The 72089-nt window shown below is 41.4% G+C and overlaps 1 pseudogene; it reads left to right on the top strand.

Moving 5' to 3' along the window:
* The first annotated feature begins 14189 nt into the window (after positions 1 to 14189).
* Positions 14190 to 37566, top strand: LOC148773087 (RNA-binding motif protein, X chromosome-like; annotated as a pseudogene).
* Positions 37567 to 72089: the final 34523 nt, after the last annotated feature.

Below are 72089 nucleotides of genomic sequence, written 5' to 3' on the forward strand. Positions count from 1 at the left end.
CTGGAGGCTGGATGAGAACAGAACTAGTTTGAAAGGACCTCTGTACAATGAATGTTCAGACTTCAATTCCTCTGGCACTGGTGAGTCATGGCTCTTAGCAGGACACTGTCCTTAGCATCTCTGTATTAAGAGATGCTTCATCTCTAAATCTCTCTACAGAGAGAATTCCATGTTTGTGTCACATTTTGACATGTGGGCAAAAGTGTTCTATGTGCAGCACGGAACTCGGTATTTCACATATGAATTCATGCATGAAGTTTTCATGAATGACATATGCAATTCTCTACATTTCACCTGTGAAAATCTCACCACAAACGTTCCAAAATGAAAATGGAATTCTCTACATTTTATATGAAAATATATGCACATACTGTTTTCCTACGTGAAATTTGGAATTCTGCGTATTTCGCATACGAAAAACTGGGTGCTGAGTTTTCCACATGAAATCTGGAGTTTTGTCTATTTCACTTATGAACATCAGGCTACTGATTTTAATACACAAAATGTGGAATTTTGATGATTTCATATATGCAATTCGGGACACTGATTTTCCTCTGTTGAGGACGGATTTCCCTGTATTTCACATAAGAAAATCTTGGCAGAGACTTACTCCATGAGATACTGAACTTTTTGTATTTCATTTAGGAAACTCTGAGCCATGATTTTCCTACATTAAATACGGATTTCTCCGCTTTGGCATTTGAAACTCTAGGCACAGAGCTTTTTCCCATGAAATATGAAATTCTTGTATTGCACACTGAATTGGGAATAAACAAGGTAACATGAAATATGGAATTTTTCATATTTCTCATTTGAAAATCTGTGTGCTGACTTTCCTTCACGAAGTGCAGAATGCCGTATATTTAACAATTGAAAGACTTGGCATCAATTTTCCTACAAGAAATATGGAATTTTCTATTTCCTACATAAAGTGATTTTCATGCTAGAGGTGTGAAAATCTCTATACTGCACCCAAGAAAATTTGTTAGAAGAAAAGTTGTTAATTCTTGGGTGGGAGCAGGACTCATGCACACCCTGCCCTGCCATGCCCTCCACCTCTTGGCAGAATATCCAGCCATCGCCCCAGAAACTCGAGTTTCAAGTCAGTGTTTTTCAAGAATAAATAGTCGAGCCTTTCTGCACTCCCCAGGGAGGGGCTACAGGTGGCTACTGATCCCAGAGCTGATTCCTTCATCTCCCAGAGGCTCTGGGATAAACCCGCCCACCCCTGCTCTGTGTAGCACAGTCTCTCCTTTGTGCCGTCCCTGCAATACCAAGGGAACTTGCCCAGCGGGTCTGATGCGGTAGATCAGGAAGTCCTACAGGTGCGTGGTACGGTATGCTCTGAGTGCCCGGGAGGTCGTGCCTGATCTCTCCTTCTCCAGAGATCCAGACGAGTTTGAAAATGAAGAACAAGTCACTTTCGAAAAAGAGGAATGTTACGGTGAATCGATGCTCCAGCACCCAAGTTCACTGCCACTCAACCAAGGTCACAGACTGGTCTAAAGGCACACAGATGCCCTCTGTGCCTGCGCAGCGCCTCCCTCCTGGAGACTTCAGTGCTCAGACCGCTGGATAGGAAGTGGTCTGAAGCTGCTCTTCCACAGACACTTAAAGGTAAGCGGAAAAGTGGTTGATAGAAATTAAAGTGAAAACATCATCTAGCAAGATGAGAACCTTGACAGGAGAGAGGAAGGAGCATGTGGCAAACAGCATGGGTGCTTGGGGCGTCTGATTCTCCTTAGTAACAACATTTGCATTGCAAAACTTATGAACATTCCCTCTTATAATTTGTCTTCCCAGGGACATGATCATTGTATTGTAATCTGTCAAAATCCACTGAGTTTCATTAGAAATATGAATTTTTGCAACATATGCAAAAGAATTCTAGCCTAATGAGGCTAGAAATAGGCTAGTCATAACAGTGGTTTGAAATACTACTTCAAGATATGAAACTTAAATTTCAGGACAAAGTGTTCTATTATTTTTTTATAAAGCATCATGAAATATCCAAAATATCTTCCCTTACTGTGTTGATTGAAAAAAAAACCCAAAAAACACTCTTCTAAAATTTCGGTTACTTGATAAAATAATGAGTTAAATATGAAAAAAAAAAAAAATCCAGAGTAAGAGGCCTTGCATACAGTAAGCTATGTAATCATTTCCGTTTGACATTAGTCATAGTGGTGGTCACTCAAATAAGAAATACCTTGTATTTATCCAAACACCCAATAAAGCAAAATTCTCAGGTGGAAAAAAAATAAAAACATGGGTTCCGGAAAAGAGGAGCCCTGATGAGATAAAGCTGCATTGCCCCATTCTGGTCAGGTTAAGAATATGCTCGAACAGTGACCAGCACAGTGAGTAATCCTTACTAAATGGCTCTCTGTCCTTTTGATTAGATGCCATCTGCTCCCTTTCACTAGTTGGGGGTATTTTATTTCTCTTTAGCCCCTGATCACCACCACCCAAGGGAGGGGCTGAGGAAAAAGCGACAGCAACATCTCTGAGTAATAAACCCGCTGGCATCTCTCATGGGAAAGAAGAAGGATTCCATAATTTCACTTTCCAGTACCCAGGGGGAGATGGTCCCAGCATATGCAGGTCTTCCTGGCCAGCATCCACTGCATCAGATCCGCTGGGAGGCTCCCTTGTGGTGCAGGGGTGGTGGGGAGGAGAGTCTGTGCACACAGAACAGCAGTGGGCGAGTTAACCTAAGTGCCTCTGGGAGACACAGGTGGTCAGCTCTGGGAACAGAGTCATGCAAGCAGGTTATTAGAAGAGCCACGTCTTATTCTGCACCCAGGAAACATTTTTTTAGTAACCTTCTCAAGATCTCAGAAGTTAGGATGTTAAATACCATGATGTCAAGCTAGTGGGCGAACAAGTTAATTACACACAATCTGTATGTTTATTGTGTTTATTCATTTTCTTGGTCATGCTGCACACCTTAGGGGATCTTAATTTCCCAGCCAAGGGACTGAACCTACACCCTCAGCAGCGAAAGCACGGACTCCTAGCCACCACTGGACTAACAGGGAATTCCTCATCTTCTTAAATCTGAGTCATTTGGTGAAGAACAGAGCAGAGACTGTGATCACCCCTATTCCCACCACCTCCAACTCACCACTTTCTGATATTACGACTTACCTGCTTCCAATCTTGTACACACTCACAAATGTCTCTGACAAATGACCCAGGTGAAGGTGTGTGTGTGTGCGTCTGTGTGTGTGTGTGTGTGGGTGTGTGGGGTTGTGTGTGCTTATGGGCACATTGGCAAGAGCTTGAAGATATCTGATGAAGAGCTTCTGTCAGCTGGTTGGTGTCTCTGTGATTGTCCATCCAACCTCCTCTGGAGGGAATGCCAGAATTTGCAGCTGAGCCCTTTCAGATTAAGTCACCCCAGTCAGTGTCCTTCTGGGCTGCCTGCCCCAGTGGTGACATTTGCTTTCAGATTTGAGGCATCACTCAAGGCATCTCTGTGGATCCTGCAGGGATTTTGTTGTCCCCAGTTTGATATTCAAGCTGAGCCTGAAGCACAGGAGAGAATGACCCAGTGCTTCCCATTTCCAAATTCTCTCTTCTCTGTCGCAGCCCTGGTGTTAAACTGGGGATACTGAAGGTATAGTTCCAAGTGTTGTTTCATTCCTAGTGCATCACATCTCTACCCTTAAACTCATCGCAGAAAATCCAGAAACAACAAAATAATAGAAAAAGAAGAAATGTCAGCCAAACCCACCCATTGAGAGGCCCTGGTACCATGCTGAGCTGCTCCCCACCCAGGCTTTTCCTCTCGGAAAGGCCTTCACTTTTGAAGTTTTGGGTCTACACATTTCCTTGTGATGTCGAGTGATTTTGCAGAGCTATACCAGGGGCTTCCCCAGTGGCTCAGAGGTTAAAGCGTCTGCCTCCATTGCGGGAGACCCGGGTTCAATCCCTGGGTCGGGAAGATCCCCTGGAGAAGGAAACGGTAACCCACTCCAGTATTCTTGCCTGGAGAATCCCATGGACGGAGAAGCCTGGTAGGCTACAGTCCACGGGGCTGCATAGAGTCGGACACGACTGAGCGACGGAATGGAACGGATACCAGGCTTCTGGTGGAGGGAGAGAAAATGGTGTTCCAGGAAAGCTGGGGTTTTCATTCTCATGCTCCAGCTGCGATCAATGACAAATTCCCCACTATTCCCCCTTCAGGTTCCCAGCTGCCGCTCATGTCATTATCTTCCCATGACGCTCTGACGTGTTCCCAGGGCATGCTTCACGCTGATAGAGGGTGATATATGCAAAGTACTCTGTACATATGCAATCGACTCGGCCTGATTAGTAGTAGTAGTATTTATTCTTTTGCTTCAGTACTGTGAACAGACTTTCTCTCGTTGGGGCAAGCAGGGGCTACTCCTCATTGCCGAGTGCAGCCTTCTCATTGAGACAGCTTCTCCTGTTGCAGTGCAAGGGCTCTAAAGTATGGTCCGGTAGTTGTGTCCTGGGGCCTTAGCTACTCTATAGCATGTGAAATCCTCTTGGGCCAGGGATTGATCCCGTGTTCCCCCTGCATTGCCAAGTGGATTCTCAACCACTGGACCCCCAGAGAAGTCTGACTGCCTAATTTAAATGACAAAATTAAGATGGGGAATGCCTATGGAAAGACACAGAGGTGCTCACAGCATAGGAAGAAAGGCTTAGCAGCCAGGCCGTTTCAGGCATATGACGCAGGCAAATCTAGGGATCAAAGTACCAAAAGCCCATGGTGTTTTCTTCCAGAATCTTCTCTTGGGATGAACCAAAGGCAACCACTTTTTGGAATTGCCTTCCAGCTTCAAAGTCCAAAGTGGGAAGCAGAGAGGCTTCCCTTGGCTTGGCCACTCACTGCATGCAGGGAACAGGATGACTGCCCCTCAAAAATCTAGACATGTTCTTTGATACCAGAAGCAAGAGGATGGAGCCTGACTGGGCACGAGCACAGGAAGCCACCGTTGATCAGGAAGTGAATGAAAGCCCTGATCCTGCTACCCCCAGAATGCAGATTCAGCACCCTCACACATTCAGAGACATAGTGAAACACAGCCCTAAGCCCACCCATGGTCTCCTGGTGAAAAGTGCCCTCCTCCCCACAGTAAGACAGTCTCTTCTCCATCCCGCAGCCCTCTTCCTCCTCCCCAGCACCTACAGCTTCTCCCCTATGGCTTCCACAGTTCCGCCCCAGGAGCCAGCCTGTGCCATGATTTCGGTGTGCACAGTGGACTGGATGAACAATCTGGCCCTCCTCTACCACTGGGTGAATGGGATCACAACACCTACAAGAACAATGTTGGCAGTGAGCTGGCCAGGCAGAGGGCCACCCATGGTGGTTGGAGGGTCTGCCTGCCTGGGCTCCAGGCGCACCCTGGACCGAGGGAAATTCATCAAGAATGGGTGCTGTCATTCATATCCCAGCGGCTCGGTGCCAGGTTCCAAGAGGCTTACAAATCCTAGCTCACTCAGTGCCGCCCTCATTGACACCGTCTGGGAGAGGATCTCATCATCCCCACTTTGGTTCTGGGGAAGCTGAGGGACAGATGACTTGTCTTGCCCATCCACGATTTATGCCTCCAGCCCCACCGAGGTGTTCCACATGTGGTCCTCGGGCCAGCAGCATCAGGGTCACCTGCAGGCTCGTTGGAAATGCAGAGTCTCTGGTCCCCACCTCAGACCTGTCAGATCCACAGCTCTGGGGTGGGCCTGGCCCTCTGCATCTTAACTGGCCCTCCAGGTGATTCTGATGCTTGTTGAACATTTGAGGACCACAGGCTTCAGCCCTGACTACTCCGACTGTGTTCCCTGGTACAGCCACATGAGCATCACCTGGGAGCTTGTTAGAAATGGGACTCCAGGCCCCTGCCAAGGCAATGGAGTCAGGTCTGTGTCTTTAACAAGATTCCCAGGTGATTTCTGAAAACACTGGTTCACAAGCTTGGCTCGTATTGGAGTCCCCTGAGGATCTGCTCTTTGTGGCTTAGCTGCTGCTTGGCATTGGGACTTACAGAGTTCCCTGGGTGATTCTACTGTGCAGCTAAATCAGGAAAGCCACCAGCTTCATTGTCAGGACAGCATTGGTTTATCACACTGAGCAAGAAACCTGGAAGGTGCTGGAGGCTGGGTTGATTCACCAATGGCCAGGCCCTTGATCACTATTTCTGGAATTCTCTAGGCCTTTGCCTCTTTTCAGGTGAGGCTGCTTCTACCCCACGAGGCACGTGGGGATGTTTCTGATTATCACTATGTCTCTTAACAGCTACTGGCTGGTAAAGGAATAACCATTTCTTTTCATAGTGCCTCAAATCACTCCTAGGAATCGCTGTTCACCTCTTAGCATTCAAGACCACCTCCCTAAACTCCGAAACAACATTATGGGATCCAGACTCGGTTCAGAAGATCTGTGACTAAATATAGAAGACTTAGCCTCATATAGGACACCCATGTTCTGCTTCTGGGGATTCTAGGCCCACATCCGCGGTCCACAGGGCTAATGTTAAGAACCAGAACTTGTGTGAGGGAACCAGTTTATTTCCAGACATCTCAAGGAACACGTCAGGGATCTCAGACCCTCAGTGGCCAGGTGAGAAGATTCCAGAAGCAATTTACGATTTTCCAGATCCACTTCAGAGAAGCATAAACCCACTTCAGGGGAATCAAACACCTCTCCAGTAACCTCCAAGTTACCTCGTGGTACACTGGACAGTCTACTGGTTCTAGAATCCTATTTAACTTCTGACGATATCATCCCGATTTAGGAACCCTGTGCTTTGTGCTTTGTTTCTCAGTTGTGTTTGACTCTTTTTGATACCATGAACTGTAGCCCATCAGGCTTCTCTGTCCTTGGAATTTCCCAGAGAAGAATATTTGGGTGGGTTTTCACTTCCTGCTTCAAGGGGATCTTCCCAACCCAAGAATCAAACCTGTATCCCATGTCTCCTTTATTGCAAGCAAAGTCTTTACCTGTGAAGCCGTGGGTGGAGCCCTTTAACTCTGAACTGACTTTCGTTGAAACCCACTTCAGTTCAGCCCTACATGCTTAGTTGCTCAGTTGTGTCTGACTCTTCACGACCCCATGGACTGTAGTCCACCAGACTTCTCTGTCCATAGAGATTCTCCAGGCAAGAATACTGCAGTGTGTTGCCATGCCCTCTTCCAGGGGATCTTACCAACACAGGAATCAAACTCAGTCTCCCACATTGCAGGCGGATTCTTTACAATCTGAGCCTCCAGGAAAGCCAAAGAATGCCAGAGTGGGTATCCTATCTCTTCTCCAAGGGATTTTCCCAACCCAGGAATTGAGCCAGGGCTTCCTGCATTGCAAGTGAATTCTTTACCGGCTGAGCTACTAGGGCAACCCTATTTAAGAAACCATGAGCCCACTGCAATGAACCCAGATTCAACCTGAGATTCCTAGACTCACTTTAGGAAAATGTGAATCATCATCATATTATCGTTCTCAAAATAGTAGCTGTATCATCGGTTGAGCATGTTTTGGACTAATAACTGTTGATGAAAAGTCTTCTTAGGAATGAAATTAAAAGGACAATTACTTAAGGTCAAAAAGTAATATATAACCAACAACTGAGCTTAAAGTGAAACTTATACATGGTTGTCATAAATATGACTCATTAGGAATTACCTAGGGCTCATTAAAATGGTTGTCCAAAGGATTCATATTTTAGAGTTCATATGACCTGTTGTGATGGAAGTAGTATACCATCCATTTTGGAAGATGAAAGTTCCCAGGTTTTTGACTGCATGACAATCAGAAGTTCCAAGTAAAGTTTGCATTATAGTTAGGACCATCTCAGTATACTATATTCACACAACAAGACAAGGAACATGTGGTTTTGTGGCAGAGTGAGCTCCGGGAGTTGGTGATGGACAGGGAGGCCTGGCGTGCTGTGATTCATGGGGTCACAAAGAGTCGGACACGACTGAGCGACTGAACTGAACTCAACTGAGTATAACTGAAAACAGTAAGATGCCTGAAAAACCTTTTGGTTATGTTACAATGGAAGTATACATTACTCATTCTGAAAATCACTGAGGTTCATGGAGGTTCCTTTTGATATCCAGAGAGGAATTTAAAGCTAGCCCATACTAAGTTTCAAGACAAATGATGCCCTTTATTCAGTATAGGAATTTCAAGAAACTGCAGTTTTCCAAAGGAAAGTGAATAGAAAAATCAAATGAAGGAGTCGGGTACATTTGGACAATTCCTCTGTCCTTGGAGGGACAGAGGAATTCTTACAGGGGAAATGGTTCATGTGTAGAGGAAGACAAAGAGGTAACATACCAAGAGGGAATGAAAGAAAGGAAGAGGGATAAATTTTAGAGACTGGGACTGACATATAAACACTACTCTCTCTCTCTCTCTCTCTCTCTCTCTATATATATATATATATATATATATATATACACACACACACATACATACATATATATATATAAAACTCATAAGGACTTACTAGTATCTGTTACAAGGAACTCTGTTCAATACTCTGTCATGGCTTATATGGGAAAATGATCTAATGAAGAGCAGATAGGTGTATATGTGTAAGTGATTCACATTGCTGTACACCTGAAGTTAACATAACATTGTTATCAAATACACTTCGATAAAAATAAGTTTTTAAACAGCTAATATAACGTAAGGCTTGCAGTAGAGAGCTACTGTTGTAATGGTGAAAGTTTTAAGGACAGCAGAAGTGATGGTGGAGTGGATAGAGATGAAAATTCAGCAAAGAAAGACCAAATAAATGGCAAGGACAGAAAGACAAGGAATTTCTCAGACTGGGGGTCTTGTTCTGATATCTTAGGTAGAAGCTGACCATCTCTCCTGATGTCGTCTGCTCAGGCCCAAGTTCCTGGGAAATAGGAACAGCCTATAAAGAACTATCTATCTCATAGTCCTTTCTGCCCTTGGGCACTGAAGAGAGTACCTCAGTTTAACTCCCCAAGTGGGGTGAAGGAGTTGTATTCAAGAGTAATATGTATACCCTTTCAATTGAGAGATGCAAATCCTGGGTTAGAACCCTTGGCTTTTCTCAGCATTTCTAGGAGGATAAAGATTTGTATTTGCTGTTGATGAATGAAAATTTGAACACACTTGATGTTTAATGATATTTAGAAATTATTATTAATATACTTGTATGTCTGTTTTCTAGTAATGTGATGGCCTACTCTTTCTTGTCCATTGTCCACTGGAAGAGGACAAAGGACGTCAAAACTCATTTGTGTCATAGCACTCAAAAGTGGAAAAACAAACTGAGACATTGGTAAGAAGTTTATTTAAAAAAAGAATTAAATAGAAGAACATTTCCATCTCAGAATCTGCAAATATTTTAAAATAAAAAAGAATTCTTAAAGTAAGTTTTGTTTTTTTTTTTTTTAAGACTATGGAATGAGCATAATCATTCCATAATGATTATGGAATGATTTTCCTAGCCTAGGAGAAACTAGGCAGAAGCTTATGGGGGCACAAGCAAATGGGTGAGCAGGAAGTAAAATATCATCTTTCTAAGAGAAAATTTCTCTTTCTGCCAACTTATTCTCAGTATAAGCTGTTAGGAAGTATGTTCTACCTTAGTTTGTTACTGCTTGCTACAAGTTGAGAACAGGTCAAAATTTAGGGCATTCCCATCCCTTTTAGAATTTTCCAGAGTTTGTTGTGGTCCATACTGTTGAAGGCTTTGGCATAGTCAATAAAGCAGAACTAGATGTTTTTCTGGAACTCTCTTGTTTTTTCTATGATTTTGGTAATTTGACCTCCTGTTCTACTGCCTTTTCTAAATCCAGCTTGGACATCTGGAAATGCATGGTTCATGTACTGTTGAAGCCTGGCTTGAAGAATTTTGAGCATTACTTTACTAGTGTACCTTTCTTTGGATTGGAATGAAAACCGGACCTCTTTCAATCCTGTGGCCAATGCTGAGTTTTCAAAATTTGCTGCAATATGTGTGATTCACAGGAAAACAGCAATAACAAAATAAAACAGCTAGCATCACAAATATCCATTCATCCAAGAGTGGTAGAAGGAAGGAAGGGGACGAGGGAGTGGGGAATGACACAGGGAGAAAGAGGATTCAGATCAGTGCCTGCCCAGGGCTGGCAAATGCTAGAAAAGAGTTGAGAAAAATCAGTGGTCCTTCCAGACCCTCAAGTATTTAAGGTCCATGCTGGTGTCAGGAAGATTCTGCCTTACATGCACCTAACACAGAAATCTGGATTCCTCACATTTCTCAGAGAGAATGGAACATGGCTAGAGCCCTCAAAGGGGAGAACCAGCCAACACTATATTACTTACTTATAACAGCTTACTAAGAAATTCTAAGTATTTTTGTAAATGGGGAAGTATTATAAAGATTAGTAGACATCAGTATTAAAATAAGACATAAACACTGAAAATGGAGCTACAGTATTGCTTTTCTAAAAGTAGTAAAATCTAGTATACTTCCAAATATAAATATACAAGTATATTACAATTTATATATGTATGAATATATACAAATGTAAATATTTATGTATCTATGAGCGTGTATGCATGTATATTATATATGGGTATATAAACTATGTGGATAAATTCTAGGGAAAGCCTTGGAAAATAAGTTTTAGTTCTGTCTTGCATTAAGTGTATTTTCTTCTATTACATATGATTTTGCATGTTAATTCCTAGAAAGAAGAATTTTATATTAGGGAAAATAATTTACAATTTATAAAGTTTATAATTTTATAAATTTTATAATTTATAAAATAATTTATCAATTTTAAAAGGTTACAATTTTTCCAGTTTCTTCGGGTATAGACATGCATTAGCTGAAAGCGTATTTATTACACAGAAGCTGAGGTGACAGAAATTGCAGAAATTTTCCTTAGTGGATCTCTTCATTTTGTTAATTTTTGAATTTTCAGTGAAGAGCATTACCTGTATTTGCTTACTGAGAAAATTCCAAATGTGTTTACTTCAAAGACACTAAGATTTTGACTCCTAAATGTTTTGAGTATTTTCCTTATGTTTTCTTAATTTTATTATTACTTTTGTTTTGTATGAAGAAAAAAGAAAATCACACGCAACTAAAGAATATGCCAGGCAAGCGTGATCATATTGGTGACATTTGAGACGGCAATAAATTACGAAAAACATGTGATGGTAAAAGTTCTCTTTTGTATTTTGTAGTAATTAAGGCGAGTGGTAAATCTATTCATTGAAAAAGAAACGTAGAACACTTGGCTCTTCTTATTTTATTATTATTTTTTAGACTTTCCCTCAAAGGTCTCCATTTACCCCTCCCCCGCCTCTGTATTCTCTTCCTGTCCTACTTTCCCTGAGGCTCAGCTCGCTATACATCCGGGTTTCTTACGCTCGTCTCCTGGTGCCATACATCCAGTTCCTTATGCTCTTGACGGAAGAGGCACGGCCGCCTTCAACGGTAGTTTAGCTAGCGGTCAGCTGAGGAAGGTTGGTGTTGCGTGTTCGCAAGAACGAGGCGAAAAAAGGTACGGAGTTGCACATTTTAAGATTGGAAAACAGATTTAGACCCTACGAGAACATGTTTATAGTTATAGCGTCTGTGTTTACTGGAGAAAAATAGTAACTCAGACTGATTTTTTCCTGTCAGGCCTTTTCCTGTAAGAACTAATAACTGAGTGAAATGTATGTGTGTGTGTGTGTGTGTTTGAGTTTGTACCTTCTCCTGAAAAGTCTTATCAGTTTAATTCTTGAAAAGTATCTTTAATTTTTATTCCTTGGAGAATCAGTGCCTGAAGTAGCCATGGAAAGCCAGTGAAGGTGGAGAGTCCTTTTGTCTGAATGGAGGGCTGGGGGATGGACGGGAGGGTGGGGGTGGGCAAAGAAGGGGGTTTGAAACGTCTGGATATTGGCCGTGGGAAGATTTACTGGGCATATACTCCTTCCCTGGGACTGAGAAAGCTGCTTTTGCTTTCTTTTATTTGGTATATAACGCTGGGCTTTTCTCCATCCGCTTATGGCTACTAGTGCGGAATGTTGGCTGCTTTTGGTGTGTAATTCGTTTTTTTTTCCGTTGGTTTGGGGCTGCTAGTCACGTGGAATGTTGCTTTGGTTTCTCGTGCAATGTTGCTTTGGTTTGCAGTTCGGCTTTTTTCCGTTGGTTTCGGGCTGCTAAGCGCGTGGAATATTACTTTCGTTTCTCGCCTAGTGTTACTTTGGTGTGTTCTTGTTTTTTCTTGTGTAGTGTTCCTTTGGTGTGTAATGCGGCTCTTGTTTTTACTCGCATAGTGTTTCTTTGGTGTGTGATGCGGCTTTTTTCCGTTGGTTTGGGACTGCTGCTGCTGCTGCTAAGTCACTTCGGTCATGTCCGACTCTGTGTGACCCCACAGACGGAAGCCCACCAGGAAAGGCCCCCGTCCCTGGGATTCTCCAGGCAAGAACACTGGAGTGGGTTGCCATTTCCTTCTCCAATGTGTGAAAGTGAAAAGTAGAAATGAACTCGCTAGAAGGCAATGGCAAGCCACTCCAGTACACTTGCCTAGAAAATCCCATGGATGGAGGAGCCTGGTAGGCTGCAGTCCGTGGGGTCGCTAAGGGTCAGACACGACTGAGCGACTTCACTTTCACTTTTCACTTTCACACATTGGAGAAGGAAATGGCAACCCCCTCCAGTGTTCTTGCCTGGAGAATCCCAGGGACGGGGGAGCCTGGCGGACTTCCGTCTGTGGGGTCACACAGAGTCGGACACGACTGAAGTGACTTAGCAGCAGCAGCAGCAGCAGCAGTCATGTGGAAGTTTGCTTTGGTTGCTCGCGAAATATTGCCTTGGTGCGGCTTTTTTTCTCTCCACTTGGGGCCGCTAGTCTTGCAGAATGTTGCTTTGGTGAATAATGCGCCTTTTTTTCGGTTGCCTTGGGCCTGTTGGGCGAATTGCCTCTTCGGTGTGTAATACGTGTTTTTTCTCTTCGCTGGGGTCTGCTAATCGTGCAGAAGGTTGCTCTGGTGTGTAATTCGGCTTTTTTACATTGGCTTGGGGCTGGTCGTTGTGCGGAATGCGGCTTTGGTGGGTAACGCGGCTTTTCTCCCTCTGCTGGGGGCTGCTGCTGCTGCTGCTAAGTCGCTTCAGTCATGTCCGACTCTGAACGACCTCATAGACGGCAGCCCACCAGACTCTGCCATCCCTGAGATTCTCCAGGCAAGAACAATGGAGTGGGTTGCCATTTCCTTCTCCGGGCTGAATGTTGCACTGGTGTGTAATTCGGTCCGCCCCCGCACCTCCCCACCCATGTTGGCTTGGGGCGGCTAGTGCGCTAGACTGTTGCTTCAGTGTGCAAACCGGCTTTTCTCCCTTGGCTTGGGGCTGCTAGTTGTGGGGCCTGTTGCTTTGGTGTGTAATCCAGCTTTTCTCTCTCGGCTTCCGGCTGCTAGTCGTGGGATATTGCTTTGGTGTATAACTTAGGTTTTCTCCCTTGCCTTGGGTGTGCAAATTGTGCATCGCGATGTAACAGCCGAGGCTCCGTTTGGTTTCACGTGCACTTCTTTAAACAGTTTTTCTCCGAGATAGTGACAGTAGTTGGAAAACTTAACCAATATACCTAACCATTTTACTTACATGACTTTAAAGTTTTCAAATGTCGAACTGTTGATTATTTTAACAAAAACGGTCAAATTTTAATGTTCGTAAAAGTTAACATTATTCAGTTTGACGCCATGATTCTTACTCTACCACAAAAACCCACAGGTTAAATTTCCCTCAACAAAGTATTTTATTCTTTTGTGGCTTTTATGACTTAGTATTGCAGAAGTTTTTGAATGTAAGTGTATTTTAAAGATAATTTGTAGGGTAATTAATATAAACGTGAGAAAATGGAGGAAATTTGAAAATCTGTTTAGTATATTTTATGCACATGTTATAAAACTTAGATACAGTATTTAGGTTTTAATGAGTGAAACCTTTAAATAATGCAGCTCAAAAGAGATTTACAGCAGCCGTCTAATGTAATTTAAACTTCCAGGCTTTTGTCATCTGTAAAAAACGTCATTCGTTAGTTCAGCGCTTGTTTTCCTTTTTGCGTTACAAGTTTCCTTGTCTTTTTAGTAAACATTTTTTAAAGTTAAGTTTTTTTTTTTTTTTAATGACACTTGAACATTTTGGCTCATAATTAGTTTTTTGGCATATTTTTTGCCACCTAACAGTAAAACGATGGAAGCAGATAGGCCTGGAAAACTCTTCATAGGAGGCCTCAGTGCTGAAACAACGGAGAAGTCTCTTGAAGCTGATTTTGGGAAATACGGTCACATTATGGAAGGTAACTGTAGAATCAATATACATTAAGTCGTTAAAGCATGTGTATACTTTGAGTAGTTTGAGATTTTTTTTTTTAATTGATTAAGCACTTGGCAGTCAGTGAAAGGGTCTCCTCTTACTGAAAAGGGAAGAAAAGAGTGCTTTTAAAATGTACTAATGGTCCTGGGACATGAAATAGAATAAGATATGGTAATTGTAGAATTCTTGAGATTATTTACTGTTAGTTTTTAAAATACTAGAGGCTATACATAAAAATCAAATTGTGTGGTGTTTTTATATCATATATAAAATAATATATAGATTTTTGTTGCTTTTAAGTAACTTTCAAAAGTTTCTACTCTATTGATAACATTCAAGTATGTTAAAGGGGTCTTATGAGAAAGCGTCAAAGGAGTGATTATTTTGAAAACAATAAAGTTCAGTTTTATGTGACATTTTAAATTAAAAAGATTTATGTATATTACTCACTGGAAAAGACTCTGATGCTGGGAAAGGTTGGGGGCGGGAGGAGAAGGGGACGACGGAGAATGAGATGGCTGGATGGCATCACCGACTCTGTGGACATGAGTTTGAGTGTACTCCGGGAGTTGGTGATGGACAGGGAGGCCTGGCGTGCTGTGATTCATGGGGTCGCGGAGAGTCGGACACGACTGAGCGACTGAACTGAACTGACTGAAGGCTTCACTCTCCTTTTGTGACATAAACACTGGATCCTCTGGTTGGGAAGAGATTGAAGTTAATACCCAGCAGTAACAAAATAGATTAAATCTGTCTTCTATTAGCATTCAAGTGTAAACACAAATAGGTTTTAACCTTCAGCACTCTACCGGTATTCCATTCTGTATTTTAAGTCTTGGCATTTTCTATTTAAGTCAGTCTTCACTGTTTCAGTGTTACGAATAAAAATTTGTCCCTTAGAGGCAGAACTGTTTTTAAACATTGGAGAATTGCTTTACAATATTGTGTTGGTTTCTTGCAGTCTATCAGCATGAATCAGCCATAAGCATCCCACTTCTTTAGCTAGTTACAGAGCACTGTGTTTGCTCCAGGATTTCCCCCTCTGTGGATTGTTATATTAAATAAAAAAGTCTATTTCCCCCATTTTGTATTGTGGGTCATGGGCTTTTGTACTCATGATATCCTGTTAATTGTTAAATTATCTCTAAAGCTTCTACATTCCCTTAGTGTGACTACATTAATTCCCTATTATCTATAGTTATGGTTCTAGTATATTTCAGGCATGTGGCACAAGCTGACCCTTGTACTTTCATTTTTCAGATATGGTAATACCTAAAAGTTAAGTTTGACCCAGCTTTGGGTCACAGAGATAAAGTTTCCTTGAGACTACTTGATGGTAACTAATTGCTGTTTTTTTAATTTGTTCTAGTTGTCTAGCCACAGGAACATGTAATCTGAAATTACACTTGAATTATTCTTTATTCAATAGGTGTTATATTGTAAGGCATTGATTGTATTTAGCAGCTGACTAATGGTTATGGATGAGACAAAGTATTTATTTTCTTGAGCACTGGTATTCTAGGGTGAAGGGAAAAGATGTACGAGAGGAAACATTAATTTCACATGCAGAAATGTTAAGGAAAATGAAGTAGTAATTTTGGTAGAGCTTATTGGGTTTTGGATACTATTTTTAGGTATATCTAGGAATGTAAGCTAAATCCTGCGTTGGGAAGGAGGCAGTGCATGAATTTGTGGAAAATATTTTGAACCAAAAAATAGAAAATAAGACCTAAGATGGGAAAACATGGCTTTTGAGGCTGATTATATTGAGCTAGAGCCCATTTCAGCCAGAAGTCCTGGTAGGAATTTAGGATTTAAAATTATTTTCCAAAAATAATATGAAATAACAAGAGTCTATATAGTATGATTCCTGCTGGGTTTTCAAAACTCCCTTTGGTCTCTGTAAAAGATTAAGGCAGATATTGGAAGATCAATTAAGTTTAAGCATTTCTGAAAAATATGAAGTAGCATTACGGTAACTATTTGGGAACACAAAATAAAACAGTTGTGTAAGGCAAGAAATGTTAAAGACCAAATAAGGACCCTAGTTTTAAAAAAGAAAAAGGAAGAAAATTAATAGAACTGGAGCAAATACAGAGCAGCACTTATATTGAGAAATTTTCTTTATGTTTGTGTCTAATAGAACAAATGCTAAAATGTAATTATGATAGGAACAATAATTTTGAGTAAATACTGTAAGTAATATGCATGCTTTTACATACCCTTGGGAAACAAATTTTAAATGGAAAAATTACTAAAATGAAGCACGTTACAGAAAATAAAAATGTGTGCTTTTTCATGGTAATGGAGAGATACACATCTTTTAATACCAGAGAACCTTTCAGGAAATTCTGATAGTAAATGCATATGCTTTGTGGTGGATGACTTACGAAGGGCAATTGCCAATTAAGTCATGTTCATCATGTGGAAGGACACAGTCATTTCAGGAAAAAAATGTTTGCTTTTGGGGAAAAAATACTGATTTAACTCATTACAACAATAAGTTAAATTTTATGTAACATTAGTGATGCTGTACTTAATCTTTTAGTTTTTGGATGGAAAAACAATTAAAGTAGAACAAGCCAATAAGCCATCATTTGAAAGTGGTGGTAAACTGAGATCTCAACCTCCTGCAAGAAAAAGGGGCCATCCGAGAAATCTGAGATGTGAAAAAGGAGGAGGAGCAAGAGGGCGTGTGTCTCAAGGAGGACACTTTGGTAATGTATTAAAATATAAGGATGCCATAGCACTGAAAACCTGTTAAGTTTGAACATCTAGTAAACCTTAATTTTTATTGCATTGGTAATGAGCAGAATAATCGATAAGAATATATTAGGTGAGAAATTACCATTCTTGATAATCAAAATTATTTCTAAGTTGTAAAGAATTGTCGTAGTTTTAAAATTACGTATGTGCAAAAAATGTTTATCGTCTTACAGGGAAATCACTTAAATTTTGTTAAGTTTTTTTTAACCATTGTTATTGATGCCTCTTTATGAGTTTTTCTACAGAATTCATTTCTGTTGATCATACATTAGAATTTTCCAGCTTACAGCAAATAACTTTATTTAAAGAATTAAAACTACGTTGATATACTTTGAGAGTAGTCCTACTGTATTGTAAAAAGTACTGGATAATTTTCAAGATTACATAACAGATAACCACAGTTCAGGGGTGAAAATTCCATATTTTTGGACTGACCTTATAGTGTTTGTCTTGAGCATAAATGTGCAGACAAATCTATGCAAATATCCACTGTCATTTTGATATGGTGCTTTTGTTCCTGGGTTCTGTTGTAGTATAATTTGCATTTTGGAAAAGTTGTCTTTGATGCAGATGTAAAAGCATCTGTTTTGTATGTATATTTACATACAAAACATATATATTTACATGTTTGTGTGTGTTAGAGAACAGTGAGTTATTGAAAATGGTAATATGAGATTTTCAAAGAAGTTTTTACTTGGTAAGATAGAAGAAGGGAGTCACTTTCCATTCATAAACTTCCATATATTTAACGAACTTTGTCTCTTCTACTAACAGTAGCAAATCTTTAAAAAATTTCACTTCTGGTTTTAACAACCAGATGTGCCATTTTTAGAAAACCTTAAGTTCAGTTACAGCGTGTGTTCATTATAAGATCACACAGTTCTGTTGTTTTCTCAAGAGGTGAGGGGAAAAGTTTACTAGCTTATACTCTGCCAAGTGTAATTGGAATATATCTGTCAACATTTTTCTAGTTAGATAAAAAGATAATTTTTCATTGCATACCATGCATTTTTAACGTCTGTTAAACTTGAACAGAACATAGCCTTTTACTCAAAATTAACACTAAAGGTTATACTTGAACAAAACAGAATTGATCTGTGTGAATTCAATTATAAGCAGGATTTTTTGTTTTTTATCGAATTATATATGTATCCATGGTTGTTTGAAAAGTTGCATATTTTCCTATGAAAGGTGTTGTTTGTATTTTTAGGTGCATATTTTTATTGTTTTGACTTAATTATTGTTACATTTTATTTATTTGAAGTATAGTTTATTTAAAAGAATGGATTAGTTTCACTTGTGCAACATTGGGACTTAATATTTGGATAGATTCAAATCAATGTATATTTCATGTAAAATATTCTCTCTTTCTCTATGAGGTACAAATAGCTTTGTGACATGTTTTTTTTTTAATTTACATTATTGTATTGGTTGTCCCATACTTGGCATGAATCCACCCTGGGAGTACATGTGTTCCCAATCTTGAATGCCCCTCCCACATCCCTCCCCATATCATTCCTATGGGTCATCCCAGAGCACCAACCCCGAGCTTCCTGTATCTTGCATCGAACCTAGACTGGCAATTCATTTTACATATGATAATATACGTTTCAGTGCCAATCTCCCCATTCATCCCAACCAGCCCTGTGTCTCTATTGCTGTCTCACACACAGGGTTATCTTTATTGTCTTTCTAAATTCCCTATGTATGTGTTAGTATCCTGTATTGGTGTTTTTCTTTCTGGCTTACTTCACTCTGTATAATAGGCTCCGGTTTCATCCACCGATTAGAACTGATTCAGATGCATTCTTTTTTTATTATGTTAATTTTAATTGGAGGCCAATTACACTATTGTTTTGGTTTTGCCATACATTGACATGAAACTACCCGGGTGTACATGTGTTCCCCATCTTGAACCCCCGTCCCACTTCCCTACGCATATCATTCCTCTGGAGCATCCCAGTGCACCAGCCCCGAATATCCTGTATCATGCATGGAACCTAGACTGCCGATTAGTTTCACCTATGATGATATACATGTTTCAGTGCCGTTCTCCCAAGTATCCCACCGTCACCCACGGGGTCCGTAACTGGTGTATATATCTGTGTCTCTTTTGCTGTCTCGTATACAGGGTTATTGTTACCATCTTTCTACATTCCATATATATGTGTTGGTATACTGTGCTGGAGTTTTTCTTTCTGGCTTACTTCACTCTGTATAATAGGCTCCAGTTTCATCCGCCTCATAGAACTGATTCAATTGTAATTTTTTTCCCTTTTTTAATATTTTTAAAAAATTTTATTTGGAGGCTAATTATTTTACTATATTGTATTGGTTTTCTGTACATTGACATGCATCTGCCCTGGGTGTTCATGTCTTTCCCAACTTGAACCCCTCTCCCATCTCCAACCTATATCATTCCTCTGGGTCATCCCAGTGCATAAGCTCCGAGCATCCCGTATCATGCATTGAACCTGGACTGGAGATTCATATCACATACGATAATACACATGTTTTAATGCCATTCTCCCAAGTCATCCCACCCTCTCCCTCTCCCTCAGAGTCCATAAAACTGTTCTGTATATCTGTGTCTCTTTTGCTGTCTCACATACAGGATTATTGTTACTATCTTTCTAAATTCCATATATATGGACTAGTATACTGTATTGGTGTTTTTCTTTCTGGCTTACTTCACTCTGTGGAATAGGCTCCAGTTTCATCCACCTCATTAGAACTGATTCAAATGTATTCTTATATATATATTGTTTTAACTGGAGGCTAATGACTTTTGAATATTGTATATGTTTTGCCATATGTTGACATGCATCTGTCCCGGGTGTACATAAGTTCCCCATCTTGAAACCCCTTCCACCTCTGTCCCCATATCATCCCTCTGGGTTATCCCAGAGCACCTGTCCCGAGCATCCTGTACCATGCATTGAACCTGGATGGCCGATTCATTTTCACATATATTAATATACATGTTTCAATGCCATTCTCCTACATCATCCCCCCTTGCCGTTTCCTACAGAGTCCATAAGATTGTTCTATATATCTGTGTCTCTTTTGCTGTCTCGCATACAAGAGTTTCATTAAAATCTTTCTAAATTTCATATATATGTGTTAGTATACTGTATTGGTGTTTTACATTCTGACTTACTTCACTCTGTATAATATGCTCCATATTCATCAACGTCTTTAGAACAGTTACAAATTGCTTCTTTTTTTTTATTTTTTAAAACAATTTAATTGGAGGCTAATTTACAATATTGTATTGGTTTTGCCTTTCACTGATATGAATCTGCTCCAGACATACATGTCTTCCCGATCTTGAACACACCCTCCCTCCTCCATCCTTATATCATCCCTCTGGGTCATCCCTGTGCCCCAGCCCAGAGAATCCTGTTTCATGCATCGAACCTGGACTGGAAATTCATTTCACATATGATAATATACATGTTTCAGTGCCATCCATCCATATCATCCCAACTTCGCCCTCTCCCACAGAGTCCATAAGACTGTTCTATATATGTGTTTCTTTTGCTATCTCGCATAAAGGGATATTGTTACTATCTTTTTTAAATTCCATATAAATGTGTTAGTAAACTGTGTTGGTGTTTTTCCTTCTGGCTTACTTCACTCTGTATAATAGGCTCCAGTTTCATCCACCTCATTAGAACTGATTCAATGTTATATATATTTATATATATATATTTAATTTTAATTTTAATTGGAGGCTAATTATTTAAAATATTGTATTGGTTTTGCCTTACATTGCCATGAATCTTCCCTGGGTGTACTTGTGTATCCCATCTTAAACCCCTCTCCCACTTCCATCCACATGTCATTCCTCTGGGTCATCCCAGAGGACCAGCCCCAAGCATCCTGTATCATGCATCGAACCTGGACTAGCTATTCGTTTCTCATATGATAATATACATGTTTCAATACCATTCTGTGAAATCATCCCACCCTCTCCCTCACCCACTGAGTCCATAAGATTGTTGTATATATCTGTGTCTCTTTTGATGTCACGCATACAGGGCTGTTTTTACCATCTTTCTAAATTCCATAGATATGCGTTAGTATACTGTATTGGTGTTTTTCTTTCTGGGTTACTTCCCTCTGTATAATCGGCCCCAGTTTCATCCACCTCATTTAGACTGATTCAAATGTATTCTCTTTTTTTTAATCTTAAAAAGAAAAAAACAAACTTTACTTAGAAGCTAATTAAAATATTGTATTTGTTTTGCCATACTTTGACATGAATCTGCCCTGGCTGAACATGCATTCCCCATCTTGAATCCCCCTCCCGCCTCCCTCCCCATATCATTCCTCTGGGTCATTCCAGAGCACCAACCCCGAGTTTCCTATAAGATGTTTCGAACCTGGACTGGCAGTTCGTTTCACATATGATAATATACATGTTTCTATGCCATTCTTCCAAATCACCCCACCATTTCCCTCTCCCACAGAGTCCATAAGACTGTTGTATAGTAACAGTAACAGATATCTGTATCTCTTTTGATGTCACGCAGACAGGGTTATTGTTACTATCTTTCTAAATTCCATATATATGCTTTAATACACTGTATCGGTGTATTTCTTTCTGGCTTACGTCACTATGTATAATAGGTTCCAGTTTCGTCCACCTCATTAGAACTGATTCAAATGTGTTACTTTTTTTTTATCTTTTCTGAAAAATTTTAATTGGAGGCTAATTAGTCTACAATATTGTGTTGTATTTGTCTTACATTGACATGAATCCGCCCCGGATGTACATGTGTTCCCCATCTTGAACCCCCCTCCGACCTCCCTCCCCATATCATCCCTTGGGGTCATCGCAGTGCGATAGCCCCGGGCATCCTGTTTCATTCATCAAACCTGGGTTGGGGATTTATTTCACATATGATAATGTACATGTTTCAATGCCATTCTCCCAAATCATCCCAAATTTGCCCTTCCTTCAGAGTCCATAAGACTCTTCTATACATCTGTGTCTCTTTTACTGTCTCGCATACAGGGTTATGGTTACCATCTTTCTAAATTCCATATATATGTGTTAGTGTACTGTTTTGGTGTATTTCTTTCTGGCTTAATTCACTGTGTAAAATATGCTGAAGTTTCATCCACCTCAGTAGAAGTGATTTAAATGTATTCTTTTTTTTTAATCTTTTCAAAAAATTTTAATTGGAGGCTGATTACTTTACAATATTGTATTGGTTTTGCCATACTTTGCCATGAATCTGCCCTGGGTGTACCTGTATTTCCCATCTTGAACCCATCTCCCTCCTGATAATATCCCTTTGAATCATCCCAGTGCACCAGCCCTGAGGAATCTGTATCATGCATCAAACCTGAGTGGAGGAGATTCATTTCACCTGTGATAATATACATGTTTCAATGCCATTCTCCCAAATCATCCCTCCCTTGCCCTCTTCCTCGGAGTCCATAAGACTGTTGTATATATCTGAGTCTCTTTTGTTGTCTTACATATAGGGTATCGTTACCATCTTTCTCAATTCCATATATATGATTAGTAAACTATATTGGTGTTTTTCTTTCTGGGTTACTTCACACTATAATTGGCTCCAGTTTCAACCACCTCATTAGAACTGATTCAGTGTAGTCATTTTCTAAATTTTAACTGGAGGCTATTTATTTTACAATATTGTAGTGGTTTTGCCATACATTGACATGAATATGCCCCAGTGTACATGTGTTCCCCATCTTGAACCCCCTCCCTCTTCGCAGTATCATTCCTCTGGGTTTTCCCAGTGCACCAGTCCCGAGCATCTTGTATCATTCATTGAACCTGGACTGGCAATTCGTTTCACATATGATAATATACATGTTTCTGTGCCATTCTCCCAAATCATCCCACCCGTGACTTCTCCCACAGATTCCATAAGACTGTTCTATATATCTGTGACTCTTGCTGACTCGCGTACAGGGTCATCATTACCATCTTTATAAATTCCGTATAAATGTGTTAGTATACCGTATTGGTGTTTTTCTTTCTGGCTTACTTCTCACTGTATAATAAGCTCCAGTTTCAACCACCTCATTCCGTCCGTTCCGTTCAGTCACTCAGTCCTGTCCAACGCTTTTACGACCCGTGGACTGTAGCCTACCAGGCTTCTCCGTCCATGGGATTCTCCAGGCAAGAATACTGGAGTGGGCTACCCTTTCCTTCTCCACTGATGCAAATGTATACTTTTTCTAAAAAAATATTTTTATTGGAGGCGAATTACTTCACAATATTTTATTGGTGTTGCTGTACATTGACATGATTCTGCCCCGAGTGCACAGGTGTTCCACATCTTGAACCCCCCGCCCCGCGCCGAACTTCCCTCCCCATATCATCCATCTGGGTCAACCCAGTGCACCAGTCCCGAGCATCCTGTGTGATGCATCGAACCTCTACTGACGATTCATTTCCCATGTGATAATATACATGTTTCAGTGCCATTCTCTTAAGTATCCCACCCTCGCCCTCTCCCATAGAGTCCATAGACTGTTGTATATATCTGTGTCTCTTTTTCTGTCTCACATACAGGGTAATCGTTCCCATCTTACTAATTTCCATATGTGTGTGTTAGTATATTGTATTGGTGTTTTCATTTCAGGCTTACTTTAATCTGTATAATAGACTCCAGTTTCATCCGCCTCATTAGAAATGATTCAAATATATTCTTTTTTAAAATTTAAATTATAAGCTGATACTTTACAATATTGAATTCGTTTTCCCATACATTGACATGAATCGGCCCTGGGTGTACATGTGTTCCCCATCTTGAACCCTCCTCCGACCTCCCTCCCCTTATCATCCCTCTGAGTCATCCCAGTGCACCAGCCCCGAGCATCCTGTATCATGCATCAAACCTGACTGATGATTCATTTCACGTATGTCGGCATACTTGTTTCAGTGCCATTCTCCTAAATCATCCCTTGCTTGTCTCTCCCTCTGAGTCCATAAGACTGTTCTCTATATCTATGTCTCTATTGCTGTCTCGCATAAAGCGATATTGTTACCATCTTTCTAAATTCCATATAAATGTGTTAGTATACTGTGTTGGTTTTTCTTTCTAGCTTACTTCACTCTGTATAGTAGGCTTAGGTTTCATCCACCTTATTAAAACTGATTCAAATGTATTCATGTTTTATCGTTTATAAAAAATTTCAATTAGAGGCTAATTAGTTTCCAATACTCTATATTGGTTTTTCCATACACTGCCACGAATCCACCCGGTTGTACATGTGTCCCCATCTTGAAATCCCCTCACGCCTCCCTCCTCATATCATTCCTCAGGGTCATCCCAGTGCACCAGCCCCGAGCATCCTGTGTCATGGATCGAACTTGGACTGGTGATTCTTTTCCCATATCATGACATACATGTCTCAATGCCATTCTCCAAATCATGCAACCCTTGGCTTCTCCCACAGACTTCATAAGACTGTTCTACATCTCTGTTTCTCTTTTGCTGTCTCGAATACAGGGTTCTCATTACCATCATTTTGAATTCCAATATATGTGTTGTATACTGTATTGGTGTTAATCTTTCTGGCTTACTTCACTCTGTATAATAGGCTCCAGTTTCATCCACCTCATTAGAACTGATTCAAATGTATTCTTTATATATATATGTATGTATGTATGTATTTAATTTTAATTGCACGCTAATTGCTTTACCTGAATTGCTTTACAATATTGTATTGGTTTTGCCTTACATTGCCATGAATCTTCCCCGGGGGTACATGTGTTCCCTATCATGAACCCTGCTTCCACCTCCCTCCCCACATCATTCATCTGGGTGATCTCAGAGCAGCAGCCCCGATCATCCTGTATAATGCATTGAACCTGGACTGGTGACTCATTTCCCATATGGTTATATACACATGCCATTCTCCCAAATCATCGCACCCTCTCCCTCACCCACAGAGTCCAAAAGACTGTTCTATATATCTGTGTTTCTTTTGCTGTCTCGCATACAGGGTTATCGTTACCATGTTTCTAAATTCTATATATTTGTGTTCGTATACTGCATTGGTTTTTTTTCTTTCTGGCTTACTTCACTCTGTATAATAGCTCCATTTTCATCCACCTCATTGGAATTGATTCAAATGTATCCTTTTTTTATCTGTTATAAACAGTTTTAATTAAGAGGCTAATTACTTTCCAATACTATATTGGTTTTGCCATACACTGACATGAATCCACCGGTTGTACATGTGTTTCCCATCTTGAACTCCCCTCCCACCTCCCTCCCCATATCATTCCTCAGAGTCATCCCAGTGCATCAGCCCCGAGCATCCTGTATCATGGATCGAAGCTGGACTGGCGATGCATTTCACATATGATGATATACATGTTTCATTGCCATTCTCCCAAATCATCCGTCCCTCACCCTCTCCCACAGAGTCCATAAGACTGTTCTATACGCCTGTGTCTCTTTTGTGTCGCATACCATGTTATTATTTCCATCTTTCTCAATTCCATATATTTGTGTTAGTATACCGTGTTGGTGTTTTTATTTCTGGCTCAGTTCACTCTGTATAATAGGCTCCAGTTTAATCCACCTTATTAGAACTGGTTAAAGTGTATTCTTTTAATTGCTGAGTAATACGGCATTGTGTATATGTACCACAGCGTGATTATCCGTTTGTCTGCAGATGGACATCTAGGTTGCCTCCATGTCCTGGCTGTTAAAAACAGTGCTGCATTGAACATTGGAGTACATTTGTTTCTTCCAATTCTTGTTTCCTCGGTGTGTATGCCCAGGAGTCAGATTGGTGGGTCGTATGGCAGGTCTATTTCCAGATTTTTAAGGAATATCCCCCACTTTTCTCCATAGTGGCTGCACTAGTTTGCATTCCCATCAACAGTGCAGGAGGGTTCCCTTTTCTCCACATCCTCTCCAGCTTTTTTGCTTGTAGAATTTTGGATAGCAGCCATTCTGACCGGGGTGAAATGGCACCTCATTGTGATTTTGATTTTCAGTTCTCTGATTAGAAGTGACATTGAGCATCTTTTCATATGTTTGTTAGCCTTCTGTTTGTCTTCTTTGGAGAAATGTCTGTTTAGTTCTTTGGCCCATTTTTTGATTGGGTCGTTTATTTTTTCTGGATTTGAGCTACAGGTGTTGCTTGTAAATTTTGGAGATTAATTATTTGTCAGTTGCTTCATTTGCTATTATATTCTCGCATTCTGAAAGCTGTATTTTCACCTTGCTCATCGTTTCCTTTGCTGTGCAGAAGGTTTTAATTTTAATTAGGTCCTCTTAGTTTATTTTTACTTTTATTTCCAATATTCTGTGAGGTGGTTCATGGAGGATCCTGCTGTGATTTATGTCAGAGAGTGTTTTGCCTACGTTCTCCTCTAGGAGTTTATAGTTTCTGGTCTTCCCCTTAGGTCTTTAACCCACTTTGAGTTTATTTTTGTATATGATGTTAGGGAGTGTTCTAGTTTCATTCTTTTACAAGGAGATGACCAGTTTTCCCAGGACCACTTGTTACAGAGATTTTCTTTTCTCCATTGAATATCTTTGCCTCCTTTGTCAAAGATGAGGTGTCCATCGGTGTGTGGATTTATCTCTGGGCTCTCTATTTTGTTCCATGGCTCTATATTTCTGTCTTTATGCCAGTACCATACTGTCTTGATGACTGTGGCTTTGTAATACAGCCTAAAGTCCGGTGGATTGATTCCCCCCTTTCTTCTTTCTCAAGATTGCTTTGGCTGTTCGATGTTTTTGTACTTCCATACAAATTGTAAAATTATTTGTTCTAGCTCTGTGAAAAATAACATTGGTAGCTTGTTAGGGATTGCACTGACTCTGTAGATAACTTTGGGCAGTATAGTCATTTTCACAGTATTGATTCTTCCAACCCACCAACATGGTATTTTCTCCATCTATTAGTATCCTGTTTGATTTCTTTCACCAGTGTCTTAGAGTTTTGTATATATAGGCCTTTTGGTTTTTTTGGTAGGTATATTCCTAAGGATTTTATGCTTTTCGTTGGAACGGTGAATGGAATTGTTTTCTTAATTTCTTTTTCTATTTTCTCATTATTAGTGTATAGGAATGCAAGGGATTTCCGTGTGTTGATTTTATATCCTGAAACTTTACTATATTCATTGATTAGCTCTAGTAGTTTTCTGGTAGAGTCTTTAGGGTTTTTTGTGTAGAGGATCATGTCATCTGCAAATAGTGAGAGTTTTAATTCTTTTCCAATCTGGAATGCTTTGATGTCTTTTTCTGCTCTGATTGCTGTGGCCAAAACTTCCAAAACTATGTTGAATAGTAATGGTAAGAGTGGCCACCCTTGTCTTGTTCCTGACTTTAGGGGAGATGCTTTCAAGTGTTCACCATTGAGGATAATGTTTGCTGTGGGTTTGTCATATATAGCTTTTATTATGTGGAGGAATGTTCCTTCTATTCCCACCTTCTGGAGGGTTTGTATGATAAATGGATGTTGAATTTTGTCAAAGGTTTTCTCTGCATCTATTGAGATAATCATACAGTTTTTATTTTTCAGTTTGTTCATTTGGTGTATTACATTGATTGATTTGCGGATACTGAAGAATACTTGCATCCCTGGGATAAAGCCGACTTGGTCATGATGTATGATCTTTTTAATGTGTTGTTAGATTCTGATTGTTAGAATTTTGTTAAGGATTTTTATATCTATGTTCATCAGTGATATTGACCTGTAGTTTTCTTTTTTTGAGGTATCTTTTTCAGGTTTTGGTATTAGGGTGATGGTGGCCTCATAGAAGGAGTTTGGAAGTTTACATTCGTCTGCAGTTTTCTGGAAGAATTTGAGCAGGAGAGACGTTCAGTTCAGTTCAGTCACTCAGTCGTGTCCGACTCTTTGCGACCCCATGAATCACAGTACGCCAGGCCTCCCTGTCCTTCACCAACTCCCAGAGTTCACTCAAACTCATGTCCACCGAGTCGGTGATGCCATCCAGCCATCTCATTCTCTGTCGTCCCCATCTCCTCCCACCCCCAATCCCTCCCAGCATCAGACTCTTTTCCAGTGAGTCAAGTCTCGCATGAGGTGGCCAGAGTATTGGAGTTTCAGCTTTAGCATCAGTCCTTCCAATGAACACCCAGGATTGATCTCCTTTAGAATGGACTGGTTGGCTCTCCTTGCAGTCCAAGGGACTCTCAAGAGTCTTCTCCAGCACCACAGTTCAAAAGCATCAATTCTTTGGTGCTCAGCTTTCTTCACAGTCCAACTCTCACATCCATACATGACCACGGGAAAAACCATAGCCTTGACTAGGCGTACCTTAATTGGCAAAGTAATGTCTCTGCTTTTTAATACACTATCCAGGTTGGTCATAACCTTCCTTAGCTCTTCTCTAAAATTTTGGTAGAATTCATCTGTGAAGCCGTCTGGTCCTGGGCTTTTGTTTGCTGGAAGATTTCTGATTACAGTTTCCATTTCTGTGCTTGTGATGGGTCTGTTAAAGATTTTCTATTTCTTCCTGGTTCAGTTTTGGAAAGTTGTACTTTTCTAAGAATGTGTCCATTTCTTCCAAGTTGTCCATTTATTGGCCTGTAATTGCTGATAGTAGTCTCGTATGGTCCTTTGTATTCCTGGGTTCTCTGTTGTGATCTCTCCATTTTCATTTCTAACTTTATTGATTTGGATTTTCTCCCTTTGTTTCTTGATGAGTCTGGCTAATGGTCTGTCAACTTTATTTACCCTCTCAAAAAAAAACAGCTTTTGACTTTGTTGATTTTTGCTTTGGTCTCTTTTGCATTTATTTCTGCCCTGAGTTTTAAGATTTCTTTCCTTCTACTCACCCTGAGGTTGTTAATTTCTTCCTTGTCTCATTACTCTAGGTGTAGAGTTACGTTATTTAGCTGACTTTTTTCTTGTTTCTTGAGGTATGCCAGTATTGCTATGAACCTTCCCTTTAGCACTGCTTTTACAGTGTCCGAGAGGTTTTGGGTTGTCATGTTTTCATTTTCATTCGTTTATGTGCATATTTTGATTTCTTCTGCGATTTGTTGGTTACTCAGCAGCGTGTTCTTCAGCCTCCATGTGTTGGCATTTTTAATAGATTTTCTCCTGTAACTGAGAGCTAATGTTACTGCATGGTGGTCAGAAAAAATGGTTGGAATGATTTCAATTATTTTGAATTTACCAAGGCTAGATTTATGACCCAGGATATGATCTATCCTGGAGAAGGTTCCGTGTGCACTTGAGGAAAAGGTGAAATTGATTGTTTGGGGGTTAAATATCCTATAGGTATCAATTAGGTCTAATTGGTCTGATGTATCATTTAACGTTTGTGTTCCCTTGTTAATTTTCTGTTTAGTTGATCTATCCATAGGTATGAGTGGGGTATTAAAGTTTCCCACTCTTATTGTGTTATTGTTAATTTCCCCTCTCAATTGCTAGCGTTATCTTACACATTGCGGTGCTCCTATATTGGGTGCATATATATTTATAATTGTTATGTCTTCTTGGATTGATCCTTTGATAATTATATAGTGTCCTTCTTTTCCTCTTTTCACAGCCTTTGTTTTAAAGTGTATTTTATCTGATATGAGTATTGCTACTCCTGCTTTGTTTTGGTCTCTGCGAGGAGTATCTTTTTCCAGCCCTTCACTTTCCGTCTGTATGTGTCCCTCGTTTCGAGGTGGGTCTCTTGTAGACAACATATATAGGGGTTATAGGGGTCTTGTTTCTGTATCCATTCAGCCAGTCTTTGTCTTTTGGTTGGGGCATTCAACCCATTGACATTTAGGGGAATTATTGATACCTATGATCCCATTGCCATTTACTTTATTGTTTTGGGTTCGAGTTTGTACACTCTTTCTGTGTTCTTTCTAGAGAAGGTCCTTTAGCATTTGTTGGAGAGCTGGTTTGATGGTGATGAATTCTCTCAGCTTTTGCTTGTCTGTAAGGCTTTTGATTTCTCCTTCATATTTGAATGAGATCCCTGCTGGGTACGGTAATCCGGGCTGTAAGTTATTTTCTTTCAACACATTCAGTATGCCCTGCCATTCCGTCCTGACCTGAAGAGTTTCTCTTGAAAGATCAGCTGTTATCCTTATGGGAATCCCCTTGTGTGTTATTTGTTGTTTTTCCCTTGCTGCTTTTAATATTTGTTCTTTGTGTTTGATCTTTGTTAATTTGATTAATATGTGTCTTGGGGTGTTTCACCTTGGGTTTATCCTGTTTGGGACTCTTTGGGTTTCTTGGACTTGGGTGATTATTTCCTTCCCCATTTTAGGGGAGTTTTCAACTATTATCTCAAGTATTTTCTCAGGTCTGTCTTTTTGTCTTCTTCTTCTGGTACTCCTGTGATTCGAATCTTGGTGCATTTGACATTGTCCCAGAGGTCTCTGAGATTGTCCTCGTTTGTTTTAATTCGTTTTACTTTTTTTCCTCTCTGTTTCATTTATTTCTGCCATTCTGTCTTCTAGCTCACTTATCCTATCTTCTGCCTCCGTTATTCTACTGTTGATACCCTCCAGAGTGTTTTGGTCTCATTTATTGTGTTATTCATGATATATTGACTCTTATTTATTTCTTCTAGGTCCTTGTTAAACCTTTCTTTCATCTTCTCAATCCTTGTCTCCAGGCTAATTATCTGTAACTCCATTTTGTTTTCAAGATTTTGGATCACTTTCACTATCATTTAGAATTCTTTATCAGGTAGATTCCTGTCTCTTTCTCTTTTGTTTGGGTTGGTGGGCATTTATCCTGTTCCTTTACTTTCTGGGTATTTCTCTGACGCTTCATCTTGCTTATATTGCTGTGGGTGGGGTGGCCTTTCCGTCTTCTGTCTGTTTGTGGAGTTCTCTTTATTATGAAGTTTCCTCTCTGTGGGTGGGATTGCACGGTGTGGCTTGTCAAGGTTTTCTGGTTAGGGAAGCTTGTGCCGGTGTTCTGGTGGGTGGGGCTTAATATCTTCTCTCCGGAGTGCAATGAAGTGTCCAGTAATGTGTTATGAGATGTCAGTGCGTTTGGAGTGACTTTGGGCAGCCTCTATATTGAGGCTAAGGGCTATGTTCCTGTGTGGCTGGAGAATTTGTGTGCTGTGCTCTGGAACTTTGTGTGCTTGCTCTGGAACTTGTTGAACCTTGGGTAGTGCTTGGTTTCAGTTTAGGTATAGAGGTGTTTGATGAGCTCCTATCGCTTAATGTTCCATGGGGTCAGGAGTTCTCTGCTGTTCTCAGGATTTGGACTTAAGCCTCCTACTTCTGGTTTTCAGTCTTATTCTTGCAGTAGCCTCAAGACTTCTCCATCTGTCACTTCCAAAGCGGTTCCCTCTGTTTTAGCTTCTTCTGTTTGTTCTTCTCTTCAGTGTCTAGCTTCTGCCCTGACACAAGGGGGCGGTGGTGGACACTTTTTTAGGCTCACGTTCAGTCGTGCTGTGGGGAAGGAGGAAGTCTGCAAACAGATATCACTGGCATTTGTGGGGAGTGCTCGCAGTGTCTTGGCCACACTGGGTTTGCCCCCGCTCACAGCGTGTGTACTTTCCCTCTCTATACTCCTCAAGCTCTAGGTTGCTCTGCCAGGAACTGTCTGAGGCAGGCCCTGGGTAGCATGCACTTCCCAGGTCAAAGCCGCTCAGGTTCAGGTAGTACTCCTCAAAGGCGCAGACTTGGTTGGGCCTGCGTATTGGGCCCTTCCCCAGTCCGAGCAGCTCAGGTGGCCAGGTGTTTGGCTAGCGCAGTCGCTGTGACTTATCACCTCCCCGGGCCCTGCTTCTCGGTTTTCTGGGTATACAACTGGCGTACCCTCTCAGGCTGTTGTCAACCGTCCAGAATCCCAAGAAAACTTGGTTATCATCGAAGCCTGCTTGCAGTTTGGTAGATGATGCCTCTGTGGGGCCTTGATTGCCCCCTTAAACAACTCTGCTTGCCCTCTCCTGCCTGTCTTGGTGGGGGATTAGCCATCCGCAGCTGGCTAAGTTGCTCAGTCCTTTGTTCTGTGAGCAGGTCTGGCGGTGTCTTAGGTTTGGGCTTTTTGCCTTTTTGCAGGATATCTATCCCACAGTCTGCTTTGCTATCTCAAGTTAGCTCCCTCAGATTGCCCTCGGGGCCTTCAGGTCCGGTCCTTACTCTAAGCAATGCATCCCGCATCTCCCTGACAAACCCCCACTTGCTAGTGGCGGATATGGGCGTCTGTGCTGCTTCTTCACTGGGAGTTACCATTGGGCATGTAATCTGTGGGTTTTAATTATTTATTTATTTTTCCTCCCAGTTATGTTGCCCTCTGAGTTTCCAAGGCTTGCCACAGACTCGCCAGTGAGAATGTTTCCTGGTGTTTGGATCCGTCTTTCTTTTTTTAGACTCCCTTTCTGGGACAGATCTCCATCCTTACCTCTTTTGTATATCCTTTCGAAGACAATGGGCTGATTTTCTGGGTGCCTGATGTCCTCTGCTGGCATTCACAAGTTGTTTTGTGGAATTTACTCAGCGTTCAAATGCTCTTTTGATGAATTTGTGGAGGAAGTGGTCTCCCTCTTCTGTTCCTTCGCTGTCTTAGGACCGCTGCCCTATTGTGTTACTTTTTTAAAAAGCTTTTTTGATACAAGAATAGTATGAATTATTACCATTTTCCTCCAAGTGTGTTTAAAAATTTATTTTATCCTGGTTTTTCTCCACCTCCTTTATTCTCTTCAGACTACTATCACAGCAGTGGTTCTTGACTCATTTCGTAAATTTTTCAAACTGAATTGTACTAACTGATGTATCATTTGAGGAATTAGTTTTATTGGTTTAGGCAAATACGAATGCTGAAGGCAATGGTACTTCTTTAGTAAATATCTATAAACAGTAAGCGAAACTTAATGTTTATTCTACTTAAAAGATTTCATTGAAATACAGGTGATAATGGATATAGTCGCACTATGAGCTCTTCAAGAGAAACTTATCCACCTAAAAGAGGGCCATCCTCAAGATGTGAAGGTCCTTCTCCTAAAATATCTGCTCCTTCTGCTCAAGGGCGAACCAGTAGTGGAATGAAAGGACAAGGTAAACGCTATATAATATAGGGACTGTTGTTTCTTAGTAAAAGTGAGCAATTTTAAAATGAATGCTTAACTTTAAGATGCACATGTTTACTGATCACTAGTTTATTTGTTGATTCACAGCTGGAAAATAATTCTTTAGCATCTAATTTTAGATGTGTAGTAGGTGATTAACATAGAAGTGGGGAAGACATTTCCTTTAAATCTAAAAGTGAAAGAGGAGAGTGAAAAGGTTGGCTTGAAGCTCAACATTCAGAAAACGAAGATCATGGCATCTGGTCCCATCACTTCATGGGAAATAGATGGGGAAACAGTGGAAACAGTGTCAGACTTTATTTTGGGGGGCTCCAAAATCACTGCAGATTCTGATTGCAGCCAGGAAATTAAAAGACGCTTACTCCTTGGAAGGAAAGTTATGACCAGCCTAGATAGCATATTAAAAAGCAGAGACATTACTTTGCCAACCAGGGTCCGTCAAGTCAGGGCTATGGTTTTTCCCATGGTCATGTATGGATGTGAGAGTTGGACTGTGAAGAAAGCCGATTGCCGAAGAATTGATGCTTTTGAAGTGTGGTGCTGGAGAAGACTCTTGAGAGTCCCTTGGACTGCAAGGAGATCCAAGCAGTCCATTCTGGAGGAGATCAATCCTGGGTGTTCATTGGAAGGACTGATACTAAAGCTGAAACTGCAATACTTTGGCCACCTCATGCGATGAGTTGACTCACTGGAAAAGAATCTAATGCTGGGAGGGATTGGGAGTGGGAGGAGATGGGGACAACAGAGAATGAGATGGCTGGATGGCATCACCAACTTGATGGACATGAGTTTGAGTGAACTCTAGGAGTTGGAGATGGACAAGGAGGCCTGGCGTGCTGTGATTCTTGGGGTCGCGGAGAGTCGGACACGACTGAGCGACTGAACTGAACTGAAGCTTGCTAGAGAATTCCTCAGAATTTTTTTTTTTAAGTTGCTAACATTTGCTGCTTAGTAGGAGTTTTCATGTAGTTTCAAGGTCAAGTATTTTTATGAAAACTAATATCCTATGAGTCAGCATTTTGGAATGTAGACTCGTTTAGCTCTGTTATATTGGCTACCTGGTTCATGTAATTATAAACATTAACTGAAATTTGCCATATTAACTTTAGTTTGGATTCTTGACATATTTTTACTTTGTTGTTTGACTCCTGGTACAGTTAAAAACTTTGAATCACTATCAAATTGTCATTTTATGTATAGACTATTATTGAAGCCAAGTGTAATATGGTATTGATTTCAAAATAGTAAAGAAGTTGAGAAAACTAAAGTTTCACTAGACTATTAGCCCAGTAAGCAAACAAAACAAGAGAAGTCTGACCACCAGGAATTAGTAAGAATTAGCACAAGAAGTGAACATTATTTATGGGAATTAGTTTCCTGTTTTGGAAGAGGCAGCATTTTTCAAGTGTGCCCTTTATTACTAATAAGTAGTTGAACTCAAAAGCACTAATGTTTAGAAAGGTCAGTAATTCAGGTTGCGGTTTATGTTAAATTTATCACCATTAGGAGAGAATCAGCTACTTTGTGATTGAATATGTGATAATAGTTTCCAAAAATTAATTAGATTTTACTCAAGTTTTGAGCGATTCTATTACTTGTAATTTAAGGATTATGCAAAATGTACAGGGAGCAGATGATGTCAGAAAATAAAGTGTTCAGGAATTACATGTATAAAGCAAATTAAATGTGCATTAAGGGGATTTTATAAGTAGATTTTTTTAATTGTTTTGGAGAGAGGAAAGATACCAGTCTTTTGATTTTTTTTTTTCTTTGAACTATTACTCTCAATTCTAAGATACTTATGTAAGCATTTTAAAATTAAAGGTCCAGTATTGCGGAGAGAAAATTACAGAGGAGGTCCTCATAGAGAGCCAATGTCTTCTCGGAGAGATAACTGTGTGTCACCAAATAATGGTTGTGCTACTAAAGATAGTTAAAGAAAAATAAAATACATGCATTTTTAAGTCATAGTTCATTTTGTTGAGGTAAAATTTATCTAACAAAATTTTAAAAGTGAACAATTCAGTAGCATTTAAAATACTCAGAATTCTACAACCACTCTCTCTGTTCAGTTCCAAAATAGTTAATCACCCCAAAACAAAATCCATAAGCAGTTGCTCCCATTTTTATCCTCCTGTATCCCTAGTAAACACCCACCTATATCATGTGTCTGTAAATTTACCTAATCCTGAATATATCATACGTTCACTGTAGCCTGCCAGGCTCCGCTATCCATGGAATTCTCCAGGCCAGAATACTGTAGTGGGTAGCCATTCCCTTCTGCAGAGGATCTTCCTGAGGGATTGAACCCTGGTTGTCCACATTGCACTCGGATTCTTTACCAACTGAGCCACCGGGGAAGCCCTAACAATATGTGACCTTTAATATGTGGCTTTTCCATTAGTGTGAGGGTTTTCAAAGATAATCCTTGCTGAAGCATGAGTCAGTACTTCAGTTTTTGAGTGGGGGTTAACACCATTGTATGTATAGTTAACATGGTTTGTTTATCCATCTTTGTAGTTAATATTTACAAACATTGGAGTGCCTGTTTTCAATTCTTGGTGTAAACTCTGAATTGGAATTCCTGGGTCGTACAGTAACTTCAGTATTTTAAGGAACCGTTCATCTCCATAACTGCACTGCTGCCAATGCAAGAGACTCAGTTTCAGTCCCGAAGTGGGGAAGATTGCCTGGATGAGAAAACAGCAACTTACTGCAAATTCTTGCTTGGAAAGTCCCATCAATAGAGGGGCCTGGTGGGCTACAGTCCACAAGGTCTCTAAGAGTCTGACACAGCTTTATATTTCTACCATGCGCACACAGGATTTCAGTTTCTCTGCATGTTCACAAACACTTGATGTTTTATATTTTATATTAAAAAATATCTCTCTATATATAGCCTGTCTGCTAGGTGCAGAGTAGATATCGCATTCGGATTGAGAAACTGTATTTCCCTAAAATACAATTATGTTAAGCAGTGTTTTATATTCTTGTTCATAATTATATATCTTCCTTGAGGAAAAGTATATTGAAGTCCTTTGCACATTTAAAACTTTCTTTCTGAATTCTTATCATTTAATTTTGTTTGTTTGTTTTAAGTTTCTCAGGCAGAGATTATTCAAGTTCGCGAGACACCGAGGATTATGCTCCACCGTCTAGAGACTATGCATACTGTGATTATGGCCATTCAAGTTCTCGAGATGATTATTCCTCTAGAGGACATAGGTACTATAAACAATTCTGTTTTTAATCGAATAACTTATGGAAATGGTTAATTATAACATTAATTCTCTTAAATGTAGTGATCGTGATGGCTACGGTGGAAACCGTGATAGAGATTATTCTGAACATCGAAGTGGAGGCTCCTACAGGGATTCATACAAGAGTTATGGTAAGAGTACAGTTACAGCTTACAAATGACAAAATTAGAATTGACATGCTAGATCTACATCATTTACTCAAGTTTACTTCTATTTTCTCAGAAAATAAAATGTAATTTCTACCTAATTGATTGGTTTGAAGGTCTTTGAAATATTTTTGATCTGTCATTTCAAATGATATGAAGGATAATTTGGCAGCTCACATTTTTTAATCACAAAAATTATTGTAACATTTTTAAAAGCAAAAGTGCTGTTGAGAGTATGAAGCATAGGAACATTATGAAGTTCAAAATTTTAGTCTTTTCCAAAAAATTAACATTTAAACTCCTGCTAAGTCACTTCAGTCGTGTCCGACTCTGTGCAACTCCATAGACAGCAGCCCACCAGTCTTCCCGGTCCCTGGGATTCTCCAGGCAAGAACACTGGAGTGGGTTGCCATTTCCTTCTCCAGTGCATGAAAGTGAAGTCGCTCAGATGTGTCCGACTCTTAGTGACCCCATGGACTGCAGCCTACCAAGCTCCGCCACCCATGGGATTTTCCAAGCAAGAGTACTGGAGTGGGTTGCCATTGCCTTCTCAACTACTGCAACTAAAAAGTACTGCTCTTTTAAATAAGTGTGAAAGCCCCTTCACCACTGCTGCTAATTCATATCTTCACCACAGAGGCAGATAAAGGCTATCCTTTCAAAGATTTAGTACATTACAGTCATGTTATAGAAGTAACGGGAAAAGTTTTATAATTTTACCAATTACTGATTTCACAGGGGGCTCCCGTGGTGCTCCATCAGGAAGAGGTCCACCTCTGAGTTACGGCAGAAGCAGTCGCTATGATGATTATAGCAGTACAAGAGACAGATATGGAGGAAGTCGGAAAAGTTACTCAAGCAGCCGAAGTGATACCTACTTAAGTGGTCGTGACCGTGGCGGAAGACAAGAACAAGGGTTTCCATCCTCCAAGGATAGGGTGTACCCTCCTCCTCGTGAGTCATACAGTAGCTAAGGTTGTGAGGCTTCCAGGGGAGGTCATGGGGGGAGCCGATCTGAAAGAATAGGCAGAAACAGGTACTAAAAATGTTTTCTTGGCATGGGAAAATTTTTTGTGAGTTTCTGTTTTAACTGGTACTTGAGTATTGCTGAAGAAAACCGTTGGTTTTGGAGGGAAGAGCTGTAAACTTTCCCCTCCATGAATTTTCAGATAAATTGAAAAATAGAATTATTCAGATAAGTTGAAAAATAGAGTTATTCAAAGTAATTTCATACTTGTTACTGCTGGTTGAAAGATAGAAGTTAAAATTTTTAAATTTAATGTCTAAATTTTCTGAGTATGTTTTGTAAAGTGTTATTGTTTATTTTACTGGTGGGTTAAACGAGCATAAAAACACTTGTTTCTTGTTTAGAAGGTGAATTGTGCTGTTTGCTTTAAGTTTCCATTTGTAGTCTTTGCACACGAATGCATTCATAATTAAGCAGTATGGTATTTCTCCATTGCAAGCCTTACCTGCTTTATATTTAGGTTAACAATATTACATGTTATTTTTGAAAGCAGTGTATAGAAGGTTTGGCAAGGCTCTAAAAACCTGAAGGAAATGTTTGCATCTTTACTAAAATTTTTGTCTAACTTTTTAAAACAATAGTATAAATCAGAAGAAAATTTAGATGTGTGAATAAATGTTTAAGAAGTCTGAAGTTAAGTATCAATTGTCTTAGTCATTCAAGTGGCAAATGATAAAAGTGCCAACCACGATTAAAAAGAAAACAATCTGCACCTAAGTTGGGATTGAACTAGTTAAGTATTCTGAGTATGTATCTTCATGAAAGGAAGCAGTTCTAGATTTGTTGGAAATGCAATGCTTTAAGTAATACTGATTTTCACTTCATTTTGGAGTACTTGGTATAACCCCAAAGTATAGGCTTATCTATAAGGAAAGTTAAGGGGTTTTGTAGGCAATCCTAGGTATCAGTAATAATACATCAACTTTTTATTAAGAGGCAAGGATAAGCGCTGCAGAACAAATTGGAATTTGCAAAATTAGTGGAGAAATTTGCAGTGTCCTTTTAAAGTAACAGAAATTTACGTGTTAAAGGTTCCATTAACAATAAAATCAAAATAACATTTGAGGCAAACTCAGAAGACAGATTAAGAAATTTCTTAGGATTGTTCCACATGTTAGACGTCAAAGGCATAGTTAAAATACATTTTCAAGACAAAGGACAGTGCATAAAAGTGACATTCATGTTTTACATGAAGTTCATCAGGCAGTACTGTCCAGGTAAGCAGGTACAAAATAAGCAGTAAGTTACTGATCCTAGTACGAAGCTGAGAAAGAACAGGATATGTTTTAAGTAGTTACATTGGTAACTGCTGAAATGCCAACCAAAGTCAGCAACTGCTCCTTTGATATTTTGGTAACATTTTTACTAGACATTATGAAGGCATAATTTTCATTCAGTTGTGCTGTAGTGTTTGTGAGGACTGAATAAGAGTATAAATGTTGTAGCATAATTTCTAGTTACCATAACGGATTCACAGGAAATAGTGTCTGTATTACCTACCCTGGAAGCTTTGAGCAACAGAAAGATCCTTGACAGGATGTCTTGTTATCATAGTGACAACATTTGTGAGAAAATGAGAATGGCAGCCTAGAATATAATTTCTCCCCAACATTGCTACAAGGATTCTGTTTTTGAGCGTGTGAAAGAGTAAACGCTGAAAATTATAACCAAAGTTAAAAGCCTATCTTGTTAAAACGTTCATGAGAATATAATGAATTTGTCTGTAGTACAGAGAATGAGAAGTAAATTTCAACTATAAGTTTTCTCTACATTTTATTTGTAAGGAGTTCCTGTTTTAAAATCCGTTTGACCTGCAGGTTCCTGTAGTTGGCTTAATTTGAAAATGTCAATTAACCCAGGAATGTAAAATTTCCTGTTTAAAAAGCTTATCGTGTAAGAAATATTGTACCTTTCTGTTGACCCTAGCCATTAAACTGGTGTGTAGTAATAAAGAATATCAAGTTGCTTTAGAAACTGTGTTAAAAAACCTACACAATGAAGTTTTCTTCTTCTCTACATTTACCTAGAACTCTGTATCCCAGGCTTTGCTGTATATACTGAATATAAAGGTGCAATTTGTTTAGTGTCTAGCAACTATGAAATCATCTACATTTATATAGCCAGAGTAAAGTGGAAAAAAGTCCTTGACTTAAAGTGGTTATCTTCTTGTATCTTGCTTGTTTTCATTTGATGTTCTTTCTGTTAGAGAAAACTTTTTTCACTTGTGATTTTTCATTAATTCTGTATGTGTTGTAAACTTTTAGTAGTTTGTGCTAAGAATTTTTATCTTGAAATTAAAAAGTTACATAACTTTCTAAAAGTGTTAGTTTGATTTTTTACACCTAATCTATTATTTTTTCTTACTGTGATATATGATATAAATATTTTCATTCCTTAGTTAAACACCATTTTTTCCAGTGAAAACTAGCATAAAAGTTAAACTGTACATACATCTTCACTCAGCTCTGTATTCCATTTCTCTTAATGAAAATTTCTGGTATGTATTGCCATGTACCACATTACTTCAGAAGTGACTCAGTTATTGTCCAATTTTATCTTTTATTTTTCTGGCTGTTTGCTTTATATAGTGCCATAGGACACTGGAGCTTTGACTGTCACTGCTTTACATTTATCAATGAATTAGGGTGAAAGTGACTTGAATGTTTTAAACTTTTCCCACCCATCTTTCCTTATATTCAGACTCTATTTAGAACCTGACAGATTCTCAGTAAAGGCCCTTATCACCTCACTTGTTAATGACATTCTCCTATTTACTTGTTTTTGGTTATGCTGGATTTTTGGAGCTGCATGGTGTTTTCTTTAGTTGTTGCAGGTGGTGGTTACTCCTTAATTTCAGTACACAAGCTAATCATTGCAGTGGCTTCTTTTGTTGTACAGCACAGGCTCTAGGGCATGTGGTAGTAGTGGTTCTTAGGCTCCTGGATTACTGGTTCAGTAGTTGTGGCTCACAGGCTTAGTTGACTCTTGGCATGTGGGACCTTCCTGTACCAGGAAGTAAACCCATGTCTCCTGCATTGATGGCAGATTCTTTAAGAGTGAGCCACCCGGAAGCCCTGTTAGCTACATTCTTAAAGTAATTTTTAATGCTTAGGTCTTGAATGAAATTTTATCTATGTTGTAATTAACGAATAGATGTTCTTTTTGTTAAAAGTTGTTTTATTCAAGTGATATTTTATTAAAAATAACTTCTTAATTACTCAGTTTCCTGCATAAGCTCGCCATCATTTAAGGACACAATTTTGTTATTTGGTCTGTATCCCTGTTTTCTTCCACCACTCCAAGGAATTAAGCTTTCAGTTCAGCTCAGTTGCTGAGTGATGTTCCACTCTGCAACCCTATGGTCTGCAGCACACCAGGCTTCCCTGTCTATCACCCACTCCCACAGCTTGTTCAAACTCACGTCCAGCAAGTCACTGATGCCAACCTACCATCTTATCCTCTGTCATCGCCTTCTCCTTCCTTCCCTAAATCTTTCCCAGCATCAGGGTCTTTTCAAATGAGTCAGCTCTTCGCATCAGGTGGCCAAAGTATTGGAGTTTCAGCTTCAAAATCAGTCCTTCCAATGAACACCCAGGACTGATGTGTTTTAGGATGGACTGGTTGGATGTCCTTGCAATCCAAGGGACTCTCAAGAGTCCTCTACAACACCATAGCTCCAAAGACCAATTCTTTGGCACCCAGCCTTCTTTATGGTCTTACTCTCACATCCATACATGACTAGTGGAAAAGTAACTTTGACTGGATGGACCTTTGTCAACAAGGTAGTGTCCCTTCTTTTTAGTATGCTGTCTGGGTTTATCATATCTTTCCTTCTAAAGAGAAACTGTCTTTTAATTTCACGGATACAGTCACCAGCTGCAGTTGTTTTTGGAGCCCAAGAAAGTAAAGCTTGTCACTGTTTCCATATTTTCCTCATCTATTTGCCATGAAGCTGTGGGACCAGATGCCATGATCTTTGCTTTTTGAATGTTGACTGTTAGGCCAGCTTTTTCACTCTCCTCTTTCATGTTCATTAAGAGGCTCTTGAATTCCTCTTTGCTTTCTGCCATGAGGGTAGTGTCATCTGAGATTATTGATACTTCTCTCAGCAATCTTTTGATTCCAGCTTATCTGACATTTCATATGATGTACTCAGTATATGAGTTAAATAAGCAGAATGACAGTATAGAGCCTTAACCTACTTCTTTCCCAGTTTGGAACCAGTCTGTTCCTAATCGAGTCCTTTCTTAACCTGCATACAGATTGAACTTTGAATTGTTGTAATTTCTGCTTTTACCTCTAAAAATACTCTCCAATTTGGTGACTTCTAAGGTAAATCAGTCTCTCCTATTAACGAGAAAGGAAAAAAAAAATTTTCTACTAGTTGTTAAGCTATATTTGTTCCTTCTTCATGAGTAAATAGTCATCATGTTCCCAGTGAGTTTAAGATTCTTGCCTCATTGCAGAGAGAATTTCAAGATAAGAAAGGAAGAATAAGAAGTAAAATGAGTGTTTTAGTTAAGCAAGGGTCTGTCCTTGGAGGGAGAACAGGCAGATAGGTGAGGAAGTGCTACTCTGCATTTCTTTGGTAAGCCAGCTATGAGGGGCATACAAATGAAGGGGTTGAATATTCCCAGGGGAAGGATTTTGGAGGTCCTTTCCCTGATTTTCACCCCAGCTCCAGTCTCCTGAGGGGAGGAGGGACTGTTGTCTTTATTTACCTTAGATCAGAAGTGTCATGGTGTTGATGCATGATCTGGTATTTCTTTCTTGCAAGGCTAATTGTTTTGTAATGAAAGCATAATAAGCAATAGGTTACATGTGAACACAGGAGATTCCTTCCATTCCACACATTTCTTTGCTGACTTTGGGACACTTATAGAAAATGTGTGATTTCCTGTCAGTCTGGACATTCCTGCTCTTGTCTGCCTATGGACCCCTGCTGTTAACAGGGTGAATGATTTCCTGCCACATGCCCACTGTCTCCATTTCTCTTCTCATAGCTATCTGCCTATTGTAACAACTAAAACTGCCTTAGTTTTACTGTCATTTAGTTACATGGCAGTCACTGAAAAATATATTTATGCCATAAAACAAAATTTTATCTATACCACTTAACCACATAATTTTGTTCATGAGTAAGTAATATTCAAATTTCTGTCAACTAAGAAAGATGCCCACTTGAAAGTTACAAGTTGTCTTTGGGGCAAAATCAGGACTGCAGTGTGGGGGGCAGCACCTCAGATAGCTCTGACAGACTACTCGAAAGAGGTGCATCAGGAGAGGTCAATATGTAATATTTTGGTGACGGGGAAAGTGAACGTGTTAATTGTTCAGGTGTGTCAGACTCTGTGACTCCATAGACTGTAACCTGCAGTTTCTCTGTCCATGGCATTCTCTGGAGTGGCTTACCATTTCCTCCTCCAGGGGATCTTCCTGGCCCAGGGATCAAATCCAAGTCTCTTGCATTGCAAGCATGTTCTTTACCAACTGAGCCACCAGGGGAGCCCCTGGTGAAGGGGAGTGCAACACAATTAGGGATTCAGGTTACAAAGATTTTCTGGTAGTCAAGGAGCTGATGGGATTTAGTGCTTTTCTAACCATGAGGAGATGCAGGAATTGGGATCATGAAATCAGTTCCTGAAAATCACCAACTATCTAAAACCTGTCGGTCTAGATTCCCTGGAGCACAGAATGCCTCACTGCACACTAGACTCTCTCAAGGGGTTTTGATAGTTGGCAGCCGCCGCAGCATAGGGCAGATAGTAAATGTTCTTGTTCAGCTGTTGGCAGTGCTCTTGGCAAGTGGCAATTTGTAGTTGACACATAATGTGATTTTCTAAAGATACCACCCAAGATTTAATCTTGTATTTTTCTCTCCACTCATATATTTTATTTCTTGTCACGATTAAGAAATTAATAATTATTAACATAAAATTTTCTTGATTTCTCACTGTATTCTGAACTTGTCCTTTCAATATACTGACTTGGAAGCTGTGAGTTGGCCTACATTATTAGGTATAAGCCATAAAACCCCTGAAAGGAAACAGGTACAATTTCCATAAAGATCAATTTCATATAATGCATATAATTGTTATCTGTCTGGTCTGTGGAAAGTGTCCCTATAAGTACCATGATCCAACAACTGGAAAACCTATGAAAGTATCTGTGGAAAGCATCCCTATAAATGCCATGATACAGCCTTAATCTATAAACACTGATGAGCTGGTGTTTATAGAAATGTTCTGTGAAATTCACTGAAACTGCACACCCTATCCAGGCATCATAGTAACCATTTATGTGAGTTATTTTATGACAGGAGGTCCTGGTAAGGAACATGGAAATAATAAACCACCACCAACAGAAGAGTTCAGCAAGATCAAAAGGAGATGCCATGTGTTCTAACACTTCCCAGAATTATATTCACTGGCACTCTTCCTGGTTGAACAATGTCTGCACCACCAGGAAGGATCTTACATCAAAATGCCTGGCCAAATACAACTTGGAAACTAATCCCATCACCATAAAACCTGAGGCTTCCAGCCACCTGGCAGAGCAGTCCTAGGTTCCGTTATCCTACTACTGTCCATTTGGGTACCCTTTCCCAATAAAGTAACTTGTTAGCACAAGTGTTTTCTCAGACAATTCATCTCTGAGTGTCAGGTTAAGAGTCCACTCTTGGGACCTGGATGGGGTCCCCCTTCCTGCAACACAGGGACTTGTTGTTCATTCTGTACATATGTTTGTGTATGTGCACACATACATATAGGTATGTATAAAATTGAATTTATATATCTATAATATGCATATATAAAACGTCTACACATACACACACACAAAATATGTATGTGATGTGCTGTGCTTAGTTGTGTCCAACTCTGAGACCCCATAGCCTATAGTCCACCAGGCTCCTCTGTTCATAGTGAGTCTCCAGGTAAGAATATTAGAGCGGGTTGCCATGCCCTCCATCACAGGATCTTTACAACCCAGGGATGGAACCCAGGACGCCTGCCTTGCAAGTGGATTCTTTACCTTCTGAGGCAGCAGAGCAGCCCAGGAATACTAGAACGGGTAGCCTATCCCTTCTCCAGGGAAACTTCACCAACCAGGAACTGAACCAAGGTCTCCTACATTGCAGACTGATACCAGTGGAGCTATCCAGGAATCACATATGAAATATGTATTTATGTATTTGATATGTACTAGGTTTTGTTCCCAGTTTCTGGCACAGAATTGCTGAAACCTGTGGAATTGCCTGAGTGGTTTTGGTAACAGGACTGCATTTTGTTATTTATACGCTTCTTTCAAAAATATGTGAGTTGACACTAAAGAGGTGACTTTGGGTTGCCACTTGATAGCTTTAGAATGGAGACTAGCTACCAGTGAAACTCACCATGAGATTAGAGATTTAGAAGTTTCCCTTAACTCCTGATTTCCTGATAAGTCGGAGGAATTGGGAATTCAGTTAATCATTAATGACTAACTTCATCAATTATGCATGTGTATTGGAACTGTTTAAGACCAAACAAACTAGTTTGTAATTGAATTCCAGATTGGTGGGGAAAAATGCATTCATGTACCGGAAAGGTACAACTCAGACTCAATGGAAAGCTTGAGATTTTTCCAGACCTGTGTCTTCTGTTCTTGCTGTTCAATTTGTTTCCTTTATAATAAATTAAATGTTTTTCTGGGTTATATAAGCCATTACAGTAAATTACTAAATCTGAAAATGGGGATAATGAGAACCTGTAATTTTTAACCAAGTTTGGCACACTACTTTGCACTAGTGTCTAAAGATGGAGAGACAGTCTAATGGCACTGATTTCCACTTTTGGGTGTACACTAGGAAGAGAAATGTAAACAGCCAAGGACTAAGGAAAAACTGAGGCCCTAGTCATGACTGTACAGGCTTTAATGAGGCAGTCAGGGACTCAAGGGGTGCCTCAAGCCCAGGGAGCCCCAGGTAAGGGGCAAATATATTACCTGTGTGGAAAGGAGAGACTTCATGTGAGAATGTCTTCAGGCATCTATGCTGCCCCTGGCCCTGGGCCTGGTCTGTAAAGGAACACACTGGAGTAGGAACAATCCTCAGAGACAAAGGCCCCAGTAATTGGACCCTCCCAGTAACCAAGACCGATGAGGCCTGCGATACCCACACAGTTCCCCTTTATAATAACATCTGAGGAGTCCAGGGTACAACTGATGGTGGCTGGATTACTGATTTGTTTTTAGGTACTGAGGATATATTCTCCATTCTCACTGAGACCTCCCAGTCTGCTCTCTGCATCTGCAGCCATAAGAGGACTGGCCAAATAACACCTGGGGCGGATTCATGTCACTATATCGCAAAACCAACCAATATAATATTGTAAACTAATTCAGTCTCTCAGTCGTGTCCGATTCTCCGCGACCCCATGAATCACAGCACGCCAGGCCACCCTGTCCATCACCAACTCCCAGAGTTCACTCAAACTCATGTCCACAGAGTCGGTGATGCCATCCAGCCATCTCATTCTCGGTCGTCCCCTTCTCCTCCCGCCCCCAACCTTTCTCAGCATCAGAGTCTTTTCCAATGAGTCAACTCGTCGCATGAGGTGGCCAAAGTATTGCAGTTTCAGCTTTAGCATAAGTCCTTCCAATGAACACTCAGGATCGATCTCTCCTAGAATGGACTCTTTGGATCTCCTTGTGGTACAAGGGACTCTCAAGAGTCTTCTCCAACCCCACAGTTCAAAAGCATCAATTCTTCGGCGATCAGCTTTCTTCACAGTCCAACTCTCACATCCATACATGACCATGGGAAAAACCATAGCCTTGACTAGACGGACCTTTGTTGGCAAAGTAATGTCTCTGCTTTTTAATATATTATCTAGGTTGGTCATAAGTTTTCTTTCAAGGAGTTAGCGTCTTTTAATTTCATGGCTGCAATCAGCATCTTCAGTGATTTTGGAGCCCAAAAATATAAAGTCTGACACTGTTTCCACTGTTTCTCCTTCTATTTCCCATGAAGTGATGGGACTAGATGCCATGATCTTTGTTTTCTGAATGTTGAGCTTCAAGCCAACCTTTTCACTCTCCTCTTTCACTTTCCTCAAGAGACTTTTGAGTTCCTCTTCATTTTCTGCCATAAGGGTAGTGTCATCTGCATATAGCCTCCAATAAAAAAAACTTTTTAACAAGTGCTATTTTAGTCAACCTCATAGCTGTAATTGAGACTCTGGTTCTTTTTAAACTCAAATGCCTTTTTAATAATGCCTGAGAACTCTTATACCTTGTTGGGATGAGATATATTGGTAACAATTTAAGTTTCTGTGCACCTGAACATGAACCCCTCCATTCCCCAGGCAGATCCAGAAGTATGGGCTGAGGGGGACAAATTGGAATAAGTATGCAGAGCTAAGTTTATCAGACTTAAAGATCCTACTTCTTTCCCTTATCCAAAGCAATATCTCCTAAGTTCAAAGGCTAAGGAAAGACTGTGACCAATCATAGAACTTACAAGGGTTATTAGTATCTTTTAATAATCTCCTCCATATTAGGGCTTAGGAAGCCTAGTGGTCAGTAACACCTGGTTCAAGATTTGAGAATTGTCAATGAGGCACTTGTGCCTTTACACCCCTGTGGTCCCCAATCTTTATACTTTGCCTTCACTGTACCTGAAAATGCCAAATAGTTTACAATTCTAGATTTAAAATATGCCTTTATCAACATTCCATCAGCCTAGGTAAGTCAGTTTTTGTTTGTTTTCAAGGACCGCATTTGTCCCAAAGGGTTTTGAGACAGCTCTCACTTGTTCAAACTGGCTTTGTCTTGGGACTTAAAAAGATTTGCAGATCAACAGGCTACAGTTTTTAATGATATCTTGTTATGTATGGCCATTGAGGAATTAGGCTCCTCAGCCACAGAGCAACTATTAAATTTCCTAGAAGACTGTAATTACAAGGTGTCAAAGACTAAAGCACAAACACCTCAGGCTTTTGGTCCAATATCTGGGTCTTATAATCTTCCAGGGCAGCAAAGCCTTGGGATATGAGAGTCAGATCAATTCTTAAGCTGGATATTTTGAGATAAGATTTTTAGGAATCATGGGCTACTGTAGGATTTGTATTCCTGGATATGGATAATTGCTTTATACATCATCTCCTTAATGAGTCTTAGGCTTCCCTGAGAGCTAAGATGATAAAGAATTTACCTGCAATTCAGGAGACCGGAGTTCAATTCCTGGGTTGGAAAAATCCCCTGGAGTAGAGATAGGCTAGGGACTGGAATGCAAAAGTAGGAAGTCATGAAACACCTGGAGTAACAGGCAAATCTGGCCTTGGAGCACGGAATGAAGCAGGGCAAAGGCTAATGGAGTTTTGCCAAGAGAACAAACTGGTGATAGCAAACACCTTCTTGCAACAACACAAGAGAAGACTCTACACATGGACATCACTAGATGGTCAACACTGAAATCAGATTGATTATATTCTTTGCAGCCAAAGATGGAGAAGTCCTATAGAGTTAGGAAAATCAAGACCAGGAGCTGACTGTGGCTCAGATCATGAATACCTTATTGCCAAATTCAGACTTAAATTGAAGAAAGTAGGGAAAACCACTAGACCATTCAGATATGACCTAAATCAAATCCATTATGATTATACAGGGGAAGTAAGTAATAGATTTAAGGGACTAGATCTGATAGATAGAGTGCCTGATGAACTATGGATGAAGGTTGGTAACATTGTACAGGAGACAGGGATCAAGACCATCCCCATGGAAAAGAAATACATAAAAGCAAAATGGCTGTCTGAGGAGGCCTTACAAAGAGCCGTGAAAAGAAGAGAAGCGAAAAGCAAAGGAGAAAAGGAAAGATATAAGCATCTGAATGCAGAGTTCCAAAGAATAGCAAGGAGAGATAAGAAAGCCTTCCTCAGCGATCAATGCAAAGAAATAGAGGAAAACAACAGAATAGGAAAAAACAAGACATCTCTTCAAGAAAATTAGAGAGTCCAAGGGAATATTTTATGCAAAGATGGGCTCGATAAAGGAGAGAAATGGTATGGACCTAAGAGAAGCAGAAGATTTTAAGAAGAGGTGGCAGGAATATACAGAAGAACTGTACAAAAAAGACCTTCACGACCAAGATAATCACGATGGCGTGATCACTCACCTGGAGCCAGACATCTTGGAATGTGAAGTGAAGTGGGCCTATGAACAAAGCTAGTGGAAGTGATGGAATTCCAATTGAGCTATTTCAAACCTTGAAAGATGATGCTGTGAAAGTGCTGCACTCAATATGCCAGCAAATTTGGAAAATTCCGCAGTGGCCACAGGACTGGAAAAGGTCAGTCTTCATTCCAATCCCAAAGAAAGGCAATGCCAAAAAATGCTCAAACAACCGCACAATCGCACTCATCTCACACGCTAGTAAAGTCATGCTCAAAATTCTCCAAGCCAGGCTTCAGCAATATGTGAACCGTGAACTTCCAGATGTTCAAGCAGGTTTTAGAAAAGGCAGAGGAACCAGAGATCAAATTGCCAACATCTGCTGGATCATGGAGAAAGCAAGAGAGTTCCAGAAGAGCATAAATTTTTGCTTCATTGACTATGTCAAAGCCGTTGACTTTGTGGATCACAATAAACTGGAAAATTCTGAAAGAGATGGGAATACCAGACCTTCTGACCTGCCTCTTGAGAAACCTGTATGCAGGTCAGGAAGCAACAGTTAGAAATGGACATGGAACAACAGACTGGTTCCAAATAGGAAAAGGAGTACATCAAGTTTGTATATTGTCACCCTGCTTATTTAACTTATGAGCAGAGTACATCATGAGGAACGCTGAGTTGGAAGAAGCACAAGCTGGAATCAAGATTGCCGGGAGAAATATCAATAACCTCAGATATGCAGATGACACCACCCTTATGGCAGTAAGTGAAGAGGAACTCAAAAGCCTCTTGAGGAAAGTGAAACAGAAGAGTGAAAAACTTGGCTTAAAGCTCAACATTCAGAAAACAAAGATCATGGCATCTGGTCCCATCACTTCATGGGAAATACATGGGGAAACAGTGGAAGCAGTGTCAGACTTTGATTTTTTGGGCTCCAAAATCACTGCAGATGCTGATTGCAGCCATGAAAGTAAAAGACACTTGCTCCTTGGAAGGAAAGTTATGACCGAACTAGATAGCATATTAAAAAGCAGAGGTATTACTTTTCCAACCAAGGTCCGTCTAGTCAAGGCTATGGTTTTTCCCGTGGTCATGTATGGATGTGAGAGTTGGACTGTGAAGAAAGCTGATCACCGAAGTATTGATGCTTTTGAACTGTGGTGCTGGAGAAGACGCTTGAGAGTCCCTTGGACTGCAAGGAGATGCAACCAGTCCATTCTAAAGGAGATCAGTCCCAGGTGTTCATTGGAAGGACTGATGCTAAAGCTGAAACTCCAATATTACGGCCACCTCATGCGACGAGTTGACTCACTGGAAAAGACTGATGCTGGGAGGGATTGGGGGCGGGAGGAGACGGGGATGACAGAGAATGAAATGGCTGGATGGCATCACCGACTCGATGGACATGATTCTAAGTGAACTCTGGGAGCTGGTGATGGACAGGGAAGCCTGGGGTGCTATGATTCATGGGGTTGCAAAGAGTTAGACACGACTGAGTGACTGAACTGAACTGACCCACTCCAGTATTCTTGGACTGCCCTTGTGGCTCATCTGGCAAAGAATCTGCCAGAAGTGTAGGACACTGAGGTTTGATCCCTGGCTGGGAAGATCCCCTGTAGAAGGGAATGGCTACGCACTCCAATATTTTGGCCGGGGGTCACAAAGGGTTGAACGTGACCGAGCGACTTTCACTGGCAGACTCAAAAAGCAAGTACTGACCAGTTGCTTTGGACCCCAGGGCCACAAACACTTTTAAAATCCTCCAAAAGGCCTTGACTCAGGCCCTGGCTCATAGTCTAGCCACAACACATAAATTTAATCTATACGTCACAGAAAGAAAGTGTGTAGCTTTAGAAGAAATGATTGAAACTCGAGAGCCTATCGAAGTAAGGAATTAGTGTCACAGGGATGCTCACATTAATCTCAGAGTCATAGCAGAGTCATAGCCTCACAGTGACTGGGTCTTTAAAGTTCGCAAATGGAAGGGACTGCACTGTTGTAACCACAAAATACATATGCACACTACTTAGTTCAAAGAGCAGTCTGTGGATGTCAGATAATCTTTCTTAAATATCAGTTCCTCTTATTAGAATTTTTTGAAAGATCTTGACGACGGAGGTAACCAAGATGGTGTGATCATTCTCCTAGAGCCAGACATCCTGGAATGTGAGGTCAAAAGGATTTTAGGAAGCATCAATATGAACAAAGCTGGAGGAGGTGATGGAATTCCAGTTGAGCTATTTCGAATCCTAAAAGATGATGCTGAAAAAGTGCTGCACTCATTTTGTCAGCAAATTTGGAAAACTCCATAGTGGCCACAGGACTGGAAAAGGTCAGTTTTCATTCCAACCCCAAAGAAAGGAAAAGGCAAAGAATGCTGAAAGTACCACACAATTGCACTCCTCTCACACCCTAGCAAAGTAATGCTCAAAATTCTCCAAGCCAGGCTTCGGCAGTATGTGACCTGTGAACTTCCAGATGTTCACGCTGGATTTAGAAAAGGCAGAGGAACCAGAGATAAAATTGCCAAAATCTGGTGGATCATGGATAAAGCAAGAGCGTTCCAGAAAACCATCTACTTTTGCTTTACTGATTCTGCCAACGACTTTGATTGTGTAGATCACAACAAACTGTGGAAAATTCTAAAAGATATGGCAACACCAGACCACCTGACCTGCCATTGAGAAAGCTGTATGCATATCAAGAGGCAAAAGTTAGAACCACACAGGGAACAATAGACTGGTTGCAAATTGGGAAAGGAGTACGTCAAGGCTGTACATTGTCACCCAGCTTATTTAATTTATATGCAGAGTATATCATGAGAAACACCAGGCTGGATGAAGCACAAGCTGGAATCAAGTTTGCCGGAAGAAATATCAGTCATCTAAGATATGCAGATGACACCACCCTTATAGAAAAAAGCGAAGAACTAAAGAGCCTCTTGATGAAAGGGAAAGAGGGGAGTGAAAAGTTTGCTTAAAGCTCAACATGCAGAAAATTAAGATCATGGCATCCAGTCCCATCACTTCATGGCAAATAGGTGGGGAAATTTTGGAAACCGTCGCTGACTATTTCTTGGGCTCCAAGATTGCTGCATTTGACTAGGTGGAAAATAGAGTTGGTGGTGGACAGGGAGGCCTGGCGTGCTGTGATTCATGGGGTCGCGGAGAGTCGGACACGACTGAGCGACTGACTGAACTGAGCTGGACGGAACCCACTTCGAGTCCCAACGCCGCCACTTTCTTACTCCCCAAGCCTAAGTTTCTAAGTCTGTGAAATGGGGATAACAGTAATTCTGCTTCCTTGGTGACTGAAAGGTTTGTTGTTAATGCACACAAAAGGCAAGATTCTGTGCCCGGAGTGCAGCAGGCACTCAGTAGCATTCGTCACTAGTTCCTTTCAGTTTTGCTTGAAAGTCTTTTTCATTCTTCTGTGTTGTCTGCTTTCTGCGGATAGACCATCAGTTCTTCAGGAGAGATTTACTGTCTCTTCTGTGGTTGCAGTTCTGACAACAGTGAACGTTTATTGAGCGTTTCCTCTATGCTAGGCTCTGTTAAGAAGGCTTTTTGTCTAATAGTAATAGCTTCTTTTGCTCTTTGCAACATCTCTGTAATGCCAGAATTTGTTATAAATAATTTCTCTGTTGATTTCTTTTTGGTCTTCGTTGCTGCATGGACTTTTCCTCTAGTTGCAGAGAGCAGGGGCCAACTCTTCAGGGTTGTGATGCAAGGGCTTCTCATTGCAGGGGGGATTATGGTGGCCACAGCTCTGTTCTTGGAAAAGAAGGAGCTGGTACAATCCTAGGTCTGGACCTGTGTACACCATCCCAGAGAGCCTGCCCCCCCACCCCCACCTCCGCCCCACCCAGAGGCCTGGCAAGTGGAATGTTAATGTCAGAGAGTTTAATTGAGGGGACCTGGTTTTCCCCTTCCTGCCTCAGAAACAGATCCTAAGGAAATGCAGAAATGTTTAGGGGTGAAACCCACGAGAAGAAGGAGGGTCCTGAGAGAGGGGTTTAGGAAAGGAAAAGCTTAGAAAGCTTTGCATACATCATCCCGGCGGCCTGGAAGGCTCTGCCCCTTGCCCAGCTCTTTGGACTCATCCTTTCCCAGCCTCAGCCTCACTCCGGAGGAAGCATTCCCTCCCAGCTCACACTTCCACCTTCCAGCTCCGTCAGGCCTGCCTGCACTTCCTTCCCCCAGCTCCCCATATTCCTCCTCCAAGGCGTTATCCCCTCTTGTCAAGGAAGAGTTACCTTTGTGACACGTGGCTTCATCACCGACCCTCCACACGGAGGGTAAGCTCCATTAGCTGAGCACCTACTGTGTGCTGGCCTCTCTTGCACAATCGCTGTGCACGCCCAGGGAGCAGAACACACAGGCCGTCTCACCCCTCACTCAGCTCACAGCCTGAGGACAAGCAGGCAGCACCTAAGCGTAACAAGCTTGTCAGTTGACCACCAGAGCTTTGGAGAAAGGTAAAGTGGAGAATGGAGAACAGAGGAGGCTCTAGGGCTGGGCAGGCTGGGAGTATCGGTGGTGATCAAGGCCTGCCTGGTTTCAAAGGTGATAGCAGAACAAAGGTGGGAGGAGAGGAAGTAAGCCGAGGGAGCATCAGAGGGAGGGAATTTCAGGAGAGGAAGCAAAGAGTTCAAAGGTCCAAAGGCTAGAGCTTCCTGTGAAGAGCCAGAGTGCCCTCAGGGATGCACAAAGCAAAGGGCAGGGAGGGTGGGGGCGGTGCGGTCATGGAGGTGCCTGGGGCCTTCGGAGGGACTTCAACTTTTAGTCCAAGCACTTCCTTTTAAAGCAGATTCCTGTAACTTTAAAAATGAATTGATTTAGGGGGACTTTGTTACCTGGTTGTCCTTAACACTTGTGGCTCAGTGACCACAATGCAGGGGCACAGGTTTGACCCCTCTTGGGGACCTAAGATCCCACATGCCTCATGGCATGACACACGTTCAATTCAGAGGAGACAATATTAATAAGAGCTATAAGGGTGACCATGGGAAAAGCTGAGCACCAAAGAATTGGTGCTTTTGAACTGTGGGCCTGGAGAAGACTCTTGAGGGTCCCTTGGACAGTAAGGAGATTCAACTAGTCCCATCTAAAGGAAATTAGTCCTGGAAACTCATTGGAAGAACTGATGCTGAAGCCCCGATAACCAGGCCGCCTGATGGGAAGAAGTGACACATTAGAAAGACTCTGCTGCTGCGAAAGATTGATGGCAGGAGAAGGGGGACGACAGAGGATGAGATGGCTGGATAGCATCACTGACTCAATGGACATGCATTTGAGCAAGCTCCGGAAGTTGGTGATGGACAGGGAAGCCTGGCATGCTACAGTCCATGGAGTCACAAAGAGTCAGACACGACTGAGTCAGTGAACTGACTGATAGGGGTGATACACCATGATCGGACCAAAACAGTTTTGTGAGCCTCATGAATCATCACATGAATCCAGAATTGGCGTGCCAGGTCAAGAGCTGGTCTCTGCTGAGCCTACCTGAAGCCCTCTGTTGGGGTGGGAGGGGGAGTCTAGAGCCCCTTTTCCAAGTACAGATCTAACTGAGAAGAACCTCTGCCCCGAGCATGTGCCAGCGATCAAAATCAACTTTGCTTCTATCAAAGTTAGATGGAGAACCTGCTTAGGCCTCCGTTCATGGGCACCCCATGACCCTCGTTCATGCCCTCTCGTTCTTACCTGGAGAATGACAGAGAAGTCCATAGAGCTGTCACTGCTATTCACTTGCCTTCCCACGTTAAAGGGGGTTTCTTAGGCTGGGGTAGCTTATGGTTTGAAATGATCATTTACTCTCCTGAAATGATATACTAATGGATAACAAAACCTCCTTAAAACAAAACTGTCCTGCCCCAGGAAAACATAAAATCAGAAAGAAAACGAAAAAAGAAAAAACACTGTCCTGGAGATCAACATCTAGTAACACACAGAGATAGGGAGTGAACTCCCTGGTGGTCCAGTAGTTAAGATTTCACCTTCAAATGCAGGGGGTGCAGCTTCTATCCACGGGGAGCTAAGATCCCACAGGTCTTAAGACCACACCATAAAACAGAAGCGATATGATAACAAATGCAATACAGAGCTCAAAAGTGGAAGCAACCTCGATGTCCATCAGCAGACGAATGGATAAGAAAGCTGTGGTACATATGCACAATGGAATATTACTCAGCCCTCTGAGTCAGTTCTAATGAGGTGGATGAAACTGGAACCAATTACACAGAGTGAAGTCAGAAAGAAAAACATCAATACACTATCCTCAGGCATATATATGGGATTTAGAAAGAGAGTAATGACCACCTTATCTGTGAGACAGCGGAAGAGTCACAGATGTATTGAACAGTCTTTTGGACTCAGTGGAGGGGGCAAAGGTGGGATGATAGGAGAGAATAGCGTTGAAACATGTATATTGCATATGTGAAACAGATCGCCATTCCAGGTTTGATGCGAGAGAGAGTGCTCGGGGCTGGTGCACTGGGGTGACCCAGAGGGTTTGTATAGGGAGGGATGGGGGAGGGGAGAAGGGGGGTTCAGGATGGGGAACACATGTACACCCGTGGTGGATTCATGTCAATGTATGGCCAAACCACTACAATATTGTAAAGTAGTTACCTCCAATTAAAATAAATGCTTATTAAACAAATAAAACTATGTTGCAAAAATAAGAGTAAGACAATACAAATAACAAAAGTAAGAAAAAAATGGTCCACATTAAAAAAAAAAATTCTTTTAAGAAATAAGACAAAGTCATTTATACACAAGGGTTCGTCAGGTGGCGGTGGTGGTAAAGAATCCACCTGCTAATGCAGGAGATATAAGAGACACAGGTTCGATCCCCGGGTCAGGAAGCTCCCCTGAAGGAGGCCATGGCAACCTGCTCTGGTATTCTTGCATGGAGAATCCCACGGACAGAGGGGCCTGGGGTCTATAGGGTCACAAAGAGTTCGACACGACTGAGCACACACAAGTATTTATACTCACAATAGCACGTGCTCCAGTAGGTAAATGTTTGAGCACACAGCCTTGCACCCAAATGTGCCAACACTGAGATTCTGCCTGGCAAATGCAAGATGACACAAGTGTGCAACCTTGGCCATGCACAAAGCCGTGGAGGTATTGTGGCCATCATGTGATTGCCACAAAGTGGCTCTGAATAAAACAAAATATAGACTTCTCCAGTTTACAAAATAGTTGCAGCCCTGGAAAGCTTTTTATCAAATTTAAGTGACAAAGAGCAGGTAACGGTCTCCACTTAGGTTATTATGAATGGGTTTGTACTTACTTAACTATCTGGCAGAACATTTGAAAACCATTCAAGCCCAAGGTATGCGATGAAGCAGGCACCAGCCACCATGTGTCGTGCCGCCCATATCGTGACAACAGTCAAAAATCATACCACCAGAATTTGTCACAGTCACTCCTTCTTCAAGAACTAGGGTCGCCTAGTCTAGGGTCGCCCTCCCTTAGTGAACCAGGAGGAGGCAGAGTTGACAGAGATGCCTCTTCATAAACTAAAGTGCAATGGGGTCGCTCATTTGTGACCGACTCTTTGTGGCCCCATGGACTATACAGGCTGTGGAATTCTCCAGGCCAGAATACTGGAGGGGGTGGCCTTTCCCTTCTCCACGGGATCTTCCCGACCCAGGGATCAAACCAAGGTCTCCCGCATTTCAGGCAGATTTTTTACTAGCGGAGCCACCAGAGAAGCCCAAGAATCCTGGTGTGGGTAGCCTTTCCCTTCTCCTGGTGAACTTCCCAACCCAGGAATCTTCCCAACCCGGGAACTGGGGTCTCCTGCATTGCAGGTGGATTCTTTACCAAGTGAGTTATGAGGAAAGGCGAATAATAGAGTTCTTTTTTCTTTTCGTTTTTGAGGTCTTAGTTCTCCAACCAGAGACTGAACCCACGCCCCCTGCAGGGGAGGCACAGAGTCTTAACCACTGGACCGTCAGGGAAGTCCTGGAGGTGCCTATTTCAATTCTGTGTCCCAGGTGCCTCCCTCACCTCACCCTACAGCCACCTGGCTCTCTCAGAAACAGGTGACCAGGAGAGCGCATGTTGCCCTATATCCCTGCTCTGCCTTTGTTGGCTGTGTGGCCTTCAGCCAGCAGAAGCCCTCTCAGAGCTGCCTTTTTATCTGTCACACCTGCAGAGAACAGATGCCAAGGGGGCCCAGCCGAGGAACTGGGCAGAGTTAGCCCTCAGTAACCCAAAGCGGGTGTGGTTAATACTCCCTGTGCCTGTTGGGGGGGGGGGGTAGGGGAGAGGGGCGAAAGCTAAATCCATCTTCAGAAACTCAGAGGATGCTCTCTCCCCAGGGGAGCAAGCGGAGAAGGAAGACAGGAGCAGAAGTCTGAATTTGCACAGAACAAAGGGGAAAGACTGAATGAGCAGACATTCTAATTAACAATAAAGCAAAGAAGAGGGGATTTCCCTGGTGCCTCAGTCGTAAGGAATCCACCTGCCGATGCAGGAGACACTGGTTCGACCCCTGACACAGACCACGGAGCAGCTGAGCCCATGAAACACCCCTACTGCGCCTGTGTTCTAGAACACAGGAGCCTTAACTACTGAGTCCACTTGACCTGAGTCCGTGCTGGACAGCAATAGGAGCCACTGCACGATAACCCCGTATGCGAGACAGCAAAAGACACACAGATGTATAGGACAGTCTTTTGGAATTTGTGGGAACAGCGGAGGGTGGGATAACTTGAGAGAATAGCACTGAAACATGTACAGTATCATATGTGAAACTGAACTCCAGTCCAGGTTGGATGCATGAGACAAGGGGCTCGGGGCTGGTGCACTGGGATGACCCAGAGGGATGGGATGGGGAGGGAGGTGGGAGAAGGGTTCAGGAAGGGGGACACAAGACACCCGTGGCGGTTTCATGCCAATGTATGGCTACACCACTACAATATTCTATAGTTAGCCTCCAATTAAAATGAATACTTTTTTTAAAAAAAACAAAACTACGTTGGAAAAATAAGAGTAAGACAATAAAATAACAATAGTAAGAAAAATAGATGGTCCACATTAAAAGATTTTTTAAGAGATAAGACAAATCATTTGTATGCAACATCCCACAGGTGGCGGTAGTGGTAAAGAATCAACCTGCAGATGCAGGAGACATAAGAGACACAGGTTCCGTGGGATGGGGAGGGAGGTGGGAGGGGGTTCAGGATAGGGAACACATGTACACCCATGGTGGATTCATGTCAATGTATGGCAAAACCAATACAGTATTGTTAAGTAATTAGCCTTCAATTGAAATAAATATACTAAAAAAAAGAAGAAGCCACTGCAACGAGAAGCCTGAATACCACAACTAAAGAGTAGCCCCTGGCACCTTCAACAAGAGAAAAGCCCTCATGGCAATGAAGACAAACATAACCAAAGATAAATAGCTTTTATTTATCTTTTTAATAGGGCAGAGAATTGATAAAAGAAACAGGAGAAGTCTGACAGAAAGAAGACACAAAGTAAACTGATATCAAAAATAAAGCCAAATTTCAAATATCAAGCAAATGAATTTTAAGATGAAAATAATACTAAAATGTCAGAAGTAGGAAAAGTATTCATTTGACCTAATTTGCAAGTAGCTAATAAAATAAATACCTTAAGAGAGGAGGACAAAACAAAAATCTGTGCACGTAAGGAAACTCACCTCAATGTCTTGTTTGGGCAAAGACCACAGGAGCAGTGTATCACTGAATCCAGGCTGAGGGAGGGGATGAGGTGGTCCCCAGCGGGGCCAGGTTCTGTGCGACAGAGTTTGTGTTGCCAGTGATGCCGACCAGCGGCTTCAACAGTCGAGAGCGGTCTCTGTCTCCCATTAGCTGCCCATAGAGCTACCAGAGCACCAGGGACCCAGGCCCCCTTTGTCTTGTTGCTCCGCCAATCCAAGTACTGCTCTAACTACACAGGCCAAGCTGGCTTCTCAGCTCCTCAAGACTGCAATCCCCCTGCATCAGGAAAGTAAAGGGGAAGGGAAGAGGGATCGACTCCTATTCTCTTTAAGAGCACAGCTGACACATGTCGACATCACTGCTGCTCAGATCCCTTCAGCCACGTCACCGAGTCAGAAAAATCACACCTTGCCACCAAGGGAGCTGGAAGATGTACCCTTTATTTTCAGCCACTCCTGCCTAGCAAGGAGAGAAACAAATATGGGAGATGTTCTGAGAGAGAATGGGAGAACGAATGCAGGGAGACAGTCAGCTGTCTGCATCACAGCTGGCAGCTGGTGGGGCTGTAACTGGCACCCTACCTAATCCGAGGACTTATGCACTACTCTTTATTACTGATCGTCATCATTTTATTTAATCCTCCAACCACTGCCCCCTCCCCAACAAATGGGTACCATACCCCTTCAGTTTAGAGAGAGACTCAGAGAGGTTTTTTAATTTACTTAAAGACACACAGGGGCTTCCCTGGTGGCTCAGAGGTTAAAGCGTCTGCCTCCAATGCGGGAGACCCGGGTTCGATCCCCGGGTCGGGAAGATCCCCTGGAGAAGGAAATGGTAACCCACTCCAGTATTCCTGCCTGGCGAACCCCATGGACGGAGAAGCTTGGTAGGGTACAGTCCACGGGGTCGCAAAGAGTCGGACACAACTGAGCGACTGAACAGAACGGAACGGAAAGACACACAGCTGGTACATGTAAACTGCTATGTGTTTTGCTGCAAACACCTGGTAGGAAGGAGGTGGACTTAGCAGTTTCAAACACTGTCGCTCCGCGTGCCTGAGCCGGTAAAAAGAGAGTGGAGTCCACCAAAGAAAACTAGCATACACTGCCCCGCTACGACAAGCTCCCCTGAAAATTCCCACCAGTGTCTGAAGCAGCAGCCTCGGCCCGTTCATGAGAAACTCTGTGCTCTAGCTGCTCTCCTGGCCTGATGGATGGGCCTCGTTAGCCCCGGCCATGGACACCTGAACACTGTGAAATATAGAGACAGGCCGGGGGGCTTTGGCTGTTCGCACTGACCGGGTTCTCAACATCTCCATTTGAGCAGGTCATTTGTCTCCGCCTCTCCACCAGTGATAAATCCACCTGGGCTCTGCAGCCACCAGTCCTGGGAGGGACGCTGCTGAAACTGTCTCTTGCCCTGTGCTCATTTCCTCCCAGAAACATTAATTACATTGTTTAAACAGGGACTGGTTTGACCATGTTGCCACCAACATCCATCGGTGCTCAGAATGAAAGGCTCAGCCAGGCTGAGGGGAGGAGAGTGGGGAGCTGAAAGGCATGAAAGAGATGGCATCTGTTGCCCATGATGGATCATTTTCTGCTTCATTTGGGCAAAAGAGGAAAGGAACTGTCCATCGAGGACTTTGAGAAAGTCACCACCCCTCTTTTTCTCCCTCCCTTCCTTTTTTCATTCATTCCACAAATATTAAGTGCCCACTGAGGACCGAGAGGCACACTAGGCAGCGGAGAACATGACTTCCCAAGCTCAAACCCTCCTCAGGGCGTCTGCACTTGCTGTGTCTTCAGCCTTGACTACCTCCCCCGACATTTGCATGGCCCCTGCCTTCCCATTCTCTGGGGCTTCCTGAAGTGTCACCCCTCCAGTGAGGCCTGCCCTGACCCAGCTATCAAAAGTGTAGGGGCCCCAGCGGCAGGAAAGGGTTTCTGTGCTCCTGCAACCAAAAGGACACTTGTATAGTTTCTCGGCTCTAGGATTAGAACCTCTCAGGGCAGCAGATATACCACAGAACTGGGGGCGTTCATATATGTTCATCAAGCACCCTCTGTTCACTCAGTTAATACTTGAGGCCAGTGAAAAGGCTCAGTATCTTTTAGCTGTAATGAAGACTTCAACACCTGCTCACCTAACAAGATTAGAAGTAGAGGTACCTTAGATTGTTTGAGTTCGTCCTAAAATTCACCAAGTATCACTTTGCATCACTTTGCTCTTAACTTTCTACACATCCTGGGCCTTTTTGTTCCTGCTATATTGCCTCATGATTTCATAACAGCTGCCACAGCGCCATACCTCACATACTAACATGCCACCATTCAAATGAAAAGGGAACAGGTCTCAGGAACTTCTCTCTAATCACGGAGGAAAATCTCTCCCAGACACCCCCAGCCAACTTAGTCAGAAATAGGATCCCTGAAGTGCCTGAAGCAGGCTGAGGGCATATGACTTTGGACAAATGTTTATTTATAGATTTACCCCAACAAAGAATCTTTGCTTGGAAAATTACAGAAATAAAGAACCGTGAGCGTTTTGTTTTTGTTGCCCTCTTACCCGTCCATTCCCTCATTCTTTGGACAAGGATTCTTTCTAGCCTCGTGTCACAGGGAAGGTAACATCACATGCATTTATTTCTACTTTCAGAGAGAAAGGAGGTGAGTGAACTCTTGTGGTTTTCAATCATTTCCCCTCATTGACCCTTTGCCAGGCTGGCAAATGCCAGTAAGGTATGATTTGCGAATCCTGCTCTGAGTTCCAAGCGTTCCCGCCTCTGCAAGTTCCCTGGCAGGTTTGCAAACTGAGAGCTAATTTGGTGGCTTAGGAGAGCAAACGTGGGTCACTAGCTCAGTGTCAAGAGGTCTGCAAAGAGAAAAGAACATAAGTTAGAATGAAGACGAAGGAACTAAGCAGAACAAATCATAGTCCATTTCCAGTCTATTTGGTGTTTTCCTTCTACAGGGACATAACCCTTGGGTGAAAAGGCAAGCGGCTGCAAAGTGAGAAGTATCCAGTTAGGAAGAGCAGGGGCACCTGGCTCTGGAGGGTTTGGGTCCCAGGGCAGTGCTGGACCCGTGATGAGGGCAGGAGATTGACCAGGAATGATCCTGAGAGGTGCAGGTTGCGAAGCACAAGCTCCAAGTCAGCTGAGCCCAAGGCCCCCGCCTCTGGGTGTGGTTCCTGGAAGGAAAACTCAGGGAGTGGAGTGATGCCAAAATGACTGGAGCTGTGCACCTCTCCAAGGCAATGGGAGCATACAGAACACAAAGTGCAGAGCACTCTGCTGTCTGTGGCAAGCACTTCCAGACCTGCGTGCCTCTTTGCAGGTCGGTCCCACACACAAGAGAACCCCAAGACTTTGGAACCTTCCAGGATAACACGTAAAGGTGGAAGAGGGCCTTGACGTGATCAGCAAGGGGGTGAAAGGAATCAACTGGCACCGAGAAACAACAGCAACAACAAGGGAGTGATTTCATGGACAATGGAACTTTGAATTAATTATTTATTTTAAAATTAAAATAAATTGGAAGGAAACTTATGACCACCCTTGATAGCATATTAAAAAGCAGAGACATCGCTTTGCCAACCAAGGTCCGTCTAGTCAAGTCTATGGTTTTTCCCGTGGTCATGTATTTATGTGAGAGTTGGACTGTGAAGAAAGCTGATCGCTGAAGAATTGATGCTTTTCAACTGTGGTGCTGGAGAAGACTCTTGAGAGTCCCTTGGACTGCAAGGAGATCCAACCGGTCCATTCTAAAGGAGATCAATCCTGGGTGTTCGTTGGAAAGACTAAAGCTGAAACTGCAATACTTTGGCCACCTCATGCGACGAGTTGACTCACTGGAAAAGACTCTGATGCTGGGAAGGATTGGGGGCGGGAGGAGAAGGGGACGACCGAGAATGAGAAGGCTGGATGGCATCACCGACTCTGTGGACGTGAGTTTGAGTGAACCCCGGGAGTTGGTGATGGGCAGGGAGGCCTGGCGTGCTGTGATTCATGGGGTCGCGGAGAGTCGGACACGACTGAGCGACTGAACTGAGCTGAACTGAGTGACTGAACTGAACTGAACTGAAGAGGTTATACCTTGTATAACCATACATAAGCACACCCGTCCATGATTAAAACACCGTTGTTCAACTAGACACTTGAGTCACCTCCGTCTTCTTTTCTTTGCCGTCTTCTCATCAGATCCTGTCCCCAGGTTCTGGTTTGTCAAGAAGAACAGAACACAGAGGTGCGTGGATTTATCTCTGGACTTTATATTTTGTTGCATTGATCTATATTTCTGTCTTTGTGCTAGTACTATACTGTCTTGATGACTGTAGCTTTGTAGTAGAGCCTGACGTCAGGCAGGTTGTGTGCTCCTGTTCCATTCTTCTTTCTCAAGATTTCTTTGGCTATTCGAGGTTTTTCGTGTTTCCATACAAATTGTGAAATTATTTGTTCTAGTTCTTGGAAAAATACTGTCGGTAGTTTGATAGGTATTGCATGGAATCTATAGATGGCTTTGAGAAGTATACTCATTTTCACTATATTGATTCTTCCAACCCATGAACAAGGTATATTTCGCCATCTATTTGTGTCCTCTGATTTCTATCATCAGTGTTTTATAGTTTTCTATATATAGGTCTTCTGTTTATTTAGGTTGATGTATTCTTAACTATTTTATTATTTTCGTTGCAATGGTGAATGGAATTTTTCCCTTAATTTCTCTTTCTGTTTTCTCATTGTTAGTATATAGGAATGCAAAGGATTTCTCTGTGTTAATTTTGTATCTTGCAACTTTACTCTATTCTTTGATTAGCTCTACTAATTTTCTGAGAAGTCTTTAGGGTTTTCTATGTAGAGGATCATGTCATCTGCAAACAACGAGAGTTTTCCTTCTTCTTTTCAAATCTGGATTCCTTTTATGTCTTGTTCTGCTCTGATTGCTGTGGCCAAAACTTCCAAAACTATGTTGAATAGTAGTGGTAAGAGTGGGCACCCTTGTCTTGTTCCTGACTTTAGTGGAAACGCGTTCAAGTGTTCACCATTGAGGATGATGTTTGCTGTGGGTTTGTCATATATAGCTTTTATTATGTTGAGGTATATTCCTTCTATTACTACTTTCTGGAGAGCTATTTTTTATATCATAAATGGATGTTGACTTTTGTCAAAGACTTTTTCTGCATCTATTGAGATAATCATATGGGTTTTACCTTTCAGTTCATTAATGTGGTGTATTACATTGATTGATTTATGTATATTAAAGAATCCTTGTATTCCTGGGATAAAGCCCACTTGGCCGTGATGTATGATCTTTTCAATATGTTGTTGGATTCTGTTTGCTAGAATTTTTTGTAATGATTTTTGCATCTATGTTCATCAGTGATATTGGCCTGTAGTTTTGTGTGTGTGTGTGTTGGGGGCGGGGGCATCTTTGCCTTTTTTTGGTATTAGGGTGATGGTGGCCTCATAGAATGAGTTTGGAAGCTTATCTTCCTCTGCACTTTTCTGGAAGAGTTTGAGTAACATACGTGTTAGCTAGTTTCTAAATTTTTGGCAGAATTCAGCTGTGTAGCCATCTGGTCCTAGGCTTTTGTTTGCTGGATTTCTGATTATGGATTCAATTTCCGTGCTTTTGATGGGTAGGTTAAATTATATATTTCTCCCGGTTCAGTTCTGGAAAGCTATACTTTTCTAAGAACTTGTCCCTTTCTTCCAAACTGTCATTTTTATTGGCATATAGTTGCTGATAGTAGTCTCTTATGATTCTTTGTATTTCTGTGTTGTCTGCCGTGATTTCTCCATTTTCATTTCTAATTTTGTTTATTTGATTCTCCACCCCCCAACTTTTTTTTTTTTTTTGGATGAGTCTGGCTAATGGTTTGTCTATTTTATTTACCTTCTAAAAGACCAGCTTTTAGCTTTGTTGATTTTTGCTGTGGTCCCCTTTGTTTCCTTTGCATTTATTTCTGCCTAAGTTTTATGATATTCTGCCTTCTACTAACCCTGGGGTTCTTCATTTCTTTCTTTCCTAGTTGCTATGGGTGTAGAGTTAGTTTATTTATTTGATTTTCCTCTTGTTTCTTGACGTAAGTTTGCATTGCAATGACCCTTCCCATTAGCACTGCATTTACTATGTCCCATAGGTTTTGGATTGTTGTGTTTTCATTTTCATTCATCTATATGCATATTTCGATTTCTTCTGTGATTTACTGGTTATTCAGAAGCGTGTTGTTTAGCCTCCATATGTTGGCATTTTTAACAGATAATTTTCACCCTGTAGCTGACATCTAATTTTGCTACATTTTGATCAGAAAAGATGCTTGAAATGATTTTGATATTTTAAAAACTTTCCAAGGTTTAATTTATGGCCCAGGATGTCATCTATCCTGAAGAAGTTTCTGTGTGCCCTTGAGAAAAAGATGAAATTTGTTTGGGGGTGAAATGTCCTATAGATATCAACTAGGTCTAATTGTTCCATTGTATCAGTTAAAGTTTGTGTTTCCTTGCTAATTTTCTGTTTGTTTAGTTGATCTATCCATAGGTGTGAGTTGGGTATAAAGTTTCCCACTCTTACTGTGTTACTGTTAGCTCCCCCATTCATACGTGTTAGCATTTGCCTTACATATTGTGGTGTTCCTATGTTGGGTGTATATATATTTATAATTTTTATATCTTCTTCTTGGATTGATCCTTTGATCATTATGTATTGTCCTTCTTTGTTTCTTTTCACAGCCTCTATTTCAAAGTCTACTTTATCTGATGAGTATTGCCACTCCTGCTTTCTTTTGGTTTCCATTTGCATGAAATATTTTCCCAGCCCTTCACTTTCAGTCTGCATTTGTCCCTTGTTTTGAAGTGGGCCTCTTGGAGGCAGCATATATAGGTGTCTTGGTTTTGTATCCATTCAGCCAGTCTTTGTCACTCAACCCGTTTACATTTAAGGTAATTATTGGTAAGTATGATCACAATGCCATTTACTTTGTTGTCTTGAGTTCAAATTTATACACATTTCTTTTTGTGTGTTTCCTGTCTAGAGACGATTCTTTAGCATTTGTTGAAGAGCTGGTTTTGTGGTGCTGCATTCTCCCAGCTTCTGCTTGTCTGTAAAGCTTTTGATTTCTCCTTCATATTTGAGTGAGGTCCCTGCTGGGTATGATAATCTGGACCGGAGGTTTCTCTCTTTCATCACTTTAAGTATGTCCTGCCATTCCCTTCTTGCATGAAGAGTTTCTATTGAAAGATCCACTGTTATCCTTATGGGGATCTCCTTGTGAGTTATTTGATGTTTTTCCCTTGTTGCTTTTAATATTTTTTCTTTGTGTCTGATCTTTATTAATTTGATTAGTATTTGTCTTGTGGTGTTTGGCTTTGCTTTTATCCTATTTGCGATTCTTTGGGTTTCTTGGATTTGTGTGGCTATTTCCTTCCCAATTTTATGGAAATTTTCTACTATTATCTCCTGAAGTATTTTCCGTGGGCCTTTCTCTTTGTCTTATTCTTCTGGGACTCCTATGATTCGAATGTTGGGGTATTTCACATTGTCCCAGAAGTCTCTGAGGTTGTCCTCATTTCTTTTCATTATTTTTTTCTTTTCCTACTCTACTTCATTTATTTCCACCATTCTATCATCCACTTCACTTTTCCTATCTTCTGCCTCAGTTATTTTACTGCTGTTTCCCTCCAGAGTACGTTTGATATCAGTTATTGCATTATTCATTTTATATTGACTCTTTTTATTTCTTCTAGGTCCTCATTAAACATTTCTTGCATCTTCTCAATCCTTGCCTCCAGACTATTTATCTGTAACTCCATTTTGTTTTCAAGAGTTTGGATCATTTTCACTATCATTATTCGGAATTGTTTTTCAGGTAGACTCCCTATCTCATCCTCTTTTGTTCGGTTTGGTGGGCATTTATCATGTTCCTGTATCTGCTGAGTATTCCTCTGCCTTTTCATCTTGTTTAGATTGTTGTTTGGGGTGCCCTTTCTGTATGCTGGAAATTTTTGGTTCCTCTTTATTGTAGAGGTTCTTCTCTGTGTGTGAGATTTGACAAGTGTCTTTTCAAGGTTTCCTGGCTAGGGAAGCTTGCATCAGTGTTCTGGTGGGTGGAGCTGGATATCTCCTCTCTGGACTGCAAGGAAGAATCCAGTAGTGAGTTTTGAGCTGGGTTTGGTATGACTTTGGGCAGCCTGTATATTAAAGTTCAGGGCTATGTTCCTGCATTTTTGGAGAATTGGCTTGGTATGTCTTGCTTTGGAACAGGTTGGCTTTTGGGTGGAGCTTGGTGTCAGTGTAGGTATGGAGGCTTTTGGATGAGCCTTTATTGATTAATGTCCCCTGGAGTCAGGAGTTTTCTGGTGTTCTCGGGTTTTGTACTTAAGCCTTCTGCCTCTGGCTTTCAGTCTTATTCTTACAGTAACTTCAAGACTTTTCTATCCGTACAGCACTGATGATAATGATAACGCTAGGTTAATGGAGAAAAGATTCTCCACAGTGAGGGACACCCAGAGAGGTTCGCAGAGTTACCACGGAGAAGAGAAGAGGAAAGAGAGAGATAGAGATGACCTGGAGAAGACGGGGAATCAAAGGGGAGCTAGCAATCTAGGCAGTAATACAATCTCTATGTGCTCTCCATGGCCTGGAACACCCAAAGAGGCTCATAGAGAGGTGTACATAGAAAAGAGGAAGGAAGGAGATAGAGGTGACCAAGAGGAGAGTAGGGGGAGTCAAAAGGAGAGAGACAGATCTAGCCAGTAATCAGTTCCCTAAGTTTTTTTCCACAGCCTGGGATACCCAAAGAGATTTACAGAGTTGGCTAGATATGAGAAGCAGGAGGAAGGAGAGAGAGATGACCTGTGGGTGTAAAAGGAGAGTCAAAAGTGGGAGAGGGCAATCGAGCCAGTAATAACACTTCTAAATAAAAATGGGTTGTGAAGATTGGATTTTTAAAGGTACACAATTGATAGCAAATACCAAAAAGCAAAGATTAAAAACCTAGGGTAGTGGTTAGACTCTCAAAAATACAATGTTATAAAACCAAACAAAATCACAAAAATTATTTAAAAATGTATATGAAATTTGGCTTAAAAATAAGGTATTTTGTTTTTGGCAAGGCAATAGTAGTTTATAAAAATTAAAACAAAAGAAGTATGAAAGAACTTAAAATTTTAAAAATTTAAAAATGATAATAGTAAAATACATCTAGGAATTTCTCTGCTCTGGGACTGTTTCAGGCAATGTGGGGTCAGGGCAGTCTCAGATATTTCCTTGTTCCAACTTAGACTTCTCAAGGTCTATAGGCCCCTTCCAATGTAGTTGGTGCTAACTACATGGTTTTAATCTGTTGCACCTGTCACTTCCAAAGGGGATCCCTCTATTTTGGCTTCTTCTGTTTGCAAGTCTCTTCAGGGTCTAATTTCCTCCCTGACATAAGGCCCACTTGGTCAGTTGTGCTGTGGGGAAGGGGGAACACTGCAAACAAATATCACTGTCATGTATGGGGAGTTCTCACGGTGTCTCGGTCACATTGGGTTTGTCCCTGCTCACTGCTTGTGTGCTTTCCTGGTCTACACTGCCTGGGCTCCAGGTCACTCTGCAGGGGAACTTCTAAAGTGGGCCCTGGGTTGCATGCACTTGCCAGGTCTAAGCCACCCAGATTAGGTTTTCAGGTACTCCACAAGGCACAGACTAAGTTGGGCCTGCATTTGTTGCCCGTTCCAGGTCCGAGCAGCTCAGGCGACCAGGTGCTTGGTGTGCGCACTCTCCCCAGGTGTGCGGCCCATCTTATCACCTCCCTGGTCCCAGCCGCTCGGTTTCCTTAGTGTGCAGTGGGAGCACTGTCTCAGATGTGTTGTGTGTCTCCTCTGGGGATCTGATCTCTGGCTGCGACCGTCCTGGTGGATGTCCACTGTCAGGATCCCAGGAAGATTTTTTTAAAAACTGGGAGCTTTCTCGTTGTTTGGCAGAGGATACCCGTTTCTGGCTCTGGCTGTCGCTCACCTCCTCCATGCCTCTGGTCGGGGATGGGCCGGTCCACAGCTGACTAGCTCTCCTCTGGTATTTGCTCAGTCTTTTGTTTTGTGAGAGGGCAGGCAGTGCCTTATGTTGGGGATTTTCATGGGAAAGTTATCTCTCTTTTCTCTCTCTCTCTCTGGCTATACTACAGTTTGAATTGCTATCTCACATTAACTTCACTTCAGGCCTGGTCCTTACCGTAAGCAATGCAGCCCGCGCCTGCCAGTTCGGCCCCCACTTGCTGGTGGCAGATGCGAGTGTTGGCTAATTCTCTGCTGGGAATTGTGGTTAGGCATGTAGTCTATGGGTTTTATTTATCTACTTTTCCTCATGGTTATGTTGCCCTCTGAGATTCCAAAACGCCCACACAGGCCCACTGGTTAGAGGGTTTCCTGGTGTTGGGAACTTCTCCTCTTTCACAACTCCGTCCCTGGGATGGGTCTCTGTGCCTAACTCTTTTGTCTCTCTTTTGTATCTTTTATATTTTGTCCTACCTCCTTTTAAAGACAATGGACTGCCTTTCTGGGTACGTGGTCTTCTCTGCCAGCATTCAGAAGTTGTTTTGTGAAATTTGCTCAGAGTTCAAATGATCTTTCGATGACTTTCTATGGGAGAAGGTGATTTTCCCATTCTATTCCTCCACCAGCTTAGGACATCCCCAAGTTACTTTTTTTTAGCAATGCTTTGGTGTCCTCATCAAAAATAAATAAATAAATGATATTAAGGACAAGCAATGTATGTGAGCACTCCCCATACATGCCAGTGATATTTGTTTGCAGTGTTCCTCCTTCCCCACAGCACAACTGACCAAGTGAGCCTTGTGTCAGGGCGGAAATTAGACCCTGAAGAGACTTGCAAACAGAAGAAGCCAAAATAAACAACTTAATAAGTGATACTAAGTACATCACTTCAAACAGACTTGAATATATTACCCTTTTGGGAACTGCTTTTTGGGCTTCCCTGGTGGCTCAGAGGTTAAAGCGTCTGCCCCCAATGCGGGAGACCTGGGTTCGATACCTGGGTTGGGAAGATCCCCGTAGAAGGAAATGGTAACCCACTCCAGTATTAATGCCTGGAGAATCCCATGGATGGAGGAGCCTGTTAGGCTACAGTCCATGGGGTCGCAAAGAGTCGGACACGACTGAGCGACTTCACTTCACTTTTATACCCTCTTGTGGGACATGGCTAGCATTTTGGATCCACTTGTTAAGTGTTTCCTGACATAGTTTAATCTGGGACTTTTAAGAGTCTGGTTTGCTTACTCTGTCTTCTCTGAGGCTTGAGGTCACCAGGATGAATGGAAGTGGTACTTAATTCCTAAGCATTTGGCCAGGTGCTGGGATATCATGACTAAATGAGGGCCCACTGTCACTCTGAAGTGATCAAGTTAGACCAAATTAGGTACTATCTCCTTTAACACAGCTTTCAAATTTCTGTATCTCTCTGTGCAATTAGAGAATGCTTCAATCCATCCTGTGAATGTGTCAACAAAGATTAGAAAAAACAAACACAAAAATTGTTTGCCAAAAGTTTCAACTTCCATTTCACATATGAAGCTTTCGTTAACAAAAGAAACCACTCGTTATACAGTATAAACAATTTCAATATTTAATGAAGAATTATCCAACTTACTTTCAGCATACAATCATGAAACTAAAAGAAAAATACAAACAGTAAGGAAAATAACGATACATACATCACCTAACTGGGTTGACCAGCATCCAGATTCAAACAGCTCTGTCAAGTTTCATGTAACAGCAAGCTGGAGTCCCAGCTGGGAGAAGTTCCAAGGCAACATTTCCACTTTGTGAGTGAGACCTCAAAACTGCAATAACAGGGGTTCCTGCTTATAAACCCAGGCATGAATAGATACCATCATCAGTTTCCAAGCAAATTGTGGCTCTCGTTTTATGTTAATCTTTTTATAAAATGATGTTTATTCTGTCATGCAAGACATTGCTAGGCCATGCGTGTGGTTGGCCAGACCCCATCCAGGGACTCATAAATTGCGATAGCCACATCCTGTCTTACCTATTGTGCTTCTTAGCTTGAAGTCACAACAGGAGCTCATAAAAGGATCATAGTCAGGGACAGCGTCCAGATAGGTCAGAAACAAGATCAGAGGCCTGTTCTATTTTTCTTGTCTCTGAAGACTGAACAAGATTTGTTGTTGTCATTCAATCACTAAGTCTTGTCTTACTTTTTGTGACCTCATAGATCTCAATGTGCAAGGCTTACTTGTCCCTCACTCTCTCAGAAAGTGAAAGTGTTACTACTTGTTCAGTTGTTGTCCCACTGTTTGTCACCCTATAAACTGTGGCCTGCCAGGGTCTTCTGTCCATAGAATTCTCCAGATAAGAATACTGAAATGGGTAGCTATTCCCTTCTTCTGGTGATCATCCTGACACAGGGATTGAACTCAGGTCTCCTGCATTGCAGGAAGATTCTTTACAATCTGAGCCAAAAGGAAAGCCCTGAGTTTGCTCAAATTCATGTCTATTGAATCAGTTATGCTATTCAACCACCTCATCTTCTGTTGCCCCCTTCTCCTCCTGCTCTCAATCTTTTCCAGAATCAGGGACTTTTTCAACGAGTCAACTCTTCATATCAAGTAACCAAAATATTGGATCTTCAGCTTTAACATTAGACCTTCAATGGATATTCAGAGTTGACTTCCTTTAGGACTGACTGGTTTGATCACTTTGCAGCTCAAGAGATTCTCAAGAATCTCTTCCAGCACCAAAACTTGAAAGCATCAAATCTTCTGTGTTCAAACTGTTATGGATCCAACTCTCACATTTGGACATGATATGTTAAAAAACCATAGACTTGATTATACAAACCCTTTCTGCTTTTTAGTACGGTGTCTAAGTTTGTCACAGTCTTCCTTCCAAGAAGCAAGAGCTTTTGAATTTCATGGCCACAGTTACTGTCCCCAGTTATTTTGGAGCCCCTAAAAGAAAATATGTCACTGTTTCCACTCCCCTCTACCCCACTTTTCATGAAGTGAAGTGACTGGACACTATGATCTTAGTGTTTTTGAATGTTTAAATTTAAGCTATATATTATGCCTCCTCAAGCAATCACTTTGTCTTCTTGCATTTCTTTTTCTTTGGGATGATTTTGGTCCCTGCCTCCAATAAAACGTTATGATCTTCCATCCATAGTTCTTCTGGCCTTCTGTCTTTTAGGTCTAATGCCTGAATCTATTTGTCACTTCCTTTTTTTTTTTTTTTTCATTCCTTATGACCATAAAGAATTTGATTTATGTCACACCTGCATGCACCAATGATTTTCCCCTATTTTCTTCAATTTATCCCTGAATCTTGTAATGAGGAGCTCATGATCTGAGCTACAATCAGCTAAAGGTCTTATTTTTGCTGACTGCATAGAATTTCTCCACCCTCAGCTATAAATAATAAAATCAGATTGATTTTTATATTAACCACCTGGTGATGTCCATTTGTACAGTCATCTCTTGTGTTGAGGAAAGAGAGTTTTTGCTCAGACCAGAGTGTTCTCTTGACAAAAATCTGTTGCCTTCGCACTGAAACATTTTGTACTCCATGGCCAAATATGCCTGTTACTCCAGTTACCTCTTGACTTCCCATTTTTGCATTTTAATCCCCTGTAATTAAAAGGACATCTCTTTTTCTGGTGTTAGTTCTA

The sequence above is a fragment of the Moschus berezovskii genome, chromosome Y, assembly GCF_049115385.1.
Source record: "Moschus berezovskii isolate FMDL1 chromosome Y, NW_MosBer_1.0, whole genome shotgun sequence".
Taxonomy (NCBI): domain Eukaryota; kingdom Metazoa; phylum Chordata; class Mammalia; order Artiodactyla; family Moschidae; genus Moschus; species Moschus berezovskii.